A 72,089-nucleotide genomic window follows, 5' to 3' on the forward strand; every position below is an offset into this window, starting at 1 on the left:
CTGCACATCTTTGGGTTACAGGGACATTTCCACTCCATCTGACGAAGGAGCAGCGCTCTGAAAGCTAATGGTATTTGCTACCAAATAAACCTGTTGGACTTTAACCTGGTGTTGTTAAAACTCTTACAGGGAGTATGCAGAGGAATGGCATTGTCCATCATAACTGGTGCAGATACAATGGGCGGAATGGTCTCTCTTTCTGTGCTCTAACGATTCTGTGATTCATGTCCCACTCCAGAAGGTGCATTCATAATGTGGCCAAACTAGTATCAGCCTATAAACTCTTCCAATGTGCCTGACAGCAGGTGGGAAGAGTTTCGCTTGGTCAGCCATCCTGCAGTACTTATCCCCAAGCATAATCATGAACAAAGCCAACAGAAGTCCATGGTCGCCAACGTCCTCTTTCGCTGGAAGCTGGAGGAGGAAGGTTGCAGCTGAGGGTAAGTTAATCGTGCGGAACTGTGGTAAGGGCTCACTGTTTCCCGCTGACCTGTGTGGGGGGACGGACAGGAAGCGGAAGTGGCGGAGTCGGAGCTGACTGGGCGCTAGGGGCCGGGTGAGTTGCTGTGTGTTCGGGAAAGAGCGGGCGGCCCGAGTGTCCTTCCCTCATGGGCGCAGGCGGGTTAGCTGCGGGAGCCAGGGGGTGGTTGCGGGCGGCTGGGTGGGGACATTTCTGCGGCTTCTGCCCGCTGCCTTTCCCGGGCTCCGGGTGGAAAGGGCCGGGGCATCGCCACCCGGCTAGGCCTTGTCCGGCTTGGGCCTCTGAGGGTCATTGAAGGAATCTGACCCGCCTGGGAGTTTAACCTTGAGGAATATGTGACATGGCCGTGAAGCTGACTTTAATTAAAATTATTCCTTGATGTTACTCTGTTCATCCAGGGGTGGGGGAGGGGGTGAACGCCTGTACAGAAAGCGAGCCGGCCAAACCCGGGAGAGCGTTTAGAGGTAACGGGTTTTCAGCGGGAAACAATCCCGAGGCGTTTTAACTCTAGCTGTTCACAATTTAAATCCTTTGCGGGGTGAGGAGAGACACACACAAGATTCAAGCCTCCTCAAAACCAGCTATCTCAAAATTACATGTGATCAAGCGAAACTCCAGTGCATGGAGATAGGTTTCGTTTCATCAAGCGTCAGATTCATAATGAAGTGTACCAATGATAATTTCACCGTCACATAGCATATTCGGAATGCCTAAAAGTTAATTTGTTGAAATTTATCCAAAGTCTAACACAATCCGTTCCCAATAATATTGGGTATTGCACTTCAAAGTTTTTAAGATTGTAATGACCAATTTAGTACTTTGTAGGCTGTTCCTATTGCTGTTAGACATTGACTAACTTGGTGTTCAGAATAGAAGCAGAAATTGCATTTGTTTTAATGAATAGTTTTTGTACTGATGATTTGGATATCACACACGGTAATCATGCCTTAATATCTAGGAGATCCTCAGTAGAGTGTCTATGCGAAAACATCCTTTAGCTACACCTTTGTTTGCAAGAAGTGGCCTTTGTAATAGTAGCACCTGAACAAACAGAACAGGGAAACGGAGTAGAAATAATCATGCCATACATGCTTGTGGCATCTAATGGCTTGGGTGAACATCTTTTCAGAAGTTGGTCCCATTTAGTTGCAAAAGCAAAGTAGGATAGCATTGTTGATTCTTGTATAACTTATTAAAATTCAGCAGCAATGTTTCAAGCATGGTTGCAAGTTGTGATCCATTTAAGTTCGACTCAAATATTTTTAAAGCGAAAGGTTAAGTTTTAAAGGTGAGAAAGTGAAACTTTCTTTCGTGAAGCTCTGTATTGTCATAGTGATGTGGAACAGGAAAACAAAAGTTTCAACCAGGCCAATTTCAAGAGTGTCCTACCATGATACCGCCAATACATCTGTCCCATCAGAGGCTCAAACATTCTCGACCGTTGCTACACAAACAGCAAGCATGCCTACCGCTCTATCACCCATCCATACTTTGGCAAATCAGACCACAATGCTGTGTTCCTATTCCCGGATTATAAGCAAAAACTGAAGCAGTGGAATCCAATAAAGTAAGTTGTGCAATTTTGGTCTGAGGAATTGGATGATCTCCTACGGGACTGCTTCGAGTTAGTGGACTGGTCAATATTTAAGAACTCAGCAACCAACCTGAATGAGGACGCCTCTGCAGTAACAGACTCCATTCGTAAGTGCGTAGAAGACTGTGCGTGGAAGAAAACCCGTGTCTTTCCCAATCAGAAGCCATGGATGAACAGTGATATCCACTGCTTGCTGAAGTACAGGTCTGAGGTGTTCAGGTCGGGTGACCCTGACCTATACAAGAAATCTAGGTATGATCTACGGAGAACCATCAAAGATGCCAAGAGACAGTACCTGACCCAAACGCAGGCTAGCCACGCAGACTCCCACCAATTTATGGACAGGTCTGCAGGAATAACAGGCTACAAGATAAAGGCATGCAAAAACGATGGCAACAATGCACCCTGCCCTGATGAGCTCAACGCACTCTGTGCCTGTTTTGAGCAAGAAGTCAGTGAGAGGACAACTTCCACCCCGGGAGCCTCGGCCAAACTGGTATCCAAGGTTACCATAGAACATAGAAACATAGAAAAACTACAGCACAAACAGGCCCTTCGGCCCACAAGTGGTGCTGAACACATCCCTACCTTCTCGACCTACCTATAACCCTCCATCCTATTAAGCTCCATGTACTCATCCAGGAGTCTCTTAAAAGACCCGATTGAGTTCGCCTCCACCACCACTGACGGCAGCCAATTCCACTCGTCCACCACCCTCTGTGTGAAAAACTTACCCCTAACATCTCCCCTGTACCTACCCCCCAGCACCTTAAACCTGTGTCCTCTCGTAGCAGACATTTCCACCCTGGGAAAAAGCCTCTGAAAGTCCAAACGATCTATGCCTCTCAACATCTTATACGCCTCTATTAGGTCTCCTCTCATCCTTCGTCTCTCCAAGGAGAAAAGACCGAGCTCCCTCAGCCTATCCTCATAAGGCATGCCACTCAATCCAGGCAACATCCTTGTAAATCTCCTCTGCACTCTTTCAATCTTTTCCACATCCTTCCTATAGTGAGGCGACTAGAACTGAGCACAGTACTCCTAGTGAGGTCTGACGAGGGTCTTATATAGCTGCATCATTATCCCCGGACTCCTAAACTCAATCCCTCGATTGATAAAGGCCAGCACACCATACGCCTTCTTAACCACCTCCTCCACCTGCGGGGCCGATTTTAGAGTCCTATGGACTCGGACCCCAAGGTCCTTCTGATCCTCCACAGTACTAAGTGTCTTTCCCTTTATATTGTACTCCTTCATCCCATTTGACCTACCAAAATGGACCACGACGCATTTATCTGGGTTGAAGTCCATCTGCCACTTGTCCGCCCAGTCTTGCATCCTATCTATGTCCCTCTGTAACTTCTGGCATCCCTCCAGACTATCCACAACCCCACCAACCTTCGTGTCGTCGGCAAACTTACCAACCCATCCCTCCGCTTCCTCATCCAGGTCATTTATGAAAATGACAAACAGCAAGGGTCCCAGAACAGATCCCTGGGGCACACCACTGATGACCGACCTCCATTTAGAAAAAGACCCATCTATACCCACTCTCTGCCTCCTTTGGGCAAGCCAGTTCTGGATCCACTGGGCAGCAGCCCCTTGGATCCCATGCCCTCTCACTTTTTCTAGAAGCCTTGCATGGGGGACCTTATCGAACGCCTTACTAAAATCCATATAAACCACATCTACCGCCTTCCCTTCGTCAATGTGTTTAGTCACATTTTCGAAGAACTCCACCAGGCTCGTAAGGCACGATCTGCCCTTGACAAAGCCATGCTGAGTATTCTTGAGCATACTAAACCTCTCTAAATGCTCATATATCCTGTCCCTCAGGATCTTCTCCATCAGTTTACCAACCACTGAGGTTAGACTCACCGGTTGGTAATTACCTGGGCTATCCCTATTCCCTTTCTTGAAAATAGGAACCACATCTGCAATCCTCCGGCACCTCTCCCGTCTCCATCGACGACGCAAGGATCATCCCCAGAGGCTCTGCAATCTCTTCCCTTGCCTCCCACAGTAACCTGGGGTACATCACATCCGGACCCGGCGACTTATCTATCTTGATGCCATTCAAAGATTCCAGCACAACCTCTTTGTTAAAGTCCACATACTCAATCCTTTCCGCCCACCGCACGCCCGCAGTACATCCACCCAGGTCCTTCTACTCTGTGAAAACCGAGGCAAAATACACCACATAAACATCAAATCGGCCTTCTTGAAGGCCAACCCATGGAAGGCAACTGGCCCTGATGGAGTACCCAGGTGAGGACTCAGATCCTGTACGGATCAGTTGGTGGGGGTATTCACAGGCATCTTTATCCTCTTACGCCAATCTGAGATTCCTACCTGCTTCAAGAAGATGATCATCATCCCGGCACCAAAGGAAAGCCAGGCAGCGTGCCTTAATGACTATCGCCCGGTGGCTCTGACATCCATTATGAAGTGCTTCGAAAGATTAGCAATGGCATGGATCAACTCCGGCCTCCCAGATTGTCTGGATCCACTACTGTTCGCCCATCGTCACAACAGGTCCACAGCAGATGCCATCTCCCTGGCCCTACATTCAACCCTGGAACACCTGAAAAACAAAGACACTTATGTCAGACTCCTGCTTATTGAATACAGCTCAGCCTTCAACACCATTATTCCATGGCCTTGGGCTCGGCTCCTCCCTCTGTGACTCGGCTCCTCCCTCCTAGACTTCCTAACCTGCAGTAAGGATAGACAACGACACCTCCACAATTATCTTCCAACACCGATGCCCCACAAGGCTGTGCCCTCAGCCCCTTACTAAACTCCATATACACCGCTCCAGCTTGAAAGTTTGCCGACAACTCCACCTAGTGGGTCTGATCTCAAACAATGATGAGACGGAGTACAGGGACGAGAGAGAAAAACTGGTGTAATGACAATAATCTCTTCCTCAATGTCAATAAAACGAAGGAGATAGTCATCAACTTTAAGAAGAGTAATGGAGAACATGCCCCTGTCTACGTCAAGAGGGAAAAGTAGAAATGGTTGAAAGCTTTCAGGTTTCTAGCTGTCCAGATCACCAACAATATGTCCTGGCCCCTCCACGCCGATGCTATAGTTAAGAAAGCCCACCAACACCTCTACTTGCTCAGGAAACTCAGCATATCTGCTATGACTCTCTCATCTGTATCTGTAAAAGTTAATATCACGGCTTGGTATGGCTCCTCAACTGCAAGAAACTACAAAAGGTCGTGAATGTAGCTCAGTCCATCACATAAACCAGCCCTCCATCCATTGACTCCATCTACACTTCCTGCTGCCTCGGAAATGCAGCCAGCAATATCAAGGACTCCATGCATCCCAGATATACTCTCTTTCACCTTCTTCCATCAGTAAAAGATGCACAAGTCTTGATCATCTACCAACCGACTCAAGAACAGCTTCTCCACTGATGCCATCTTTTGAATGGACCTACCTTGTATTAAGTTGATTTTTCTCCACACCCTAACAATGACGCTAACACATTCTGCACCCTCTCCTTTCCTTCTCATCTATGTACTTTATGCACGGTATGCTTTGTCTACATAGTGCCCAAGGAACAATACTTTTCACTGTATACCAATATACATGACAAATCGGATCAATGACTGGATAGTTTTCTGTTACAATACATATAGGAACCAGTTTCATAGAGTATTGCACCCAATTGTAAATTTGGTGGGCAAGTAATGTACTATTTAATGCCCCAAATTAAGAATTTATATACAATAAGTTGTAAGGTCATTGGGAAAAAATGGCATACCATGTGCACATGAAACTTTTGATTTACCATCAAAAAGGAAAAAAGGCATGTGCAAGAGAGGTTCTGTTTCGAGTTGAGACAAAATGAGGTATGGGTGGTTTATACCAGCTGCAAAATTGAGCCAGTGAAGTTCGTTCGGATCGTATTAATACGATTTCATAAATCTTGGTTCTTAAATGAAATTGAGCTAATTCTGCATGAAGTGTATCATAACTTTGGATGCTGCAACCGGAAAATAACATGGGAGTTAACAAATTAAAACGTTTTGTTTTGCCTTTAGATCTAGTAGTAAAGATGGTTTTAAAAGAAGTCCCCACAGAATCGTTGACTCGGCCTCTGTCACGCAATGAAATAGTTGGTTTAATTTTTCGCCTGACGATATTTGGTGCAGTAACGTACTACACTATCAAATGGATGGTAGATGCCATCGATCCAACAAGAAAGCAAAAAATGGAAGCACAGAAGCAGGTTGGTATCCTGTTTTATAATTTATGACACACACAACAATGTGATAGTATTTTGCAATATTTTAGCCTTTCCTGAGCATACTTTATGCGTAGACACTGGTGTATATGTCATGGCCAGCTGAGAGAGCGATTTCACATGTCTTCATAAACGAGATGAAATGGATACTCATCAATTAAGACCTTGTACCAGCTGTAAATTAATGATATTTACAGCCAGTTGATAAATATGTTATATTAAAAATGGCAGCATAGTTCATATTATCCCTACAGTGCAGAAGGAGGCCATTTGGCCCATCAAGTCTGCACCAACCACTATCCCACCCAGGCCCAATCCCCTTAACCCCATCTATTTACCCTGATAGTCCCGATAACACTAAGGGACAATTTACCAAGGCCAATCAACCTAACCTGCACATCTTTGGAGCGTGGGAGGAAACTGGAGTGCCCGGAGGAAACCCATGCAGACATGGGTCCGCGGAATTGGGAGAAAGATTTCAGAAAATTATACCACTGCAGAATCTAATAAGCAGAAACTGTCTCAGCAAATCCCATGAGAATGTTGACTTCATTTAAAATGGGTTACATTGTCAAAAAATGTGTGTACCCTCTGCAAGATATTTAATAGTTACTGGTTTATTGTATTCATGGTCATGATTTTTTCCTACAGTACTTTTAATATATCAAATCATTTACATTTTTCTCTTTGGTAGGTACTATCGTGGGTAGTATGCTGTGAATAATCGCCATTAAGTTTATTTGCCATATCTCTTGAGCTGATTATTGTCATATTGAAGAGTTTCCTGAGTGTGGCTCCATTCTAAAAGCAGATTGGCCAGCAAGGGACAAACTTAGCAGCTGTTTATAGGTTCCTGGCTTTGTGGAAACTGTTGGTGATGACCACACCCCACTCATGGCATTCTTTGTCTTGAATGCAAGAATGGTTGCAAGACGCGATGCCATGTAGATAAGGATTTATTGGTTCGTTGAGCAGTTATGCAATCAGTTGACCTCACTGAATGACAGTGTAGAAAATAGGAAGCATAATTATAGATCTTTTACTTGAGCGTAAAACAGATTCCTCAGTATCGTCTCACCAAGTGTAGAAATACTTTTTATACATTCATGGGATGTGGACATTACTGATGAGACCTGCATTTATTTTCCATCCCCGATTGCCCTTCAGAAGGTGGTGGTGAGTTGCCTCCTTGAATAGCTGCAGTCTGTTAGGGAGAGAGTTCTCTAGCAACAGTGAGGAAACGGCAATCTAATTACAAACCAGCATTGTGTGTGGTTTGGAAGGGAAGTTGGAGGCAGTTGTGGTCACACGTTTGGTAGGCACTGTTGAAAAACCCTTGACAAGTTGCTGTATTGCAGCCTGCAGAAGGTGCACACTACTGCCACTGTGCACCAATGGTGGAGGGCATGAATGTTTTTAAGGCAGTGGATATGATATCATTTAAGCAGGCTGTTTCGTCTTGAATGATCAAATTTCTTGAGTGTTCGAGCTGCACTCATTCAGGCAAGAAGCAAGTAATCAATCATGCTCCTGTCATGTGCCTCATTGATTATTAAAAAGCTATAAGGAGTCAGGAAGTGAGTTACTTGCTGCAAAATACACTGCCTCTGAATGCTGTTATAGCCTTCGCAATTACATGGCTGCTCCAGTTCAATTTCTGTTGGATAGAATCCCCCAGGATGTTGGTAGTGCACAATTTGATGATGGTGATGACCTTGAATGTCAAGGAGATGTGGTTTGGTTTCCCCCTTGGAGCTGGTAATCTGCTGACACTTGTATCATACAAAGTTACTTGCCCCTTATCAGCCCAAACCTGAACGTTCAGGCCTGGTTGTGTGGAGGCATGGACTGCTCCAGTTTCTGAGGAGTTGTGAATGGTATTGACATTGTGCAGTCACCAGTGAACACCCCCGCTTCTGACCTTTATGATGGAGGGATGGTCTTTGAAACAGCTGAAGATGGTTGAGCCTAGGACACCACCCCGAGGAATTCCTGTAGTGCTGTCTTGAGACTGAGATGATTAGTCTCCAACAGCCACAAGCATCTTCCTTTGAGCTAGATATGATGGCCACCAATGGAGAGTTTTTCCCTGATTCCCATTTACTGCAATTTTGAAAGGGTTCCATCGAGTTGTTGGGTTAGAGGATATACGCTCACAATATGGACATCTGCAAATGTTTAGAATATGTATAGATAGTCGCCGGTTCTATCTGTCATCAACTGGCTTTCTGGAATGTAACACAAACTAACAAGGTGTTTGTATGTCAGAGGCAGTCAGATGATCACCAGTGATGGAATGCTACTCTGTCACAGATCATTCAGGTAAGATGTTAAGAACCTGATTCAGTGGATGCAAACAATACCATGACATTGTTTGAAGCAAAGTAGGAGTTCTTCTGGTGACTGGTTATCTGTCAGCCAAAATCCTTGAACCAGTTTAAAATGGTCCTTTTGTCTTGTGGAACCTTGCTGTTGCTACATTCATGTAAATGCCCAAGGTGACGAAACCTCAAAAAATTTGTCATTGTTCAGAAAGTGCTCTGGAATGTCCTAGAATATTATGAGCTCTGTGAATGCAAACTCTGTCAACACAACTGTTTTGCTTTTAACTCTTGCAAGCCGGGTTCAAAATACACTGGGATGGCAGGCAAATTCACCCTTAAAAATTTCCAAAAAGCCCATGAGAAATCAATGATGTGGATGGCAAATGAGAGAAAAGTCACCTCAGTTGGGAGAAACTGAATCTGAGCAGCTACTCATCCAATTGCAGGTTCCCTCTCACCTGTCCCCTGTTCCTCCAGGGACAGAGTCTATGATTGGTGGAACAGCAAGGATGGGAGAGAAGGAACCTGTGAATGGAGGAGCTGGAACTAGTTTTTTGGCTGGTTCCGCTAGTGCTATAATGCAAAGTCCAAACCCGGGTGAGAAAGAACAGGACAACAGCAAACATCAGCGAGGCCTTACTCAGTGACGCTCATCCAAAGTCAGCAGCCACAGTGCCTGAGTTGAAAACGGGGGCTGGAGTTTGGGATGCCAGTGGGCAGAGAAGGAGCAGCAACAGGCAAACACAGACTGAGGAGCTGGAGAAATGGTCAAGGCTCCACCTTAATGAACTTGCCTTGATTCGGCCTCTGACTGCAACAGGAGTTGACTTTAATGGATTATTGTTTTCAACAAGGTGTGGTGAATTGGATAAATGCTCAAAGGCAAAACTATTTGCAGGATCAAGGGGAAAGAAGGTGGGAGTGGGAACTAATCTCTGAGAGCCGGCGTGGGCACGATGGAGTGATTGGTGGCCTTGTGATCCATCATGTTCTTTGATTTTTGGACAGCCCACATACCTCCTGACTCTTTCTGTATTTGTGTTTAGACTTTCAATGTCCACTGTAAAATGTATGGCATTGGTGGAGGTTTGGGGTGCAGTACGGCTTGTGAGTTAACCACCTCTATAAAGTGGTCTGTGTCGGGTGCTTCTGTGCTAAGGAGTTCCAATCTGTCTCATTAAAGCATGGGTAATTGTGTAAGAACGTGCATTAGCTTGGGGAGGAAAAAATCATTGAAATAAACGTCAATTAAGCTGTTCGCTATCTGGTGGTTAGCTTGGGTGCTGCAGAATTAATTTGTCTTGTTGCACAGTGGGACCTTTGGAAGTCAATTTCATGTTTGTCAGCACTCGCTTTAAACAGAAGCCACAAATTGGAAAAGCAAAACCAAAGAATGGTGGACAGTGCTAGTTGCTAGCAGTTAAGTTTTAAAAGGAGCTGCCGTTGTGAGACTCATTACCAAGAAGTTGCCTTGTGCCTAATAGTTAGAACCATTTCAGTTTGGAGATGGGTATGGGAGACTTATCTCTATAGATCCCAAGTTAGAAGATTCAATTATATATGCATGCAGTCTTTGGTTTCATCTATCTAAAGAGGGATGCTTTTTTTTCTTTCTGTATTTGCATTGATTTTTAAAAATGTTACTATGTGACTGCATCACCCAATAAAGGAATTAGAGAATGAAAAAGTTGCCCCTGAAATTAAAAAAAAAAGTCCTTGAGAAATTCTCAAGAGCCCTTGAAACAGAACATTATTTTGACTCCTGCTTGTAAAAAAAAATTGATACTTTAACTGAAAAACCTATTTCTATAGCACCAAGTTCCTTCCCTCAGCCATATTCCTGTGTGTTAAATACAATTATTGTTTTTACTTTGAAACGCGGTGTTGGCAAAACTCTGCCAAACGCATAATTCCAAATACAGCAGTGAAACAAATGACAATTAATTGTTTTTATATGGTATTGGCCGAGGCATGTATGTTAGATGAGACTTTGGGAGAATTCTTGCCTCCTCTTCTGCCACGGTATTTTTCACAATCATATAAGTAATGAAACATTTAAGCATTAGTTTAACATCTTATCTGTAGAATGAGTTGAATGATGATCTTAAATATTGCATTGGAGTGTTGAAGGAAGAACTTGCATCGTATATAGTGCCCATCATGTCCAGAAGAAATTTCAGTGCTTTACAACTAATGAAGTACTTCAAAGTAAAGTTGCTGTAATGATATGGCAGCCAGTTTGTGCAGAGTAAGATCCCACAGCCAGCTAGATAAATGATCAGAAAATCTGGACTTGTGATAGTTTCTGAGAGAGAAATATTGGCCAGGACACTGGTACACTCCCTTGTTCTTCAGATCATGTCAAGGAAGATTTACGTTCACCTGAGAGGGGCAGATGGGGCCTTAGTTTCATGTCTCATCAGAAAGTCGATGTCTAACAACAATGCAGAAATCCCCCACGTTGTACTGTACTGAAGGATCACTGTAGTGTATGTGCCCCAGTCTTGGGAGTGGGATTTGAACCCACATTATTGGTACAGAACATGGAGTGCTACCAACTTCACTAAGCTAAAATTTCAGCTCCATGTAAATATAATCACCACTTCCTTATTAGTCAGCTAGTTTGCATCTGACTCACTGTGAACAAGTCAACTATCTGTAACCTTATCAATACTGTTTTATTTAAATTTCTCTCATTGCTTTATCCCAGAAGTTTTATTAATATTTTACAACTAGTTTAGATTTCTCTAGTCCTGTGAATCCCTTAGCATTCATTCTATTTAAAAATGCAGGACTGCAGAATAATGGTTTTAATCTTGTGGTTGCTGTATTTCCATAACAGATTGCTGTTCAATACTCTCCAAATGTTTTAATTGTGAAGAGGAGCTCTTGCACTCTTTTACTAAAATTCGACTGGAGCAGGAATAATAAGTCATTCTTTTATCCCCTTTTGTCATTTGGGACTCCATGTACCACACACCACATTTCTGTGCAAGGTTCAAGGAGTTTGCCACCGGGACTTGCCTTTTCAAGTGCTTAAGCTCCATTGTATCAATCATTCCTCCTCATAGCCTCCAGTAATGTGACTGTGGAGCTGGCTGACAGAAGCTGGTCATGGATGCCATGGAATATTGATTTATTTTGAAAATTGAACAAGTTGGAGTCTCAAAGATGGAAATTTAAACTAGTTTTGATGGGACCTCTAAATTATGAAGGCAGGCTCGTGGAACAAAAATATTGGATAAAAGATTGATTGGAGACATTATGTAAGTTTTTAAAATGCTGAGATGGATAATCTGGATGTAGTCTGATTATTTGGATAGAGTATAAACTGGAGGACAGGAATACAGTTTTTAAAATCAAAAACTGCCTGGCAAATGACCATATCAGGTAGATCCCCCAGCTAACCGAATATTTTCCTAGAAGTTTGCAAAATGGGTACAAAAGAAGATCATAACTCATCCAGGCTTACTCTTGCAGAATACAAAGTCTAATTATCTTTTCCTTCCTTCTGCCCAAATCTCAAAGGGAAACTTGAATCAGTTGCCACAATGATTTTGCAATGTATGTATTACGAGGAGTAAACTGAAATCAAGATAAACACATCTCAGACCAATTGTAACGATTTTATATACTAAAGTTAACTATTTAAATAAAAACAGTTAAGCATAAGAACATCTTCACAGTAAGAAGTCTCACAACACCAGGTTAAAGACCAACAGGTTTATTTGGAATCACGAGCTTTCGGAGCGCTACTCCTTCATCAGGTGAGTCATGAATATCCCCATGATTGGGACAAAGAACTGGATTTTCTTTTATATGTTGCCTGAAATTCACCAATTAATCTACTGGTTTTAGTCCTTTAGAATTAATTTATGAACTGAAATTATTCAAAGAAAAGTTTTTAGGAGAGCGGGACAAACTTCCTGTTAGACTGTGTCTGTGTTCCAGAAACGGCCTGTGGGAGTTTGCAAAGTGGCTTAAGGACATCTTAACCTTTCACAAACAAGGGTGAAGGAATGGGCAGATAAGCAAAGCCATGACCCTAACATTGCAACCATGGGATGAAGAGTTAGTGTTATTGCCTTTACAGGGGAAGCCTCTGAAAGCATGGTTCAATGGTCCATGCATGGTAATTATGAAGGTTGGCAAAGTAAATTACTTAATAGACACCTTGGATTGTACAAAAAAGAATCGGCTGCGTCATATCAATATGTTGAAACAATACAATCGTAGGGAGGAGGATAAGAAGAAGCAGGAATGTCAGGTAATATGCACCATCAAAGACAAAGGAGACAGTGAGTGTGAGGCAGAAGAAGATGTAAACAGTTCATAGTTTGAACCTACCACACAGTTAGCTGATACTGAAATATTAGAACAATTAGACACCATATTTCCTTAAGGACAGGACAACGAGAAGATCCAGAATTTAAAAGAATTTGAGAATAAACCAGGCTGTACAACTTTAATCGTACGTGATTATGGCCATCCATTTTGGTAAGAATAACAGCAAAATGGACCATTATTTAAATGGTAAAAAATTGCAGCATGCTGCTGTGCAGAGGGACCTGGGTGTCCATGTGCATGGATCCCAAGAAGTTGGTTTGCAGGTGCAGCAGGTAATTAAGAAGGCAAATGAAATTTTGTCCTTCATTGCTAGAGGGATGGAATCTAAAAACAGGGAGGTTATGTTGCAGCTGTATAAGGTGCTGGTGAAGCCACACCTGGAGTACTGTGTACAGTTTTAGTCTCCTTACTTACGAAAGGATATACTGGCACTGGAGGGGGTGCAGAGGAGATTCACTAAGTTAATTCCAGAGTTGGCTTGAGGAGAGACTGAGTAGACTCGGACTATACTCATTGGAATTTAGCAGAATGAGGGAGGATCTTATAGAAACATATAAGATTATGAAGGGAATAGATAAGATAGAAGCAGGGAGGTTGTTTCCACTGGCGGGTGAAAGGCAAAGATAGATCTTTGAACAGTGAAGTAATTAAGGGTTATGGTGAGCGGATGGGTTAGTGGAGCTGAGTCCACAAAAAGATCAGCCATGATCTTGTTGAATGTTGGAGCAGGCTCGAGGGGCCAAATGGCCTACTCCTGCTCCAAGTTCTTATTCTTATGATGTAGATGTAGGAGAATCCCCTCCTATAAAACAACCAAAGGATGTTGTAGGTTAGGTGCATTGGCCATGCTAAATTCTCCCTCCGTGTACCCGAACAGGCGCTGGAATGTGGCAACTAAGGGATTTTTAACAGTAACTTCATTGCGGTGTTAATGTAAGCATACTTGTGACAATAATGAATACACTTTAAAACATCCTTATCGCTTAGGACCAGAGAAACAGGCAAAAGCAGAGATCCAGTATATGTTGGAAAACCAAAGCAGCTGGAGTTCCCCTGTTGTGTTAATGCCTAAACCAGATGGTATGACCAGATTCTGTGTAGACTACAGAGAGGTCAATGCAGTTACAAAAGCAGATTCCTACTCAATTCCTTGCTTGGAAGACTGTATTGGCACGGCCATGTTTCTTATCAAACTAGCTCTGTTGGGGGGATATTGGCAGGTTCCTCCAACATCCTGAGCTAAAGAAATATCAGCCTTTGTCATGCCAGGCAATCTTTTTCAATATTGAGTAATACAATTTGTAGTAGTAGTTTATTTATTAGTCACAAGTAGGTTTACGTTAACACTGCAATGAAGTTATTGTGAAAATTTGGGCTAAAATAACGCCCCAGCAAATTTCAAAGGCTAATGAATCCAGTGGTGGCCGGTGTTCCTATCTGCGTAGTTTATCTTGATGATTACTGATATATAATGCCTCTTGAAAAATACTGCCTAAAATTGGTAGAAGCCCTGTTTTCGTAACAAATGCACGAAGCATTCGAAACAAAGTAAATGAGTTGATGGCACAAATCCATACAAATGAATATGATCTAGTGTCCATCACAGAAACGTGGTTGCAGGGTGACCGGGACTGGGAACTGAATATACAGGGTTATCAGGCATTTAGGAAGGATAGACAGGTAGAAAAAGGAGGTGGGATAGCTTTGTTAATAAAGGATAATATCAGGACGGTAGTGAGAGACGACATAGGCTCTAAGGAGCAAAACGTGGAATCGTTGTGGGTGGAGATAAGGAATAGTAGGGGGAGAAAAACAGTGGTAGGCGTGGTCTATAGGCCCCCAAATAATAACTTAGAGGTGGGGAGGGCTATAAACAAGCAAATAATGGATGCGTGCAAAAGTGGAATGGCAATTATCATGGGGGATTTTAACCTACATATTGATTGGTCGACTCAAATTGGACGTGGAGGGCTTGAGGAAGAGTTCTTGGAATGCTGTCGGGATTGTTTCATTGAACAGTATGTTACAGAACCTACGAGAGAGCGAGCTATCTTGGATCTGGTTCTGTGCAATGAGACAGGTAGGATTAAGGATCTTCTTGTGAAGGATCCTCTTGGGATGAGTGATCATAATATGGTGGAATTTCTGATACAGATGGAGGGTGAGAAAGTAGGGTCCCAAACCAGTGTCCTCTGCTTGAACAGGGGGGAGTACGATAGGATGAGGGTGGAATTGGCTAATGTAGACTGGGCGAGCAGACTGGTAGGTAGGACAGCTGAGGAACAGTGGAGGATTTTTAAGGAGATTTTTTAAAGTACTCAGCAAAAATATATTCCGGTGATAAAGAAGGACTGTAAGAAAAAGGATAACCGGACGTGGATAACGAAGGAAATAAAGGAGAGTATTAAAATAAAATCAGATGCGTATAGAGTGGCCAAAAATAGTGGAGAATTAGTGGATTGGGAAAGCTTTAAAGAAAAACAAAGAACGACTAAGAAAGCGATTAAGAAAGGAAAGATAGATTATGAAACTAAACTAGCTCAAAATATAAAAAATGATAGTAAAAGTTTTTACAAGTATATAAAAAGGAATAGAGTGGCTAGAGTGAATGTTGGACCCTTGGAAGATGAGAGGGGGGATTTAATAGTGGAAAACGAGGAAATGGCTGAGACTTTAAATAAGTTCTTTGTGTCGGTCTTCACGGTGGAAGACACAAATAGTTTGCCGAATATTAGAGATCGAGAGTTGGTGGGAGGGGAGGTCCTTAATACCATTACTGTTACTAAGGAGGTGGTGCTTGGTAGACTAATAGGACTGAAGGTAGACAAGTCCCCGGGCCCGGATGGAATGCATCCCAGGGTACTGAAAGAAATGGCTGAGGTAATAGCAGATGCGTTAGTAGTAATTTATCAAAATTCGCTAGACTCTGGGGTAGTGCCGGCTGGCTGGAAAACAGCTACTGTTACGCCGCTGTTTAAAAAAGGAAGTAGACAAAAGGCGGGTAACTACAGGCCGGTTAGCTTAACGTCCGTAGTTGGGAAGATGCTAGAGTCCATTATTAAAGAGGAAATAACAGAGCACCTGAATAAGAATGGTTCGATCAAGCAGACGCAGCATGGATTCATGAAGGGAAAGTCGTGTTTGACGAATCTACTGGACTTTTATGAAGATGTCACTAGTGCGGTTGACAGAGGGGAACCGGTGGATGTGGTGTTTTTAGATTACCAGAAGGCGTTCGATAAGGTGCCTCACAAAAGGTTGCTGCAGAAGATTGGGGTACACGGAGTTAGGGGTAAGGTGTTGGCGTGGATTGGGGATTGGCTATCTAACAGGAAGCAGAGAGTTGGGATAAATGGGTGCTTTTCTGGTTGGCAGTTGGTGACCAGTGGCGTGCCGCAGGGATCGGTGCTGGGGCCTCAATTGTTTACCATTTACATAGATGATCTGGAGGAGGGGACTGAATGTAGGGTATTCAAGTTTGCTGATGACACGAAGGTGAGTGGGAAAGCGAATTGCGTGGAGGACGCGGAAAGTCTGCAGAGAGATTTGGATAGGCTGAGCGAGTGGGCGAGGATCTGGCAGATGGAATATAACGTTAGCAAATTTGAGGTTATCCACTTTGGAAGAAATAATAGTAAATTGGAATATTATTTAAATGGAGAAAAATTACATCGTGCGACTGTGCAGAGGGACCTGGGGGTCCTTGTGCACGAATCGCAAAAACCCAGTCTGCAGGTGCGGCAGGTGATCAAGAAGGCGAATGGAATGTTGGCCTTTATCGCGAGGGGGATAGAATATAAAAGCAGGGAGGTCTTGCTGCAACTGTACAAGGCACTGGTGAGGCCGCAACTGGAGTACTGTATGCAGTTTTGGTCCCCTTATTTGCGAAAGGATATATTGGCCTTGGAGGGAGTGCAGAGAAGGTTCACCAGGTTGATACCGGAGATGAGGGGTGTGGCTTATGAGGAGAGATTAAACAGATTGGGTCTGTACTCGTTGGAGTTTAGAAGGATGAGGGGTGATCTTATAGAGACATATAAGATAATGAAGGGACTGGATAGGGTAGAGGTGGAGAGATTCTTTCCACTTAGAAGGGAAACCAGAACTAGAGGGCACAGCCTCAAAATAAGGGGGGGCCGGTTCAGAACAGAGTTGAGGGGGAACTTCTTCTCTCAGAGGGTAGTGAATCTCTGGAATTCTCTGCCCATTGAAGTGGTGGAGGCTTCTTCGTTGAATATGTTTAAATCACGGGTAGATAGTTTTCTGATCGATAAGGGAATTAGGGGTTATGGGGAGCAGGCGGGTAAGTGGAACTGATTCGCTTCAGATCAGCCATGATCTTGTTGAATGGCGGGGCAGGCTCGAAGGGCCAGATGGCCTACTCCTCCTATTTCTTATGTTCTTATGTAACAAAAGTGGTGGACGGTTTGCAGAAGGGGTCACATGGTATTTCATGGCTCCAAAAACACTACACCTGAAAGATGGTGTTTAAATGTTGGTTTTCCTCCTGAGAAGATGGAGCATCAGCTGCTTGTGAAAAGAAGACATCAGCCTTTTTGCAGCCCAGACCCAGTCCACAGCTGGAAGTGAATGTACGCTGCTGCTAAATTGCTTTACGTGCTGGAACTGAGTCCTTGCAAGTGTTCCTCAAGTTCACTTTAAAAACAGTGCAAGAGTCATCGATTGTTTTGCAGATCAGTGCTGAGATCAACTATATAACCTGGGTGCCATTTCAAGGATTCCACCCTCTTTCATTCTTCCTTGAATCATTGACTTTGAACCTTTGGCAGAATTCCTCTTTTTTTTTGCAGTTTGTGAGAGAAAGACTTTGGGTATTTCAGAAGTTATTCGTATGCTTTCAAATTTCATAATGTTTATTAATGAACTTTGCCTTTATATTTGACCAGACTGGTTTTATAGACAAAGATCGACCCTCCAACCCCTGTGCCGATCATGATGCCCTAACTAAACTAAAACAAACCCAGCTGCCCTTACTCAGTCCATATCCCTCTCTTCCCTCCCTTTTCATGGACCCATCCAGATGCCTTGGTGCCTAATTGGGCAAGGGCCAATCACATCTAAATTAGACAGGAACTGGGGAATGTGGATTAGGAGTGGCTTTTTGAGGGCAAATCCACTTCTGGCATGTGAGAGGCTTTTAAAGGCCAGTTGATTGAAGTGCAGGACAGGTATGTCCCTGCAAAAATGAAGGATATAGATGACAGGATTCGGGAACCATGGATGACGAGGGAAATTGTAAGCTTAGTCAAAAGGAAAAAAGTGTACGATAGGTCTAGGCATCTAAAAACTGACGAAGCCCTTGAGTACAGTGAAAGTAGGAAAGAACTTAAACATGGAATTAGGAGGGTTGCAAGGGGCCATGAAATGTCTTTAGGAGAATTCCAAGGCTTTTTATGAAATATATGGAGGGAAGTTATGCATGGGGCCACAGGAAGTGAGTGAGATCCTTAAGAAGTACTTTGTATCGGTATTCACCAAGGAGAAGGACATGACGGATGTTGAGGTCAGGGATAGGTGTGTGAATACTCAGGAGAACGTTAATATATCGAAGGAGGCAGTGTCGGGTATCCTAAATTGTATTAAGGTAGACAAGTCCCCGGGGCCAGATGGGATCTATCCCAGGTTACTGTGGGAGGCAAGGGGAGAAATAGCTGGGTCTTTAACAGATGTCTTCACATCCTCTTTGATCACAGGCGAGGTTCCAGAGGTTTGGACAATAGCCAATGTTGTTCCCTTGTTTAAGAAAGGAAGCAGGGATAATCCAGGAAATTGTAAGGTGGTGAGCCTGACGTCATGACGTACGTATTTGGAAGGAAATGGATTAGTTAGTGCCGGCAGCATGGTTTTGTACGGGGAAGGTCATGTCTCACCAACTTATAAGTTTGTTGTTTATTGAAAGAAGGCTGGTTATAGTGTCTCATTCTGGGTAATAGTAATGAGTGAATCAAACTTTTAAACTGTGGTGTGGTTAATCAAACTGCGCACTACTTCCATCCTGGTCGTAACAAGACTAAGAATTTAGAGCGAGTTTGACAAAGTTGCACCTGGATAGATCAGTGACCACTAAAGTTTAAAAACAGAAAATTCATTCTGAACATGAGGGCATCCTTCCTCCATTAAGACTAATACAAAAACAGATTGCACAAGATAATGGGCCATAATCTCCCAGGATGACAATCAGCGGTAGATTGCCATTCCGTACCAACTGAAGTGCCTATCTTGTCTGACTGTCCTGACTCTGGCCAGGTGACATTTAAGCAGTGCAACGGGTCTCCAGAATTGAAGTGTAGAAGAAGCAGAGAGTAAGAGAACATGCCACCTTTTATATGGTATTAGCCATATTGAGTAAAAGTGTGGGTTGGTTTCGCTACCAATACCTTAGCTATCATTGTTCTTAAAGGGATGGTCTCAGGAAATCACCTTGTCATATCTATAATAGTAAGGCTATGCTGGTTCCTGCTTTTATTTTTGGTAATGGTCCCACATAATCTACGGCACCCTATTAAAAGGTTCCTCAAAAACTAGTATGAGAATTAACAGTTCCCGTTTGATAGATTGTGGTCTTCCCACCATCTGGCATGTCATACAAAATGTGGCCAGTAAAACTGTCGGTTCCGTATCCCTACATATCCTGCCATAGCTGTAAGAATTTCATGTGCTATCCATAATATATATCTCATATTTGGGCACTACCACTACCTGACGAACAACCATCCATTCTTCATCTGCAGGTCTGTGAGAGGGTCACCACTTCCTCAGTAGAATTCTAGTTTAATAATAACATTCTGGAACTTTTTTCCCATTCATTCACAGGACACAAGCATTTCACATTCCCTTGTATGCTGAAATCCACATTTGGCAGGATCCGGTTGATAATACAATCCTGTAGTCTATGGTGCTGAATCTATTCTCCAGTGTGTTTGTGTTTGCTGTGTAAATCGCTCTCTATAACATAAATACCTCGTGGAGTTAAAGAAAATGTAAATATTTAGAGAGAAACATAGAGACTTAAGTGTGTCATTTTATTAGTAGCAGATTAAAAGTGTTAACAGATTTGTGCTTCCTAGATCATTTTTGTTTTTGTCATTCCGATAAATGAGGTGTGATGGAAGTTGTCACTTTGTACTTTGTCCTCTAAACACTTTGAGACAGTTTACATTAAAAATGTTGTGTGAATAAAAGTTTTTGAACTGTCTAAAAGATAATCCACAAGACTGGTTCAGGTAAGTGACTTTCTGTTCAATTATTTTTCACCTTAATTTTTCATTAAATTACTTGGCTGTATTTCCATAGGTTGCGTTTAGTGGAAAAGTAAATTCTAATTCGTGTTTCTATCGAACTGAACATTGAGCTACTGAATGCAATTGGAAAGTAAATTATGATTGAAGTGCAGCTGTGGGACTGTCCTTGCTTTTGTTTATATTTTAAATTAATTATTAATTAACTTGCAGGCAGAAAGACTAATGAAGCAGATTGGTGTGAAAAATGTCAAGCTTTCAGAATATGAGATGAACATTGCAGCCCATCTCGTGGACCCCCTGAGTATGCAAGTAAGACATGTTTTAAATGTATTCAATGTTCTTGCTGTCTTGGAAGTAAAATGTGGATAGAATAGAATTATGAATCCTTATATTAGCTATGCACCATTGCAGTTGGTATGTACTGGAAATCTTATTAGAGGCAACTTGCCCTATGTGCAATTCCATTTTCCTTTTAGCTAGCAATTTAAATTTATTTATCCCAACCAAGGATTAAGCCGTCACTTGATTCTTGTCTTGCTCCACCAAGCCCGAGTTGACCAGTGTTAGAAGGCTGCTATACTAGATGTCATGGGCATGACACCTCTCCTCTGCTCAATAGAAAGTAAATGCGCACTTTCTCTAAATGGGAGTACAATTTGAAACAATTGACAATATCGTTTGGCATCCTACTAAATTTGATCCATTTCATTCAACCATCAGGTGACCTGTCCACAGACTTCTGTTAATGGTGTTCTGGAGTGGCTAGTAAAAGGTGCCGAAGAACAGCCTCTGGAAACTCATCCCCTTTTAAATCTCTTCTGCCCATGTGGAAAGAGTAATCTTCACCTCCCTTAACAGTACATCTAGGATTAGGAGTTTGCTCTTCAGAGTTGACGATGATGACCTTGTATCTGAGTGGTCTAAGGCCCTGTGCCTACACTTGGGGCAAAATATATAATGTGTCTTCAACTGTTTTATTAGTTGTCAATTTGTCTTAACAATTTGGACTTGACTGGAGTATTGTGTCCAATTTTGGACAACACATTTAGAAAGGATGTGATGGCAATGTGCCAGAAAGATTCCGGAGAATGGTTCCAGGGTTGAGGGACTTCAGTGAGGTGGACACTTGGGCTATTCCCCTTAGAGATGAGACGGTTTATGGAGATTCGATAGCGGTGTTTGCAATGTCGAAGGATCTCGATAGAGAGTAACTGTTGCCATAAGTGGAAAAGGTCGAGAACCAGAATACACAGATGTGAAGTGATTGGCCAAGGAATGATATAACTTTTTTTACACAGCGTGGTTAGCACCTGGAATGCACTGCCTAAGAATGTGATGGAGGGAAATTAAATTGTGGCTTTCAAAGGATGAGCACCTGAAGGGAAATTTGCCGCACTAGGGAGCTAAATTGCTCTAGCAGAGAGCTGGTAAAATAGCATTCCTTCTGTACTGTAACCAATCTGTTTCTATTCTTTAACAGATAGTTGAGGACAAAATGTCCACTTTTAACTTCATTCTAACTCTAATTGAATACAAGGTCAATAATAATCCTTTAGAGGCCAGACTTGTCCTGCATTTTTGATACATTCTATCAGAAACAAATAGAGATCTTAAGCAAGTACGCGTGCATTTAAATTTGCATGGATAGTTCTGCACAAACTGACCTATAATGAAAATAGAAACTGCAAATTAAAAACCTGAAGCAGACATTTAAAACTAAGAAACTGCATTACAGTGTATGACTCAAGCTAATGTCTTATTTTTCAATAAAATGAAATATTAAGCTTTAATTAAAGTTTGTTAATATGTAGGTTTTTTTTAAGTGAATTTATTCTGCGCACAAGTTTAAAATGTGCTGGGTGAAAAACTGACCAACTTTTGAACTAAGACTTCATCAATTCCTTGTTGGAAGAAAAGTCAAGTAAAGAAATTTCCAAAACATTATCTGGAAAATTAAGAAGCAAATCTACCCACTTTAAGATCTAGCTTTTAGTGCAAAAAAGACACAAAATCCATGAAAAGATAAACTGTGTAAATAAATAAAATTTGGGGCTTTGACAAAATTGTACTTAGGTTTAGAATGAGTACGTGACTTTGAAATGAAGAATTAAGAAACTGTTTACTTAGTTGCAGTTGCTAAAGTAATCTCATTTGGAAAGCATAAATTTGGTTCTCATTTAAACATGGGCCCATTTCTGGTGAAAGGTCATTGACCTGAAACGCTCACTGTTTCTCTCTCTGCGGATGCTACCTGAGTATTTCCAGCATATTCTGTTTCTTTCACATTTCCAGCATCGGCAGTATTTTTGATTTTGGTCTTTTTAAAACTGCTGTCTTTTTAATACAGAAATAAAACAAAAATCTTTGCAGTAAATTGGAGTGCTTTTTCTCATCTCAGTTCTTGCTTGTAGATACCATGATGAGGAATCCTTGGGAATCAACCTTGGCTATCATCAAAGAAATTCTGAAGTTGAGGCCTGATCCGTGATGGTTTTATTTGACCAACAGTTAACATAAAATTGTTTACCCTCCGTTGGACAAATTATGTGAATGACTATTTCTTTAGTTACTTGTGGTCCACTAAATGCAGTTCAGAATTTCTAAAGTTCTATTTTGTAGATCGACCATACGAATTATTCTCTGATTCAGAGGCAGGATCTGGTTTCCTTGGAGCTGCCACAAGTTTGTGCACATGCAGTATGTTGACAGTGCGTCAGTGTTACACTTCCCTCATTTGCTTGTGTCAGGTCTTTAACATTTTACTGGGAACCAATTCTGGCGCTATGAGACATAATTTAAACTGAATTTAGAGTGAAGGTCAGCCCTTTGCCCCATATGCTTGTTAAACTGCCTTCAATAAACAACGTATCTTAAAAATAAAAATTATGCCAAATGTGGGCTTAGTGCCAGGTAATATTCAATCTTTTAGAATATCAAATAAGTTACTGCTGAAGTGGCTTGCACAAATTGTGACAGGCAATGTCATAACTATTGTAATATTCCAATACAGTTGGACAGCAGAAATTACATTAAAGTATTTTACTCATTTACTTACCAAGACTGCTTTATGAGAGTTACATTTTGACTGTAGTACATTGGTATTGGCAATAAAATCAGTCTCCACCATATTCATTTCCTGCATTTTTAAAAAGCATGTCCCTTTAGATAATATCCCTGAGTTGATAAAGCTATCAAGCCCTCAGGAAATATAAAATCAAAGGGTAATTCTGTCAGAGGAACAATTGCTGCTGTTTCTACTTTTAGAAGTCATGTATGAGAAACACTACAGGAGATTCATCTTGCAGATTGCTAACTTAAATATTACCGATTTTCTCAGATTATTTAAAGCTTTTAAGGATAATTTTGAAGTGAAGCTGATTATCATTACTGAAAACAGAACAGCGTTGAAAAATGGCTAAGCCGGAAGATGAAGCTGCCACTGAACTTAGTCCATGCCTGTGTTTTTTTACTGCACTGAACATAACTTCATTGTAACTGCCTTAATCTGTAGCATTTTCAATGGTTGTTCAGTTATGCTTTCATCTGCTTTCCTTAGGTTACCTGGAATGATGTTGCTGGCTTGGATGAAGTCATTTCAGAGCTCAAAGATACAGTGTTATTGCCCATTCAAAAAAGGCACCTGTTTGAAGGTTCAAGGCTGCTGCAACCTCCAAAAGGTATATGGAGTCTCGGAATAAATGTTAACTGGGGCGGGCGCTTAAGCTCACCTTTGCACTGGGGCAAGCATGGACGCCCACCTGTTCATAGCTGTATCGCCTTTCGAGTACTAAGGACCTTGGGTTGTATTTTAAGCAAATGACCAGTCGATAGGTTTGCTCAGGCAGATTACCTAGTCTGCAACGCTGGTTATTCAATCTGGACAATTGAGGTTCGTGTTGTTTGATAGTGATGGAGTAGCCAGCCCTATGTGGAGTTTGCACAAATAACCTCACTTGAGAAGATTAACTCTCAAAGCGAGACTAGCTAATTGCAGTGTGTTGGCTGTTCTTTGTGCTCTGGTTGGGGAGTGGGGTGGGGGGAAACCACTCACAATTTGCTATGCACTCAATGGAATGTAAGAATTCTTGTTGACAGGTGATGCAAAAAAGCAGAGCAAAGGATCCTTCAGCTAGCATGCGAGCTGTCTTGGTACTCATTTCAGTATTACTGCACTGAGAGGTATGTTTGGCAAAAGATCATACTGTCTTATCCCTTCTGTTGATGTAGCATCCAGAGTTGCTGTGAACATGCACATCGGCATCAATGTCTGACAGCTGTGAGACAACCACTGAAACAGAAGTGAAGATGAGCTGAAGACATTTTTTTAAAAATGCTTATGCAAAGTCATCAGTAGTCAAAACAAATCATGATGGGAGACTTCAGTGCGTGGGCTGACTAGAATGATGCACTGATTTTAATGACGTTGAGAAAGCTGATAACAGGGGGCCCCGCATTTTGACAATGTATTGAGAACGAGCTGGTCATCATCAGCCTAGTATTGCAGCAACCAGACAAACGATACTGATCCTGGATGTATCTGAGAGCCAGAAGCCAGCATTTGATAAATTATATCTGGCTAGTAGTCTGATCCAAAAGAGATAAACATTGGATGTGGATCAGAACATTGGAGTATTGTTTATATGAAATACTTTGCTATTGTTGGCAATCCAACCACATTGGTGCAAAATTGTCTTGAAGCCTATTAGATGCTTGAAGTTGAAGAGGCTGAAAGATCCAAGCAGGAGTTATCAAAACCTACAGTACAGAGATTTCCTCTGGTGTAACACTTACAGATATTAGCAGGAGCAATTGATTTCCACTACAGGATACTCTGCACTGTAATTATGGATGAAGCTGTGGCGGTCACACCCTAATAACTTGTGGAGATTTCATCCACGTTAACGAGGCCATCAAAGAAATTAAGATCATTAAAGCTCCAAGACACACAGGGTTTCCTGAAAAGATTTACATGGGTAGATCTACTTGACTCTTCAAAACCATCTGGGCAGCTGGTACCATCCCACCAGTCCTACTACCAGAAGCAGAGAGGAGCAACTGAGGCAGATATTGTGGAATCTTCTTTTGAAATTGATTTTGACAATAGTTGCTTGCTTGAAAATGCCAAATGATCTTAATCTTTGAGGCCCAATGTTGCCCTCAATAAATTTCAGAACCTCAGCCAGTTTCTTAACCAGATCAATCACTTGCTATCAATTAGATGAGCTTCAACTTCAGGTAACACAAGTGGAACTTTTGTCAAATGCTTTCTGGAATTCCATATGGTTGACATTCATAGACGTTTCCCTTAGGAAAAAGGTATTGATCGTGGAGGGGACTGCAGGTTTGATTTACTTGAATAATACCCAGTTTTCAAGGGTTAAGCTCTTTGAAATTAATCAAACCATGGTTATATTCCCTGGAATTTTGAACTTTAAGAGGTGATTTGGTCAAAGTTAAGCCTGCGAACATGTACCAACTGACTCAAGAACAGCTTCTTCCCTGCTATCATCAGACTTTTGAATGGGTCTACCGTATATTCAGCTGATCTTTCTCTGCCTATTGGTAATTGCAACACGATATTCTGCACCCTCCTTTCCTTCTCCCCTATATACTGGATGAACGGTATGTTTTGTCTGCGTAGCATACAAGAAACAATACTTTTCACTGTATCCCAATACAAGTGACAATAAATCAAAGATATTAAGGGAAATCTAGTAGATTGAGAGGAGTTATTTCCAGTGGTTAGGGAGACCAAGACTAGGGATCGTACTCTTTAAAATTTTGAAGGAGGCCTTTCAAAATGGAATTAGGAAAGGGTGCAAAGGACGGCAGAAGTTTGGATCTCCTGTGCAAAAGACAATTGAGTTAAGTCAGTTGATAGATTTTTGTTAGCCAAAGTTGTGAATGGGATAAAGGCAGATATATGGAGTGAGGTCACAGATGAGCCATGATCTCACTGGTGCAATAGGTTTGAAGGGCTCAATGGCCCACTCCTGTCCTTGGGCTTCTGTAGACCTGTTATATGGAATGGCCTGGTTCTGCACTGTACATTCTGTATATAAATCAACATGGTTAAAGAAAATATGTTGATTTTTGGTATTGTCTATACCCTTGAGAAACAGTTTATTTTGCATTTGAGGCCATACCTACTCTCGGACACAAGTGCATGGAGTAATCTGCTTTCACCTAGCATCAACTGTAGGTACTACAAGACAGAAAAACTCTTCAGTGACATCTATTCATGGCTCTGACTGGCTCCTTAATCTATTTCATGTTTATGCACCTCATGCATTTCAAGGTGATTCCTGCAGCAATGTGGTTGGGTTGCTAACAATATCTTAGAAGTGTATCATACAATGATCAGTGCAGCATTCTGCCCCACAAAACTGCATGTTTCTAATGAAGCATTGATTATTTCTCTATATATGAACACTTCGAACTTGCCTCCAAAATCTACTTTGGAAATAGCAAATGGAAATAGACTTGACTTTTGTTGGGTTTTAAGTAGTATGATGTTGAAATCCTTGTTTAAGCAACTTTGAAAAATTGTTTGTGTTTCAGGTGTACTCCTGTTTGGGCCTCCAGGCTGTGGAAAAACTCTTATTGCCAAAGCTACTGCTAAAGAAGCAGGTTGTCGGTTTATCAATCTCCAGCCTTCCACATTGACAGATAAATGGTATGGAGAATCCCAAAAACTGGCTGCAGCTGTTTTCTCATTGGCTGTAAAGCTACAACCTGCCATTGTCTTTATTGATGAAATTGGTAAGCATCTGTAAGTTAGATTATTAGTATTTTGTTCAAGGTCTCTAATACAAGATTATAATTGCTAATATAAATTTGTAACATGCACAGCTATCTCTCTCAATCCAGGCTACTAAATTTTCACTGAGTCTGTTATTTTTGACCTATATTATCCTATCAGCTACTGTTCCTGAATTGCACACTCCAGTTGGCTGCCTGATCCCACACTCCCCAATTAGGTATAGGTGATCAGAATATCATGACTTGTGTTATAGTCCAACCTCTGATTTGCTAATTCTTTGAGTTGGCCAAGATTGGTAAATGTAAGGAAGAGCAAAACATTGAACAAACTAATAATGATATTTGACAAAAATAATAATGGTGCACATTCAGTTGCATAGAAACATAGCACTTGGGAGAGTAGGCCATTCGGCTTATCAAGCCTTCTCCACCATTCAATAAGATCATAGTTGATTTGATTGTGGTCTCGACTCCACTTCCCTGTCTGACCCTACAACCTGTCATTCTTGTCTATCAAAAATCTATTTAACTCAGCCTTGGGTAAATTTGATGACCCAACTTCCACTACTTTCTGGGGAAGAGAATTTCATAAACTTAACGATCCTCTGAGGGGGCAAAAAATGTTTCTTCATCTCCATCTTAAAATGGAGACTCTTATGAACTGTGTCCCCTAGTTCTAGTCTTCCCCACAAGAGGAAACACCTTCCTAGTATCCACCCCTAGGTTGGAATTTTCAAAATTTTATTTTTTGTTTCCTTTGCTGACTCTGAGCCAGAGATTTGCAGCCTTAATGATGTCCGTCATTCATTCCTATGCTACTTGACCTTGACTTTAATATTGAGCCATGAAATCCCAGTTTCCCACTTGATTTTTCTCAGGCGTTTTTCTTATTACCAGCAAATTATGTTTAAGCTGGCCTGTTATCCTCCAGTATGGGGAGGTTTGATAAATACATTGAGGAGAAAGAAAATTATGGGGGAAGTCATGGTGACATAAATGTCAGCATAGACCTGTTGGGCTGAATGGCCTGTTTCTGTGCTTTAAATGCTTTGCACTTTATTGTAATGTTCGCAGCATCTTGGCTATCTGTATGTCCAGGATTTCAACAGTTCATTTAAAAAAAACGAATCGAACATTGGTTATTCAGTCCTGTACATGCTGGTCTCAGTTTATGTAAAACGTCTTGCAATTAATCAACATTTCAAAGTCTTCCAATTTTGTGTAGATCACTGCATTCAGGATCTAGGTTTGACGTGTTGAGTAATCATGGCATTTGATCATCTTGATAAAGGGATGGAGATAGGTTAAGCAGGTGGGTAAGATTTTGGCAGTTGAAAAATGACATGGGGGAAAATGTGATGTTATCTGCTTTGGTGGGACGAATTGAGAAGCCAAATATTATTTAAATGGAGCGAGACTGCAGAATGCTCTACAGAGGGACCAGGTGTCCTTGTGTATGAATCACAAAGTTGGCATGCAGGTACAGCAAGTCATGAGGAACACAAATAGACATTGTTGTTGGTATCTTACACAAGGAATTATGATTCTGGAGTGAAGAATGCACACTTTTTCTCACTCCACATTTGATCTTTACCTTGTTTCTCGTAAACATTCTGGATAATTTAACTATTCCATCAAGCCAAATAGAATTTGGGCTGTAATTATTTAATAACATTGTACTTCATCTTGTGATCAGTGAAGCATAGATAAGGCTATGCTGAGCTCCAAATGCTTGTACTCGCATTGCTTGCAAACAGACGATGTCTGGGTATTTATCTTTTCGTAGAAAGGATTTTGTTCTTCAATGATTTCCGTATCGATGAAGATTCTCATTCAAGCAAATGTCAATTACCTGACTCACAACTCCCATTATTTGATGATTGCTGCACTCCCCGGTATTGCAACAAAAGCACACTACAAAAGATCATGGGGGGGGTGGCGGGGTGGTTAATGTGTGCGCCCTGTATCATACGTAAGACTGTAGCTATATATAGCTTCTCAATCTTGCATCGTCAGTGTGGGTTGCAACATGTCAGCACAGATGTTATTATTTCAGTTTGAGATTCTTCCCGATGCTTTTGCCTTGTTCACAGTTGCAATCTGAAAGCAGAATGAGTCTCTAGTCAAGTGAAATCTGCATTCTTACATGTTATGTATGGATCAGGGTGAGTGGGTTTAACAAATTATTTTTAATTAAGTTACCCAGTGGAGAATACCTCTGCTGCCTGTTGCTTTCTCCCATAATAAAATGCCATAAGACAATTTTTGTACAGGCTAAAACGAGTTGTTCAGTTTTATTTACAGGATCAAAATGCAGTAATCAAAAGACACAGCAAGGAACTCAACAACACTGCTAGAAATTAGAATAAATCCATTAGGTCTTAATATAACCATTTTGGTATTTTACTCCTAGCAGCTGGCCTTTTGAATGAAATAGTTTTGTTTTTTGGTGGTTATTTACAAGGAGATCTGTACGGATGAAGCAAGTTACCGCTTGAACAAAGGATTTTGCAGTTTTCCCATAAATGTCATTTATTATCTTCCATTTTGAATCTTGAATGAAGACAGCTATTTTAACTCTCAGTACTTTAAATGTTTATTGAATAAGAGACAAAGTCAACTATTTGACTTTACCCATTATCCCCTTATCTTTTTATTCATGTCCTGTATTGTAAACCAGCCCTCAATTATTTTTCTATATCACATGGTCTTGGCTGCCTCAAATATCAATTCACACCATCTGCTGTCTTCAGCTTCACCTATGGTGTCATTTTTGTCATTTGGCTATGTGTAGTTAATTTTTGAACTGTTGATCTCTTTTTCATAGCTTGCTGGTGTGTTTTACTGCTTTCTTCAAAGAAATATTCCTCCATTTCTCTTTTTTTCCCCCCCCACTTTCTGTTCACCTCCTTTAATCTTATTCGGCTCTTCGCTGGCTATGTATCCAAAGACATATTGGATGAAAAAAGTCTTTGGTTAGAGATTGATTTTGACAAGAACATGGGACTTGATATTCCTGCAATGGTGTCACCGTGTTTGAGAAATCGTGAGGCTCCTGGATACGTGTCATTCACTGTTCTGACAAAGCCTGGAAGACCATGTTGGTCTTTGTTTAGACTGAACTAATGTCTGTGTCAGTCTAATCAGTATGCAAACGTACAGTATTGGTATCTTGCTTTACAGAGCAGTCCTTCATAACAAACTAATAATATGACTGCTGCCAGGAGTCCAGGGTGCATCTGTTGACGTCTCCAGGAAACTCTGCTCTGGGTTAGATTTGATAGTGATCCCAGTCAGCCTAAATTAGTAGACAGGACTAGAAAATTACTATGAAAAATAATTTTCGTTGCTGAGTGGCAGTAATCATAATATCATATGGTTTAGGTTAGCTGTGGAAAGGAACGAAGAGCAATCCAGAGTAAAAGTAAGTTTTTAAGCCAATCTCTCCAGGGTGAGAACAGATTGGTATCAAGGATTGGCAGGCAAAACTGCAGTGGAACAATTGACTGTCTTTAAAGAGAAAGTAGTTTAGTCACAGTCGAGGTTCAACAAAAAACAGAGCAAGATGAAGCAGGAAAAGGATGAATATGACACATATCAGGTTGATAATACAAGTGAGAACCAGGCTGAATATAGAAAGTTAAGAGGGAAAGTGAAGAAAGAAATATAAAAAGCAAAGAGAAAATGAGATGAGACTGACACCCGAAAGTCTTCTATAGGCCTACTTTAGTTGAGGCATAGTAAAGGGGTGGGGGGCGAAGGGGGTTGATTAGGGACCAAAAAGGCTATTTGTGCTTGGAGGCTAAGGCAATGGTGCCTGAGGTACCAAATGAGTACTTTGCATCTGAGCAAGGGAGGATTCTGCACAGTCATAGTGAAAGGGAAGGTGATTGAGACGCTAGATGGGCTAAAAATTGACGCGTGGTGCCAGTTTTGTTATTAGAAGGGCTGGCCATACTTAGAGTTGATTGAGTCATAGAACATGACAGAGGAGACAGGCAGCAGCGCTTACATTGAGAAAAATCATGGTGAGATGTAGCAGCCAAATGGGTAGTTGATTAAGTATTTTTCTCATTTATCTTTTAAAAACTCAGGTAATTTTAGTAATTGTGTTTTAGTAATAGTGTAAGAATTACTGATGGCAGTAAAGCTATGAGATTGGTTGGTGAGTATTTCTGATTTTATCTAACCAGGGAATTTCAATTGGAGTAAGTCGAACATTTATTTCAGTCATATGAATATAAGTACAGGCAGGGCGAGAGACATTAATTAAAATTTAATCAGTAAATTAAGTCAGTACATGGATTATTATAAGACGGGGAAGTTACCTGGACACTTTGTTCCAGAAAGTGCTTACACCTCTCCAGGATAGGGTCATCTGATTCAGTCCATGTTCAAGAACTGGAGGGCGACACTGCAAGTGCAGCAGGTTTGGGGATCCAGAAGGTAAAAGTTGAGGAGCCCCAGCCCTTGCAATTGCACAACCTGCATGGATGAAAGCAGGGCTACACGGGTAGATGAGCGAACTGGCCATGACACCATGGTACAGGAAGCCATTCAAGCAGGGGGAGTTAATGGATGGTACAGTCAGGAGAATAGACAGACACAGCCCTTTGCATCTGAGAGCAAATGGCATGTTGACCTTTTACTGCAAGAAGATTTGAGTATCGGAGTAAAGAAGTCTTGCTGCAATTGTATAGAGCTCTGGTGAGACTGTACTTAGAGTATTGTGTACAAGTTTGGTCCCCTTACCCAAGGAAGGTTATGCTTGCCGTAGAGGGAATGCAGCAAAGGTTCAGCAGACTCGTCTCTGGGATTGCGACATTGTTCTATGAGGACGGATTAAACAGACTGGGATATATTCTCTAGAGTTTCAAAGAATGAGGGGTGATCTCATTGAATCATACAATATCCGACAGAGCTCGACAGGGAATATGCAGGATGGATGCTCCCCTGGTGGGGGGAGGAAGGGTGCCTAGAACTAGGGGTCACAGTCTCAGAATAAAAGATAAGCCATTTAGGACTGAGATGAGAAGGAATTTCTTCACTCGTACGGTGATGAATCTTTGGAATATTTTGAGCCTCCACAGCCCTCTGGTGTAGTCATTTAATAATGTAAGAAGTTTAACAACACCAGGTTAAAGTCCAACAGGTTTATTTGGTAGCAAAAGCCACACAAGCTTTCGAGGCTCTGAGCCCCTTCTTCAGGTGAGTGGGAATTCTGTTCACAAACAGAACTTATAAGACACAGACTCAATTTACATGAATAATGGTTGGAATGCGAATACTTACAACTAATCCAGTCTTTAAGAAACAAAACAATGGGAGTGGGGAGAGCATCAAGACAGGCTAAAAAGATGTGTATTGTCTCCAGACAAGACAGCCAGTGAAACTCTGCAGGTCCACGCAACTGTGGGAGTTACAAATAGTGTGACATAAATTCTGATTCTAGGATCGCATGATAAAGACTCAGGAGGAAAAAAGCAGAAATATTTATGTGAAATAGTGTGACATAAACCCAATATCCCGGTTGAGGCCGTCCTTGTGTGTGCGGAACCTGGCTATCAGTTTCTGCTCCGCGACTCTGCGCTGTCGTGTGTCGCGAAGGCCGCCTTGGAGAACGCTTACCCGAATATCAGAGGCCGAATGCCCGTGACCGCTGAAGTGCTCCCCAACAGGAAGAGTTTCACTGGCTGTCTTGTCTGGAGACAATACACATCTTTTTAGCCTGTCTTGATGCTCTCCCCACTCCCATTGTTTTGTTTCTTAAAGACTGGATTAGTTGTAAGTATTCGCATTCCAACCATTATTCATGTAAATTGAGTCTGTGTCTTATAAGTTCTGTTTGTGAACAGAATTCCCACTCACCTGAAGAAGGGGCTCAGAGCCTCGAAAGCTTGTGTGGCTTTTGCTACCAAATAAACCTGTTGGACTTTAACCTGGTGTTGTTAAACTTCTTACTGTGTTTACCCCAGTCCAACGCCGGCATCTCCACATCATGTAGTCATTTAATACATTGAAGACAGAGATCGACAGATTATTGAAAATATTAAAAATATCAAGTGATGGGAAAATAGCACTGAGGTAGAGGATCGGCCGTCATTTAGCTGAATGAACAGGCTTGATGGGCCAAATAGCCTGAACCACCGCTTTCATTTGTTCCTAATTGCAGCACCAAAGGATGCCATTTAGCCCATCGACTCCATGCTAGCTCACCATTGATTGGTCCAGTCTGTCGACTCCCCTTTTCCATTCCCATAGCCTTGCAAGTTTATTTTCTTCAAGTGCCCGTCCAATTTTCCATTGACAGCAACGTTCTTCCTCACAGTACTACTGCATCTCTCGCTCAATATCTTAAATCCGAGTTTCTATTCCTTATGATAACAGCTAATGGAAGCAGCTTTTATTTGTCTAGGCTTGTACACCTCCCTCAAATCTCTCTTCAATCTCCTTTCCTGAGAATGTTTGCCGCAAGGAAAAAAACCCAGCTTCTCCAACCTAACTTGTCCGGTGAGCAGCCATGCAGCTGACGTTCCCACCACTGTGCTGTGAGGCTGGATGACATTGAGCCCTCCTTCCTATGTCTTCACCTGTCATGTCGTCAGCTCGTGACTTTCAGGGCTGGGAAAATTTACCTTCCTTAAATCTGCCGTCGCCTCCGAAATCCATGTCCATTTTCACCCAGATTATGTTTGAATCCCTCCAATTAATTTTCTGGCCCTGCCATTGTATTGAAACAGCTCTTATTAAAGTCTCAAATGGTTTCCAATGGGACTGTGACTAAGATAAACTGTTCTTCTTTGTCATTGACATTTGAAAGTCTTCCAGGGTGCCTATAAGTCACCAGGACCAGTTGGGTGCATCTGAGGGTACTGAGGGAAGGAAGGGTGGAAATTATGGAGGTACTGATAATCCTCCTTGGATAAAGGAATGGTGCCAGAGGAGTGGAGAAGAGGAAATGTTACATCTTTGATATGAGGACGTGAGGGTAACCAAGCAACTAGTGATGGTCTGTTTAACCTGAGATGATTGAGCTTTTTGATGCAGTAACAGAGGGTTGATGAGGGTAAACGCGGTTGATGTGATGTAAGCCGATGTCAAAGACATTTAATAACGTACACGTAACAAGCTTGTCAGAAAAATCTGTAGAATAAAAGGGACGGTGGCACCATGATTCAAAGTTGGCTGAGTGGGTAATGGAGTTGTGGTGAACGGTTGTCTTTCTGGAGGAAGATATGTAGTGGGAGTCCCCAGGGGCCCATTAAAGGACCACTGCTTTTTTAATTTGTTCGTGGAGATGTGGATGTCGCTGGTTGGGCCAACATTTATTGCCCAGCTCTGAGGGCAATTAAGAGTCAACCACATTGCTGTGGGTTGGGAGTCACATGTAGGCCAGACCAGGAAGGAACAATAGATTTCCTTCCACAAAGGACATTCGTAAACAGATGGTTTTTGTCTATTGACATTGGTTTCATGGTCATCATTAGACTTTTAATACCAGATTTTTATTGAATTCAAATTTCACCATCTGCCATGGTGGGATTCGAACCTGGGTCCTCAAAGCATTGCCCTCGGTCTCTGGATTACTAGCCTTGATGGACATTAATGAGCTAGACTTTGTTGTGCAAGGCCCAACTTCAAAATTTGCGGATAATACAAAACTTGAAAGTATAGTGAACTGGGAGGAGGATAGTGATAAGCCGCAATATAAGAAAATAATACAATTCTGAAGTGGTGAAGGATCAATGGGATATGTGCTCAATTTATTACAGGGGCCAGGATAGGTTAAAAAGGCTGTTCACAAAAGAATTAGATATCTCTGCTTTATAAATAGAGGCATAGAGTATAATAGCACAGTAGTTATACTGAATGTTTGTTTGAGTAACACTTGTTTGGCCTCAGTTGGAGCATTGTATCCAATTTTGGGCACTGTCCTCTAGAAAGAATGAAGCAATTGGAGAGGGTGCAGAAACTATTTACAAGAATGGTTCAAGGGATGAGGGACTTGAGTCACATAGCCAGATTGGAAAAGCTGGGGCTGTTCTCCCTCTGAGGAGAAGGGGTTGAGAGGAGGTTTGTTAGAGGTGTTCAGAATCATGAGGAGTCTGGACAGAATAGTTAGGAAGAAAATGTTCCCACTGACAGCGTAAAGAGCCAGAGGACACTGACTTAAAAGGTGATTGGAAGAAGTAAAAGTAACATGAGAAAACAGCTTTTTACGCAGCAGGTGGTTAGGATGTGGAATACATTGCTTGAGAATTGTGGTGAAGGCAGGTTCAACCATGGCTTTCAAAAGGGAATTGGACAATTATCTGCAGAGAAAAATTTGCAGAGCTGTCGGGAAAGAACAGGGGAGAGGGACTAGCTGAGTAGCTCTTGCAGAGAACCACCACAGATGCAATGGGTTGAATGGCCTCCTGTGCTCCAACTGTTTGACATGATCCTGTAATTCTGATAATTTGTTCATCTTGAGAGAGAATTTGGCACTTCCATAAGGAGAAATTGGTTCAGCTTTGCCAGTGCAGTCTTGAAAGTTAGAGGTGACAAAGATATGACAGTAAATATTTCTTGATTGTTTTATACTTATTCCTCAGATTCTTTTCTGCGCAGTCGGTCCAGCTCGGATCACGAAGCTACAGCGATGATGAAAGCTCAGTTCATGAGCCTCTGGGATGGCCTTGATACTGACTTCAACTGTCAGGTGACTGCAGTATTTGATTTTAATGTTGATAACCTGCATCTTTTTGTTACCTGCAGGCTTGACTTACGCAGTTCGTTCCTTGCCTGTCTCCTGTGCTCCATCCTAACTGCACACACGCTTTTAACTTCACAACTGTTATTTGCATCCTATCTTGCACTAAATCTTATTTCCATTTCCTGCCTCCCTGCATTGACTGTTTCCCAATGCATTGAACTTAAGATCTTCATCCTTGTTTACAAATACTCCTATTGCCTTGTCACATCAGTTGCATTCCTACTACCAGGCTCCTTGTTGGTTAGTGTTTTGCCAATCATGACTCAACACTCTAGAAATCTCTCCTCATGATTCTGAACACCTCTCAAATCTCCTTTAGTATCTCTCTCCATTTCAAAAACCGACACTAAGCATACATCTAACTCTGCTTTTACCCGTCTTCCTTAGCTCTTCTCCTGTGTAATATTCATTTTCCATTTCCTGAAGCACTTTTACACTTTTATTATGTTAATGAGATTATAAGTGTAGTGTTTTATGATAAAATATCACTGCGTATCTTTGAACTTAATGATAGATGTAACCTGTTAAAGCTATCACATTGTTGAAATCTATTTCCACTAACATTTACTGTTTGGCATTATTCAGCAGTAAAACAAGTTATTGTCCCCTGTTGTAGACTGCATGTGACGAGTGAAAATGTTTCCCTTATTGTTTTAACACACTAGTATAATAACCCAAGTGCTTCTGTTATTTTCTGAACAATAATTTATCATAGAATCCCTACAGTGCAGAAGGAAGCCATCCGGCCCATCAAGTCTTCACCGACCACGACCCCACCCAGACCCTATCCCCCTAACCCCACGTATTTACCGTACTATTCCCCCTGACACTTTGGGGCCATTTAGCATGATCGATTAACGTAACCTGCACATTTTTAGACTGTGGGAGGAAACCGGAGCACCCAGAGGAAACCCACACAGACACGAGGCAAACGCATAAACTCCACACGGTCACCCTAGGCCGGAATTGAACCCGGGTCCCTGGCGCTGTGAGGTAGCAGTGCTAACCATTGTGCCGCAGTGCTAACCATTGTGCCACAGTGCTGCCCAAATCATTGCTTTTGTGTTTTTTTTTTGCAATTGTGCTCCAATGTCAGCCACCATTTTAAAAATGCATTTTATTGTAGCAGTAACATACAAGTTGTCCAATTTTGCTCCACACTATTTAGTGTGTGTTTGAAAAAATAATCCTTTATTTTCAACATAGTGATAATTGGAATCGCTGCTCTCTCCCTCCTGAAGTTGTTGATTCCACCAAGGGCCCCACTGGCTCACTTATATGATCATTATCCATATATGAGCCTTAAGGGTAAGTGTGGGGATTCAACCATTGGGCTATCACAGCCAGGCTCTAGCCTGACTTCACCCGACATCCACAGTTGCATGCTTGCAGCAGGAGTTGTTGAATAACGAAGGTCAAAAACCAGGCTAATTTAAACCCCACTCATTAAATCTGGGAATTCTGGTTCATTCATAAGAACATAAAATCATGGCTGATCTTTTCGTGGACTCAGCTCCACTTACCCGCCTGCTCACCATAACGCTTAATTCCTTTACTTTTCAAAAATCTATCGAACTTTGCCTTAAAAACATCCAAGGAAGTAGCCTCAACTACTTCACTGGGCAGAGAATTCCACAGATTCACAACCCTTTTGAGTGAAGAAGGTCCTCCTCAACTCAGTCCTAAATCTGCTCGCCCTTATTTTGAGGCCATGCCCCCTAGTTCTAGTTTCACCTACCAGTGGAAAGTAGAGCCACTCAGCGGGTAAACATGCTGAGTTATCTGGGAGCCCCACGCAGGAATCCTTTTCATTTGAGTGGTATAAGTAACATGATTAGAGAGCTCTTGACAATCTATCTACTGTTACTTCAATTTGTTATTAATGCAGCATACTTGTGTACTTGATTTCTAAATAAAAACTGTAAATTTACATTTATTTCAAGGAGTAAGAATGTGTAACTAAATGAATTTTCCATTTTGCTTGCTGTGTCTGAGCTACAAAAATGAAATTTGTTTCAGATTACAAAATAAGCTGAATTTAAATATACTGTTTATGATTTGTATTAATGACATTCCAACAAGCTGAATAATTTACCCGCTGGAGTTGTATTTCCATTAAAGACTTGATTTTGGAGGATGGATAGCAATAGAGGACTCTGTATCGGAACCATCAGCTCCATGCTGTTATTAAAAATCCATGTTGTATTTGATGCCTAATATCTATTTTATTAGGTAATTGTGATGGGTGCCACGAACAGACCACAAGATCTTGACTCTGCCATTTTGCGAAGGATGCCAACCAGATTTCACATAAAGCAGCCTGTAAGTGCAGATATTGCTACAATGTTTAGGATTTCTGTCATTATGACCACAGACGTTTTTCATGGATATTAGAGGTGTGGTGATAAAGAACAGAACGTTTGGAGTGATTTGTGAGTTAATTTTGAAAGATCTCTGAAAGGCAATATCGTTGGGAAAAATATGTTTTTGATTTAATTTATTATTGTCACATGTATTAGCATACAGTGAAAAGTATTGTTTCTTGCGCGCTATACTGACAAAGCATACCGTACATAGAGAAGGAAACGAGAGAGTGCAGAATGTAGTGTTACAGTCATAGCTAGCGTGTAGTGAAAGATCAGCTTAATGCAAGATAGGCCCATTCAGAAGTCTGGTGGCAGCATGGAAGAAGCTGTTCTTGAGTCGGTTGGTATGTGATCTCAGACTTTTGTATCTTTTTCTCGACGGAAGAAGGTAGAAGAGAGAATGTCTGGGGTGCGTGGGGGTCCTTAATTATGCTGGCTGCTTTGCCGAGGCAGCAGGAAGTGTGGACAGAGTCAATGGATAGGAGGCTGGTTTGCATGATGGATTGGGCTACATTCATGACCTTTTGTATATCCTCGCGGTCTTGGGCAGAGCAGGAGCCATACCAAGCTGTGATACAACCAGAAAGAATGCTTTCTACGGTGCATATGTAAAAGTTAGTGAGAATCGTAGCTGACATGCCAAATTTCCTTAGTCTTCTGACAAAGGCGTTGGTGGCCTTTCTTAACTATAGCATTGGCGTGAAGGGGCCAGGACTGGTTGTTGGTGATCTGGGCAGCTAGAAACCTGAAGCTCTCAACCATTTTCACTTCGTCCCTGTTGATGTAGACAGGGGCATGTCCTTCACTAAGCTTCCTGAAGTCAATGACTATTTCCTTTGTTTTGCTGACATTGAGGGAGAGATGATTATCGTCGCACCAGTTCACCAGATTCTCTGTTTCTTTCCTGTACTCTGTCTTGTCATTGTTTGAGACTCGACCCACTGTGGTGGTGTCATCAGAAAACTTGAAAATCGAGTTGGAGGGGAATTTGGCCACACAGTCATAGGTGTATAAGGAATATAACTGTTGCATTTATCTAATAGCTTTTATTCCATAGCAAATTAACTTTTGGAGCGTATTGGCTGATGTGCAGGTAAACCAGGGAAACCATATTTAGAACTTGATAAATTGATTTCAGTTTTATATTCTTCCTGTTAAAGCAGTGAACAAATCCTGTGAATCTTTGCTAAGAATGTTTCTGTAAACAAAGGTTACTTGCATCAAGGGAGGCAAGTGGCATCGTGGCTTTGCTTTTTCATTGGTCGCTGCTGGTTTATAATTAGAAATTTGAATTGAATTGGCAATGATGTGAGAACTAAGTTTGAAGCAAATCTAGTTTACAAATTTGGTCTGCAAAGCTGCACTTTGCTAAATATTAGGGCATATCCAACTAGTTGGTGGTGGATGAAAGCCCACATTGCAAAACTGGCTGGGGATTTAATGTGACAATTTAGCTTGGGACATGGTGAATGTTGACACTTTGGCGGCAAAAAAAAATGAATTGCCAACGATCAAAATATAAACATTAAATGATTTGACGGGTGATTAATTGAGGGTCTGGAATGTAGGGCAGAAGGCAGATATGTAGATAAAAACAATTTTGGAAAGGAGATCTCCCACAATGCAAACAGAAGACTAGTATTGGAACATTGAGAAAGGGATGTGAAGTTGAATTCTTAAGTCGTGTATTCTTACAATTTATTTTTAATGTATGGGAAAGCCATAGGGGAGGGGGTAGGGATTTGCAACATTCTGGTGAACACACAAGGTGAATGGAGATGTGGAGCAGAAATTTTCTTGCATTTTTGGGGAAGCTTGAAACAGCAAAAAACGAAGGCAACAGAGATAGTAGCAGCAAAAACAGAAAATGCTGGAAAATCTCAGCAGGTCTGACAGCATCTGTGGAGAAAGAATAGAGCCAACATTTTGAGTTTGGATGACCCTTAGAGCTGAGAGAAGGGTCATCCAGCTGAGATTTTCCAGCATTTTCTGTTTTTGTTTCAGATTCCATCATCTGCAGTGTTTTGCTTTAATCTAGAGATAGTAACAGAATGGTTCATGGTTAGAGGTGAGGCCTGAGCTGTAACCAGATCAGAGGTTAGCAATACCAGACATAGAATCCCTATAGTGCAGAAGAGGCCATTTGGCCCATCGAGTCTGCACCGACTCTCTGACAGAGCATCTTACCCAGGTCCTCTACCCTGCCCTATTTCTCATGGCTAATCCACCTAACCGACACATCTTGGGATACTAAGGGGCAACTTAACATGGCTTAACCTGCACGACTTTGGGCATATCTGATATACAAACACATTGGGCTTTTTTTAAAGAAACACTGAATTCTGATAGCTGCAATAAACCATGATCCCTTCCCCAAGGAAATGCTAACATCTGAATGTTTCTGTGATGTTTGGATTGTTTAAGAACTTTTGCAATAAATAGGCTCTGTGACCCAAAAAAAAATGTAAACTCTGCATTTCCAGTGCAAGTTGTTTAGATGTTGATGAGATGTTATAAATGAGCATAAACTGCACTCCTTTTAGCTGTTGTCATGAGCAAGTCATTAAAAGGTGCAATCAAAATGAAATGTTGAAACTATAACTGTGACTAAGATTTGAGATTGATTTTGGTTACTGTCGAGGATAAATGTGTTGCAACAGCAGGAACAAATTTCAAAAAACGATTGCTTCAAAGTTTCAGGTTTTTCATCAAGCAAAACCATACATGCCTCCATATAAAATGTTCAACAATGCCTCTGCATCCCTCCACTATTAAGGAATTTCAAAATCCTAGGGGTTATCATTGACCAGAAACTGAACTGGACCAACCATATAAATACTGTGGCCACAAGAGCAAGTCAGAGGCTGGAAATTCTGCGGCAAGTAATTCACTTCCTGACTCTCTAACACCTGTCCACCATCCACAAGGCACAAGTCTGGAGTGTGATGGAATGCTCTCCACTTGCTTGGATGAGTGCAGCTGCAAAATCACTTGCGAAGCTTGACACCATCCAGGACAAAGCAGCCACTTAATTGGCACCCCATCCACCACTGATGCACAGTGGCAGCAGTGTGCACCATCTATAATTTGCACAGCAGCAACTCACCAAGGCCCCTTTGACAGCACCTTCCAAACCTGCAATCTCTATTACCTAGAAAAACAATGGTAGCAGATGCATGGAGAACACTACCACCCTCTAAGTCGCACACCATCCTGACTTGGAATTATATCACCATTCCTTCACTGTTGCTAGGTACAAATCTGGATCTCCCTCCATAACACCAATGTTGGTATGTCTACAACACATGGATTGCAGCAATTCTGGAAGGTGGCTCACGACCACCTTCTCGAGCAATTATTGATGGGCAAAAAAAAAATGCTGGCCTAGCTAGCCACACCCTGTGAAAGAGTTTAAAAAAAGCATTTACATCATTAATAATTAGCACATGTTTTATAATTTGCATGTACTTCAAAAGTACACTTAATTAGCTGTTCACACCAAATATAATAAAGTGAGGCTTTTGATTGATTGTCAAGAGGCTGTAGAAGAACTAGCAAGAAGCAGAGATACTTTGTATTTGTTGGTCTCAGAAATAAGGTAAAGCTTTTAGGTAAGTTAACTTTGTGTTTCTGTATTTGAAAGGGTTGCTGCCTTCAGTTTAGTTTAGATGCATGCATAGTAATGAGGGTTTACGATGTGAAAGCAAACAGCATTTAAAGGAAGACTCAGCTGTTGCTCAGCAACCAGGGGCTCCCCTAGGATAGAAGGAACTTTTGAGTTAGTTGTAAGCTGGACAGGACCAGAGAGATGCAGAGAGCAAACTTCCCAAAAGAACAAAAGCAAGTCCCAGAAACGAGGGAGTTGGGACAGAAGCATGTCTCAGGAAGATAGTCAAGTTAAAGGAACAAAGAAGAAGTTGAACAAGGTCCTGGTCAGGAGAATTCATTCTGTCTGATTTGCCTTGAATTTTTCCAAGTACCCTGCTATAACACCTTTTGTTGTAGGTAAATAATACCTCTGAGACTAGTCCTGAGTCAAAGTACAGTGGTTTATTTTCACAATTGTGGGGGAAGTCTGATCCCTAACACGGTCTCCAGACTTCTCACCGAATACAGGTCCAGAGCAAACATTTATACATTTTTGCCCCATGTCACATCCGCATCTTCCCACGATTATTGCTGCCTTGGCAGTTCCGTCTTTCCCATGTAACCGTGGCCATGTCAAGGCTGCGAATATCTTTTTTGTCGCCACCATGTGGACTCTTGTGGGTTGTTTAGATTATAAGTTTGCACAAACGTACAGAGGCCTATATAACACTTTATATCGGTGAGGATGAATAATATATAATGAATATATATGAATCTATGATTATACGATCATAGAAGGCATACATGTCAGCTCCACCGTGTTAAACAAAGGTACATAATATAAAAGAACATAAAATGGAGTCCAGCTTAGCTTATACGAGCTGGGTTAGCCACATTCCTGAACACTATTAGCTGGGAACAGCAGGGACAGCTGTTTCTCTTATCTGGTTTGGATGCACGAAAACACGTTCTACAGACACTAAAACAATGAGCTCTACAGTGCTTCACACAAATCTCTAAGTATTACAGAGTTCGGGTCTCAATGCTTAAGTGTTACAAGGTTCATTAACCCATTCCCGTCTTCACCTTTAATGATGGCTTCTGACATTAATACAGCCTGTAAAGCAGTAGTGTTCTGTGGCATGGCTGGGTGCCTGAGAAATTGTGTGGAAACATGAATGCACATGACAATCCAGGGCAGAGGATTATTGAAATGAGAGATTAAAATCCTGGAAGTGGATCCTTAAGAGTGGCATTTGGAAACGCTCATGTGAATGTCAGAGTTCCAGTGAGACCAGTTGGCTAACAGTGTGACGAGCATCTAGGGGGATTTGATGAGAAATCCACGAAGTTATATTGGGTGGCGTCTGTCAGGTGGCGTCAGAGTGTGGGATTCTGGACACAGTTAGATTATTGGTTTATATGGACTGAGAGCATTAGAGTGTAATATATATTTTGTAACTTGTGTTCTTACAAATCTGTGTACATCTGTGAAAATATAGTTGGGATAAAGGCGAAGGTTAATCTTTTCTTGTTTAACAAAAGTTTTATTTTTTTTTAAAGTTAATCGGCGGTCCTGCAACTCTGATCATCCATGTCTATAAATAGAAAGAAGAGCTACGGTTCTGCTCTGGCACCTGACCGTCTAGTAGAACATCAACTGGGATCGTAACTGGAGTAAGTAGTCTCACAACACCAGGTTAAAGTCCAACAGGTTTATTTGGTAGCACAAGCTTTCGGAGTGTCGCTCCTTCTTCAGGTGTGTGAGGAGTTGTGTTCACAAACAGGGCTGTCTCCACACTCTCCACTCACATTGTCTGTACTTTTAAGACTTGATTACCTGTAAAGACTTGCATTCCAACCATTATCTTGTAAATTGAGTTTGTGTCTATATATGCCCTGTTTGTGAACACAGCTCCTCACTCACCTGAAGGAGTGACACTCCGAAAGCTTGTGCTACCAAATAAACCTGTTGGACTTTAACCTGGTGTTCTGAGACTTCTTACTGTGCTTACCCCAGTCCAACGCCGGCATCTCCACATAATCGTAACTGATACAGACTAGACTAGAAGGATGGGTTGATGGTTGACCAATGCAGGAAACTAAAGGAATACATTTTGATTAGTGAGGAAAGAGCTTATGCCTTAAATGGTAAGAATATAAATAGTGTAGAGGAGCAAGGGAGTTTGCCGTGCAAATAGAATATGAAAGCCAGGTTCTGAAAGCTGACAATGCAAGTGGACAAAAAAGGCAAATTTTATTTGTATATGGCAACATAAAAAATCAAAGTGAAGTAATATTGAACTTGTACTAGGTATAGGGGATATAGCCAACTAAGCTGAACAAAATAGAGCTTTGCTGTTCCTGAATGACATTAAACAATAACTATTTTTTGAATTGTTTTCCCGTGTCGAGGAAGTACTAAATTTTGTCTTTATTTCACAGAATATTGAGCAACGGCATTCCATTTTGAACTTAATTCTGCGAAACGAAGAGGTATGTGACTTGCAGTGAAAGGAATTAAAATTGACTCAATGCTTTTAGTTGGATTGCCAGAGGTTTTCCCGATTGGGTTGGGTTTAGCTTCTTTGATCATATACCACATTTATCAGCTATGAATGGGTATTCAAAGACCCCTTCTGACATTGGTTCGGAAATTTATTATTTCTTTATTATTGTCCCAGGTCATTGTTTAGGAAGAAAGCCATGGTAGCATAATGGCAATGTTATGGGACTAGGCCTGGACTAATGATCTGGATACATGAGTTCAAATCCCAAACTACCAGACTGTTTTAAAAGCCCATCTAATTCATTAATCGGGAAGGGAATCTGCTGCATTTATCCAGTTCAGCTTGTATATGACTCCAGATTCATAGCAATTTGACTGACTCTTAACTGCCCTCTGAAATGGCCGAGCAAGCCACTCTGAACATCAGATCACCTGACATCAAATTGGGCACAAGATTTGACACATCAAGACCAATCAGCTCTGCAAAGTCCTCCTGTCTAACATCTGGGAACATATTTCCAAGCTGTATTGCTCTATGACTCTATGCTGGGAGGGCACCATAGCCGGCATGGGCTGGTTGGGCCGAAGGGCCTGTTTCCATGCTGCATTGCTCTATATGTCAAAGTTGGGGAGAGCCGTCCTACAGACTAGTCAAGCAACAACCACACTCAGTAGCAACAGCTAATATTTATGTAGTGGCTTTAATGTAATGAAAACTCTCAAAGTGCTTAATAGAGGCTAGTAGAAAAGAACATAGATCACCAAACCATATAAGGAGGTATTGGGGCAGATGACCATAAGCTTGAGGTAAGTTTTAGGAAGGAAAGCAAGGTGGAGAGGTTTAGGGAGTGAAGTTCAGAGCCTAGTACCGAGGAGCTGAAGGCACAGCCACCAATTATGGAGTGATTAAAATCAGAAATGCTCAGGAGGCTGGAATTAGAGAGGTACAGATATCCAAGCATGTTGTAGGGCTGGGGCAGATTTATCTGGATAAGTGCAGCAGCAACATTCGTGAAGAAGCCTTCTGGAATAAATTTAATTGATACTACAGCCTCTCCCCCCAACACTGACATGGCCTGGTTGCAGTGTATACATCGACATGAGGCACTGACGCAACTCTTCAACAGCATATCTATTGCCTAGAACTACAAGGGCAGCAGGCACATGGGAACAGCACCACCTGCATGTTCCTCTCCAAGTCACACCCTATCCTAACTTGGAAAAAACGTCACTGTTCCTTCATTGTCACTGCATCAAAATCCTGGAACTTCCTACCTAACAACATTGCTGGGAGTTCCTGCATTGTTGGGAGTACCTGCACTGCAGTGTTTTAAGAACGTGGCTCACCATCACCTCGAGTGATTGTGGATGGACAATAAATGCCCACATGCTGTGAATGTGAAGGTGGCATGGTAGCACAGTGGTTAGCACTGCTGCTTCACAGCTCCAGGGTCCCGGGTTCGATTCCCGGCTCGGGTCACTGTCTGTGTGGAGTTTGCACATTCTCCTTGTGTCTGCGTGGGTTTCCTCCGGGTGCTCCGGTTTCCTCCCACAGTCCAAAGATGTGCGGGTTAGGTTGATTGGCCAGGTTAAAAATTGCCCCTTAGAGTCCTGGGATGTGTAGGTTAGAGGGATTAGCGGGTAAATATGTGGGGGTAGGGCCTGGGTGGGATTGTGGTCGGTGCAGACTCGATGGGCCGAATGGCCTCCTTCTGAACTGTAGGGTTTCTATGATTCTATGAATGGACAGAAAATTGCGAGTCCCAGAAATTAAAACTTTACGGCCAATATCTCTCCAAAATGCAAACCACTGGCTAGTTATTGCTATCTTTGGTAACATGGATACACATTGCTGGTGCACTGTAACCTCTCCACTCTGGAATGCTTGGAAACAAGTAATTTCTGGAGTATAGAAATTAAGCTAGAATGCTTAACCACAAGTGTGTGAACCGGAAAACACAAATATTTACATGAGACATAAAACATCAAGCAGCAATAAAAATTGTTTTACTTTTCCAAATACTGTATTTTCCATGTTTCTGTTACCAAAGTACTGTTCTAAATGATGCTGAGAGTTGCTTGGGTCTGCGCAAAGGAATTTCTGGCAATTGTGCTTTTGAATAATTGATTTCCAGGCTGGAGATGTTACTGTATTGGCAAATGACCAAGGAAAAGCTTGTGGAATCATTGAACTCTGAGCCTGTGTTCGATGGTGCTCATTGTCTCTAATTTGTGCCCAGGTCTACTTGTTCTTGTCTAGACTGTAGGAGTGTCAAACTTGGATACAATGCAGAGTAATTCCTATTTATTTGTCTCAGTCGAAGTTCGAACTCAAGTGTTTAGAACCTTTGGGTAAAAATCGGCGCTGGTGTGTATTTTTGTAACATTGTACTGTCAACCGATTATGCCTTTGGAGAATTGGCACACTACACAATTTTGCAATTATACTTTTATTTCTCCAAAATCCTTCTTGCTGGTTTCCCATTTTCTGTTCCATTAGCTTCAACTTGTCAAAAAATCAGTCACCATATTCCCATCTGACCCCACAACCAGCTTGCAATTCGTCCTCTTTGATCTATATTGATCCTCTGCCCCCTCAGTGCATTCATGTTTAAATCCTCGTACTTCAAATCCAACTCCTCCGATCCTTTGGCCGCTTCCAACCTTGCATTGTCTCTTGGTCCGTGCAGCCACAGACTGACATTCCTCAGGCTTGATTCTATTTACCGCAAACAGATTTTTACCCTTCTTGCTCCATAGCAGGGTGTTTCAGCTTGTCTTCAAGGTTTAGGTTATCTGCACACACTGCCAGTTTTGTAGGTTAATTCCTTTCTTTCCCCTTTGCAAAAGCATGTAATGAATTCTAGTCCCCTTAAAGTCCCCAGCTTTGATTGAAAACTCTCTTTGAGGCAATGGTGCATTCTGCCACTGCATATGGGTGCAATATGCTAATGTGTCCGCAACCAGACTACCCCTTCTCCCCCTATCCCCAGTTTGAAAATGTTTCAATTGTTTCCAAAGCTAGTCATTTCAGAAATTCAATTTAAACAGTCTAAACTGTACGCTGTTTGTTTTTTTTAACAGGTAGACCAATGCTTGAACTTGACTGAAGTTGCCAAGGAAACTGATGGCTTTTCAGGGAGTGACCTGAAAGAGCTCTGTAGGGACGCTGCCATGTTTTGTGTCCGGGATTATGTACATGGCTCTGATGAGGAGGAAAGGTTTGTATAAAATCAGATCTTTTTTAAGATGCAGTTTTTGGTGTAGCATTTAAATGAATTTAATTCCAGTCTGACAGCCAAACAACTTCATTCACCAGCTGCACGATGAATGATCTGTACAAGGTGATGGGAACTTGGGCTACCCGCATTTTTGTTTTGAGCTAATGTATACATCCTGTCAGACATGCCTTTAGCACTGTTAACATCAGGGCCCTGAATATAACCACAGTATGAATTGTTGGATTGTGCAAGCAAATAAAACAGGTCTTTTACACTGTGAATCAGTACTTGTTATTTTTAATTGACATAGTCTTTTAAACCTTCAGGTGGTGAATGTTCTTTGAAGTTCTTGTACTAAGCAATTTCACAAACTGGAGAATACAAGTTGAATGATTTCCAGCATAATTCTAAAACTAATATCGAAGCCAGGATTCCTGAAACAACAATTTGGTTGTAGCTCCTTTTGTTTAATAAATTGATATTAATTAATGCAATTGACATTGAGAGGTTAACTAGTGTTCATTTAATTATTCTTGAAGCTGGGTTTGAACAGCTTCTGTGTTTGTTGATTACTTGGAGACATTGAGGTTTTGCAACCCTTTATCTTTTTCTCTCTGTTTTCTCTCCGTTCTTACTATTTTGTGTTCTTTATTTTCTTGTTGATATTTCCTTTCTCTCATCTTTCTCGTTCTCTTTCACTGCTCCTCAGACTGCCACCTGAGACCGTGGTTTCTACCCATTTGTTTAGATCACAGAATGGGCAAAGTTTCAGCAGGAACATTGGATACTTGACATTAACATTCCTGTGTTGCTAAATTCCGTGATACCTCGCGCTCTGCAACCATTTGCAAAGAAAGATCATAAATTTAACATCTCTTGGTTGCGCTGACCTTCCAGCTCAGTAATAGGGCCTGATGGGCAAGGTTTTGAAGTGAGTGGTGTCTGAAAAACTATGTTGAATTCTCAGTAAGAGTTTTTTGTTTCTCTGTATAGTCTACCTTCATTTAGCATTGCCATAAGCTGCCACCAATGGTGTGCAAGATGTAAATCTGTAATTTGAAAATTAGTTTTTGAAACTTTTTGAAAGTAGAGAAATGCCATCGCTTCCCCCTCTAGAGCTGCCCTTTATGTAATGAAGCTTAATGAAGGGTAGATAGTTTTCTGATCGATAAGGGAATTAGGGGATATGGGGAGCAGGCGGGTAAGTGGAACTGATTCGCTTCAGATCAGCCATGATCTTGTTGAATGGCGGGGCAGGCTCGAAGGGCCAGATGGCCTACTCCTGCTCCTATTTCTTATGTTCTTATGTTCTTAAACCATAATCTGTTAAATACCACCCATAAAATAACCCAACCATATTTCACCTTTCCTTCTGCTAATTGAAACTCAGACACAAGATATGAACCAGGGTGGGTGCCCAATCCTCCTGTGATTGAAGTAGTTGTTTTGGATACAATTTGAGAACAATCACAATCCACTATTGAAAATTACGTTTTTTTTATTCGTTCAAGGGATGTGGGCTTCATTAGCTAAGCCAGCATTTATGGCTCATCCCAAATTTCCTATAAGAAGGTGGTGGTGAGCTGCCTCCTTGAACTGCTGCAGTCCGTGTGTTGTAGCTACACCCACAGTGCTGTTGGGGATGGTATTCCAGTGACAGTGAAAGAATGGTGATATATTTCCAAGTCAGGATGTTGAGTGGCTTGGTGGGAATCTTCCAGTGGTGATGTATCAAGTATCTGCTGCCCTTGCTCTTCTCGATGGTAATGGTCATGTTGTGCAGGAAATCTTGTTTTTTGAAATAAAGTGCCAAATAGGAACTTTGTTCCAGTGAACAGAATTTGATCTCATCCAGTTTCTTATCAAAACTTTATCCTTCATTGAATACATCTGTACTAACTGTTAATGCCATTCTTGTTTCTCTTTCAATAGTAATAAGGACAAGCTTCGACCCATCAAACAACAGGACCTCCAAAGGGCAATAGTGAAGATGCGAAAATCTAAGGGAGCTGCTACTTTGAATGGACACTTGAGTGTAGACTGAGGGTAAACCTACCTGTCTGGTTACCAAACAGGACAAGTTGAGCTGTATTTTTACTTGGCTGGATGATTGCTATTCCTCTACTAATTAGTGGAGTTACATGTGGGGAGAGATGAGGTGGGGCTGGGGTGGAGGTGGAGGGGGAGGGGGGGGGGGGACGCGGTGGTTGGTGGAGTTTTTCAAATTGTATTTCTGTGAATTTAACATCGCCCATCAACTGTGGCTCTTCGGGTCCATGTTCACAGAAAACTTTATACCAAACTATTTGTGTAATTCCTCTTGACTGGGGCTTGTGCAGATACATATACTAGGATTTTCTGTATATTCGTTCTGATAGTGAATGCATTGGTATCATTGTTTAAGATTTAATATTGTAAAAAAAAACTACTTGAATGATATAAATACTGTGTGGGGGAGGGGGGGGAGAAACTCAAGTGGCTTTTTAAGACACAATGAAAGTACTGACTGGTTGCACTGTAATCTGCATCATTTAATAATGAATCAGAGCACTTAGCTCTAAAACTGAATAAATAAAATGAAGAAACTTTTCAAAACAGTTTCTGACATTTGGTTGAGCCATAGCCATGTTTGTATTTTAATTTAATTGTATCTGGGATGGTTACGCTTTTTAAATGTATTTTTTATTTTATGGTTCAATGTAAATAAATGTTTAAAGTCTGTCACATATTGTATGTTTTATCTGTCTGTTATCGTCGTCATCAAGGTGTTCAAGTATACAGACTCGCTGTTATTTTTCACCATTTTTCAACGATATCTTTAAAAGCTTTGTGCATAGCATTTTGAGCCCTTACACATGAGTACTGTTTCAGAACTGAAAACCTTTTAAAAGAACACAAGTGAACACAACATTGTTTTATATATTTATGAAGGGAGGAATCTTTCTTCATTGCTTTTGAAGTAAGTTAGGGGTAACTAATAAAGCTTTTCGGAACAAAATGAAGGATTGAGTTCACCAGTTGTCTGATTTTGATAAGAGGGAGCACAACATCGCATTTAACAGAATAAAGGGGAATTTTGTAAAGAACCTTTTTAATGAGGTTTATTTAGAGCATAGATCGTTTTGCCACAGATGACTATTGGGGTAGATAATGTAACAACATTACTATGTAAATGAAAAGAATCTTGTGCGCATGTAGGGGAAGAGCTGCAAATGCTTTCGTAGTAGATAGCTGTAGTTATAGAGCTTGCACTAGAACAAGTATTGTAGTTTCAAATTAAAGGTCAATTTAAATCGACTGGATGATTTTCTTTGCCACAGATTTTTTTTTAAAAATTACCTAGTATTTGAGATTTGCCCCCAGTAACATTTGCTAGTTTCTTGAGCCAAACAAACCCACAAACATCAAATTATCCCGTTTCCTAAATTCCAAAGATTTCAACATTTTCAAATTTTAATCCTGATGGGAAGAGATCAAATTACGTTTGTGGTTTAAAATTAGCCTTGTTTCTATTATGATTTATTGCATTGTTAATTATTTCAATCTGGCCTATTTTAAGTCTACTAAACCTCGAGAAGGAATATAATCTTGTGTATTTGCTGGTTAATATATAGAATAGCTGTAGCTGAGATTTAATCCCAATGCAGTCATGAAATTAGTGTTCAGATGGACTTCATGTAGAGTGTGAAACACAAAATTGAAATGTCTTGTGGTTTTAATAGGATAAGTCCATATTAAATGAGGCAGAAGCCAATGGTTTCTCTGGTACATTTGTGTGAAGTGTCTTTTGTTCTGTGGTGGTTAGTCTGTGGATGGCCAATGCAGATGACTGACTGCAGGGATTTGGCTCACGCTAACTATTCAATGTTAATGCCTGTGCTAAATATATCTTTGGTGATTCATGTCTCTGTATAGCTGCTCAAAATACAGCCCATTATCATTTTTCCCCCTCTCACGGAACCCTCTGCAGGATTGTTATGTAAATTCATTTCGGTGTTGCTTTCCTAAAAAATGTACCTTGTCTTTTTTTTTAAAACGCCTGGCTTAGATGATGTGACCATGACCAAAAAGTGACATGGTTCCTTGGCCATTCTTCCTTTGGTTTCTAAGGTGTTTTCAACTGTTCACCTTTTGTTTGCCTAATTATGGCAAAGAAAAGGCTTTGCACTTCAGAGGAAAATGTATTATAATCCAGAGGTGTTCTCCCAATTTCCATTTTTGTTTTCTGCATCTCCAAAGGGGTCTCTGTTTAAAATATGTATCTACCATCATAATTAGGTTTAGAATAACTTGCCATCTGAAGCTGTTAAAACCCTGGACAATGTCTTTAGATGGTTGATTCAGTCGACAAAAATTGGATAATGTATGGCATCTTACTGGTATTTTTCTTTCTAATATTGTGCTAATCTATAAATACATTTGACCAGTAGTCTTACAGTGGTCTAGCAGTGCAGCACTTTGAGTTGTTAGGTGGCAGGAGAACATGGTTGATATCAGCAGTTTATTATAATTCTGGGTTAATTGTTAGATCTGAGCGGAACTGATCCACACAGCAGAAAATAACGACTATTAGCAACTCGATCTGCTCGTTGAAACTGTTAATGAGTGGAAAAGGGGAAAGTAACCTAGAAAGTATTATAAATTGCATTTTACAAACTAATCCCGCAATCTAAAAAAGATCCTTGGCATTGCTATACAGAAAACATAATCATTCTTGTGAATGTCCACAGGTAGAAAATTATTAAACAGAAACTTCTGTTTGAAACATCATAAGAGCTGAACACTTGGGGGAAGAATTGGTTAGATTGCCAAAAATTTTACAATCCAAAATAGTCCTGCACATTCCTTTGGGATTCCCCAATATTTTTCTCATGCATTTTGATTTTGTGACCACATTGTGTACTTGTAGCTACAATAGAAATGTGCTTCCAAAGGTGTTCTACCTGCTATCAGATAATCTGTGGCCTGCTCACAGTAGAAGAGTACACAAGTATGTTATGTAACCTTATTTATTCTATAGTAGAGCTAATCTGCCATTGTTCTTGGAGAATTAAACAACATTTGCCTTTTGCAGTTGTCTTGTTCTTTCCTACTTTAACTCTGTCTTTGCCTTTCACTTTTCTCATTGTCTATTTGTCTATTATTCTTTCTTTGTAACTAAAGAACAGCATAGGAACAGGCCCTTCGGCCCACCAAACTTGCGCCAACACATGGCACCTTTCTAAACTAAAGACCTTTTGTCTCAGTGTGGTCCATATCCCTCTATTCTCTGCCTATTCCATATTTGTCAAGATGCCTCTTAAACATTGCTATTGTATCTGCCTCTTCCGCCTTCACTGGCAGTGCATTCCAGGCACTTATCACCCTCTGTGTTTTTTTAAAAAAAACTTGCCCCTCACATCTCCATTTAAATTTTCCCCCTTTTACCTTAAACCTATGTTCCCTAGTAATTGACATTTCTACCTTGGGGGGAAAAAGACAACTATCCATTCTATTCATTCCTCAATTTTGTAAGCTTCCATCAGGTCGCCCCTCAGCCTCTGATGTTCAAGTGAAAACCAACCAAGTATGTCCAATCTCTCATAGCTAGTACTCTCCAAACCAGGCAACATCCTGGTAAATCTTTTCTGTACCCTCTCCAAAGCCTCCACACCTGTCTGGTAGTGTGGTGAGCAGAACAGTATGCAATATTCCATATGTGGCCTAACTAATGTTCTATACAGCTGTAAACTGACTTGCCAATTTTTATACTCTATGCCCTGACTGATGAAGGCAAGCATGCCATATTGCCTTCTTGACCACCTTATCCACTTGTGTTGCCACTTTCAGGGAGCAATGGATGTATATGCCTAGATCCCTCTGTATGTTAATGCTTCTAAGGGTTCTGCCACTTACTGTATATTTGCCTCCTGCTTTCTAAAATGCATCGCCTCGCATTTGTCCAGATTAAATTCCATCTGCCATTTCTCCACCCAAATCTCCAGCCTATCTATATCCTGCTGTATCCTCTGATAATCCTCACCTATCCGCACCTCTCCCAATCTTCGTGTCATCTGCAAGCGTGCTAATCAGGCCATCTACATTCTGAATCATTTTTTAATACAAACAACAGGGGTCCCAGCACCGATCCCTGCGGAGCACCACTGGTCACAGATCTCCAGTCAGAAAAACACCCACCACTACAGTCTGGCTTTTCTGACCAAACCAGTTCTGTATCCATCTTACCAACTCCCCGCAGATCCCATGTGCCTTCACCTGTATTAGCCTGCCATGAGGGACCTTGTCAAAGGTTTTGCTGAAGTCCATGTAGACAACATCCATTGCCCTGCCCTCATCAATCACCTTTGTCACTTCCTCAAAAAACTCAGTCAAGTTTGTGAGAGACAACCTCCCACGCACAAAGCTATGCTGCCTATTGCTAATAGGCAGAGTAAATCCTGACCCTAAGAATCTTCTCCAATAATTTCCCTACCACTGATGTAAGGCTGTGATTTCCCAGATTATCCCCTTGCCCTTCTTAAACAAAGGATCAACATTGGCTATTCTCCAGTCCTGAGACTGCTCCATTGACTAAAGAGTATATGGAGATTTCGTACAAAACTCCAGCAGTCTCCTCCCTCATCTCCCTCTCTTAGCTCAGGATGTAGGTACCATGAGGGTCTGGGTACTTACCTACTTTGACGCTTTTTAAAACACCCAACAACTTTTTTATATTGACATGCCCTAGAATATCAACATACCCCTCTCATTCAGCAAATAGTCACTCCATTGAGATGTAGGCTGACAATATCTCCCAGTATTGTGCTGACTGCTGTTTGATTACCTGAAGTTTTGGGTGTTGTTTATTTGCTTTGGACAGTTCAGAGGACTTCTGAGAATGTATTTCCGAAAAATCCTCCATCTAAGGATTTTGTTTACAGATAGGTCATCAGTATAAACCAACTGACATTCATAGAAACATCATAGAAACCCTACAGTGCAGAAGGAGGCCATTCGGCCCATCGAGTCTGCACCGACCACAATCCCACCGAGGTCCTACCCCCACATATTTTACCCGCTAATCCCTCTAACCTACGCATCTCAGGACTCTAAGGGGCAATTTTTAACCTGGCCAATCAACCTAACCCGCACATCTTTGGACTGTGGGAGGAAACCGGAGCACCCGGAGGAAACCCATGCAGACACGAGGAGAATGTGCAAACTCCACACAGACAGTGACCCAAGCCGGGAATCGAACCCGGGACCCTGGAGCTGTGAAGCAGCAGTGCTAACCACTGTGCCACCGTGCCGCCCTTTATTGTCTCCTGTGGTATGATAAGTCTCTGACTTGCTCATTGTAACTTCTGGAACATGTCACAATTGTGCGTATTCCAACTATAGGCAGAGAATTTAGTCTGCCCTCTACCACTTGTATTGCTTGGAGTGTTTCATTCCTGTCTTAGTAATGCTGCTAATATTGCTTAGTGCCAATCACTCCCAAATGTCGTCTTCCGTCAAAAATCAAGCTTGTGGTAGTGTTCCAGCAATGGAGAATCATGTTTTCCACCTATGGGTCAAGTGTCTCTGTGGAAGGTTTGTAAATGCACTTGATGTGTTGAACCAATCTAATGGAACCAAGAACTGTGACCGCACTCCTTATGTTCTGGAGTTGTTTGACAGGTCTTAATATCATTTTTGACTTTAGGGATATTGAGGTGGTGTGTCATGCATTTGTGTCCCCATGTCTTGGCTAACACTGCAAATTCTGAGCATACAAATTGTGGACTGTTATCTGTCACAAGGAAATCTTGTAAACATTTCCTTGCGTTTCCCAGAACATTGTGTGGGAAGTGAGGTGGGTTACTTTGATAAAAATGATTGAGAATGACACGCAATGAGCAAGGTACAGCCATGTAACTCACAAAGGTCAGCCTTGACCCAGGCCTAGCTATAATCGCATACTGAAATAGTGCTTCCTTTTGAGAACTGAGTAGCTGACCCGCTATCACACTTTGCAATGTATTTTTTCAGTGTCATTGACATTCTAAGCTAATAGAGGCTGTTGGTGGATTCAACAGCTACAACCTTTTATGCCAGTGTATGTTGAATGCGCTACTCATATCAATTTTTGATAATGTGAGTTGCTGCTCCTTGCGTATCAATTTTCTTAGAGTTAGTTCATCTTGAAAGTCAAATTCAGGATGGAGGCATGCAAGTGCCTTTGACTTGATCCTAGGTCAGCCTTGTTAAACACCCACTTCATTGCTACCCCTTCCACAAGCATTCACTCCCTTCACCACTGATGATCAGTGGCAGCAGTGTGTACCATCTACAAGACGCACTGCAACAACTCACCAAGGCTCGTTAGGCAGCAATTTCCAAAGCCACAATCACTACCATCTAGAAGGACAAGGGCAGGAGGTACCTCGGAACACCACCTGCGATGTTCCCCTCCAAGCCACTCATCATTCTGACTTGGAAATATATCGATGTTCCTTTGCTATTGCTGGAACTCCCTCCCTGACATATGTGTGTACCTACACCACATGGACTGCAGCAGGTCAAGAAGGCAGCTCACCACCTTCTCGAGGGCAACTAGGCATGGGCAATAAATGCTGGCCAGCCAGCGACACCCAGATCCTGTAAATGAATGCAAAAAAATGATAACCCACACTTCCTTCTGAATTGGCCAATAATTAAATTGTTGCCAGCATTTGTCTTCAACCAGAGGCAAATCATGGTAACCAATTTCTTGTAGCTCATAGGTGTCAACTTCTGTTGGTTATGCTTTGCTCAAGGACCATCTGCTCCCCTTAGAAGATACTTTCAGACAATTTAATGGCAGTAAAAGCAAAATACTGTCAATGCTGGAAATCTGAAACAAAAACAGATAATGCTGGAAAAACTCTGCAGGTCTGGCTGCATCTGTAGAGAGAGATACAGAGTTAATGTTTCAAGTTCGTAATGCCTTTTATAAATATGACTGGCGTATTTCTTTGAAGACTCTGAAATGGTTTTGCACCTTCCCAAAGGCATGGCATAGCTTTTTTAATAGATCTCATGTTTTTTACCCACTTGCAGTGCTCCTAGGTCTTTGCAGATTCTTTGGCATTGTCCCGCACTTGCCTCTCTTGTATCTTCGATTCCCTGGCTTCAGGTACCACACTCACTTTGACTCCCCAATTCCTGGATGAACCATACGTTCAGTCACATGACCAATCTCATTCAGCTTGAACAACAGGTTGAAGTTATCTTTCGCGCTCCCTTGAATCCGTAATTCCAAACATAAATTGATCTTTGGCCATTTCTTCTGGAGTATCTATTATGAAGTTATATAACACTACCACTGTTGCCATCACATTTCAATACCTCTTCAAATAGTAGGCATAGTTATGAATTGTGCAAATACCAATGATTTATATGAAGTAAGTGAACTTACAGTAGCATCAGGAGATGCAGAAGTCTTCTGCTTTACTGCACCTTCTGCAGAGAAGTGAGAGAGAATCACATGATGAATCATACCACAGTGAGTCAGACACCACACATGTATAAGAAATATGCGCTCCCTCTCACAGTTGGTATTGTGACTAAATGTTAATTTCACCGATTCTGTCATCTGTCGTCCTAAATGCTCCTCGAGAAGAAAAATACAGAAAGAGTTTGTTGCATGGATCCCATTGTTCCCAAACAGCCAGCTGATTCAGAGTCATTCTAGATCTCTGATGTCCAACCAATATGGTCTTGTGTGAAAGATTCAGGTGGATCACAGACAAGAGCAACTGTTTGTGAGGTAAAGGGTCCAGTCAAGCTTCTGTGATTTGAACAACACCAAACATTTCCTGTTTGAAGGGGAAATTAGCATCTCCATAGACTAACCTCAGCTTCAATTCAGTGGAAGGTATCTAGCAGTTCGCAACACTCTTCATTCATTTTTTTTGGTGGAACATAATTTGTGCTTGTCCCCAGTTGAACTCTAATCACTGAAGCATATGTGAAGATTTATGGATATGTTGGTCCATATTTTTCTATTAAAACTATGCTGTTATTTATATGCAAATGGCACAGCAACTTTAGGCACGGGACAAATACATGTCTGATCTCACAAACTCAGATTTTCCTGTGCAAGTTGTGCCAATTCTTAAACATGGCCTTTTGCTGTCAGCTCACCATTGAAATGTGTTGAGTGGTGTGAAGTTGCTATCTCTGCACTATAAATATCAACTAAACTTGCCCCTGAATGTTAAGTCTTTGCATTTCAGTCTAAGTACACTTTTAACAATATGATCATAGAATCCTACAGTGCAGAAGGAGGCCATTCAGCCCGTCAAGTTTGCACCGACCGCAATCCCACCCAGGGGAGGCAATGGCCAAGTGGCATTATTGCTAGACTATTAATCCAGAAACTCAGCTCATGTTCTGGGGACCCAGGTTCAAATCCCGCCACGGCAGATGGTGGAATTTGAATTCAATAAAAAAAAATCTGGAATTAAGAATCTACTGATGACTGTGAAACCATTGTCGATTGTCAGAAAAACCCATCTGGTCCACTAGTAACATTGAGGGAAGGAAATCTGTCATTATCTGATCTGGCCTACAGGGGCGGCACGGTAGCACAGTGGTTAGCACTGCTGCTTCACAGCTCCAGGGACCTGGGTTCGATTCCCCGCTTGGGTCACTGTCTGTGTGGAGTCTGCACATTCTCCTCGTGTCTGCGTGGATTTCCTCCGGGTGCTCCGGTTTCCTCCCACAGTCCAAAGATGTGCGGGTTAGGTTGATTGGCCATGCTAAAATTGCCCCTTAGTGTCCTGGGATGCGTCAGTTAGAGGAATTAGCGGGTAAAATATGTAGGGATATGGGGGTAGGGCCTGGGTGGGATTTGTGGTCGGTGCAGACTCGATGGGCCGAATGGCCTCTTTCTGTACTGTAGGGTTTCTATGATTCTATGATTCTACATGTGACTCCAGACCCACAGCAATGTGGTGGACTCTCAACTGCCCTCCAAGGGCAACGAGGGGTGGGCAATAAATGCTGGCCAGCCAGCAACACCCATATCCCACGAATGAATAAGAAAGAATAAAAGATACCCTGTTGCAGCAGATTGTGGCCCATTTCAAACTAGTGTGAGTTCCAAATGATCAGAGGACAGGGGCTAACTAATTGGATAGCTATTTCAAAGCGTTGACACTGGCACAATGAGCCAAATGACCTCCTTCCGTGCTACATGATTCTAAAAAGAGGCATTAATGTCTTACTTTTAGATAACGCAGCAATGAGGGAAATTCATGATAATGTTTGTTTTCAGTTTGCCAGGTTTTTTTATTCTTCCACGGGAGCTGGGCGTCGCTGGCAAGGCCAGCATTGTTTCCATCCCTAATTGCCCTCTGGAAACTATGTGAGCGGGAAAATGCAGCTGAGAGGGTTTATTTTAACTTTGTTAAATTGGCATTGGGGCTACATATTTTTCAGGTTGTAACAAATTCAATATTTATTAATATTTACTGCACGATGTAGACAACATGTCATGTTCCTTATACAAACCAGTTGACTAAATATAGACCCATAAACACACAAAGAAAATGGAAAACATAACACATCAACATGAAAGGTAAATTGCAAAGCTACAACTTTAAACAGTGTGTGTAGCAGAACTGGGTAAACTTCGAATTGGAATGAAGCAGGAGTGTTGCAGACCGGCAGTGTTCCTGCTGAACCATATCGATGTTGCAATGTTGGATTCATGCCATGGTTCAATCAGAATTGAGGGTAAAAATTGTTCCTGACTACCATCTAAGGCATCATTTTTGGCACCTTAGAGTACACAACCGCGGGTGGCAAAACACAGAATTTAAATGTTGATGCAACAACAAATGGTAATGTAGGAACAGGATTAGGACTGTTCTACCATTGAATGAGATCATGACTGATCTGGATCTTAACTTCATCCACTCGACTTGGCTCCACATCCCTTTATACCATGACTACCAAAAATCTATCAATCTCAGCTTTGAATTTATTAATTGAGCCAGCACTTACTGCTTTTTGTGGGGGAAAGTTCCACGCTTTTACCAGTCTTTGCATGAAAGAGGTGTTTGCTAGTGTTTTTACTGATGACATAAAGCTTGGTGGGAAGGTGAGTTGTGAGGGAGGATGCAAAGATGCTTCAAGGAGATTAAGGCAGACTAAGTGAGTGGGAAAGAACACAGGCAGATGGAATTTAACGTGGAAAATGGGAAGTTATCCCCTTTGGTAGGGAAAACAGAAATACGGAGTATTGGATGTCCAAAGGGACCTGGGTGTACTTGTTTATAAGTCACTGAAAGCAACATGCCGGTGCAACAAGCAGAGAGAAAGGCAAATGGTATGTTGGTCTTTATTACAAGAGAATTTGAGTACAAGAGTAAAGGAGATTTGCTGCAATCGTATAGAACCTTGGTGAGACCACACCAGGTGTATTGTGTGCAGATTTGGCCTCCTTATCTAAGGAAGGATATACTTGCCATAGAGGGAGTGCAACAAAAGTTCACCAAACTGATCCTTGGGATAGCAAGATTGCCCTAAGAGGAAAGCTTAAGGAGATTGGGCCTATATTCTTCAGAGTTTAGAAGAAAGAGAGGTGACCTCATTGAAGCATACAAAATCCTTACAAGATAACATCTGCCCCAGAGGGGCTCAGTCATGGACATGACAGCAATTGATAGATTTCTAGGTATTAAAGATATCAAGGGACATGGAGGAGGTGCAGGAAACTGGGAAAGAAGATCAGTCATGATGTAGTTGAATGGCAGAGCAGGCTTGAGAGGTCGCTTACTTCTGCTCCTATTAGTTGTGTTCCTAACTTCTCTCTTAAATAACCTGATTCTGATCTGTGTGTCCCCTACCTTAGCCACAACCGGTACGGGAATTGAACCTATGCTGTTGGCATCACTCTGCATCACGAAGCAGCCGCTCAGCCAACTGCGCTAACCATCCACCCTGCCCCCCTCAAGCCCCCCCCCCCCCCCCCCCCCCCCCCACCCCCCCACCCTCCGCACCCCCAACCTGAAGAAACATTCTGGTGAATCTGCAATGCACTCCTTCCTTTCTGGGTTGTGGTGCCCAGACTTTTACACAGTATTTCCTGTAATCTAACCAGAGCTTTGTATAATAGCATCAAACTTCCTCTCATTTATATCCTCGTCCTTTGGTTATAAAGGTTAATATTTCATTCGCCTTTTGATTGCTTTTTTGTACCAGATTACTACAGTTTAGTGATCTGTGTGGCAGGACCCCCTGATGCTGCTAAATGCTTTGGTATCAGTAAAGGTAAATGAATTAGAGGCCATTCTTAAACATTGGCCATTTTGTTCTGAAATATGTAGGGAGGAGTCTATACCTGTGGTTGCTGGCATGAAGAGGTGCTTTTACAAAGGGAAGCATCGTGGAGATTGACATTGGAGGGCAGTGAGCATATGTGAATATTAGCAAAGCAATGAGCGGAGATGACTTGGTGAATTTTTGGAAAGGCACCAAGAAAGGTGTTGGAGCTGGACAGAAGTAAGTAGTATGTGGAAATGAGGTGTTTCCCCACCAGGAAGCTTACACAATGTATGAGTCGCCCAGAGCCATCGCCTCAACACTCCCTCCTGGTTTAATGAAAGAACAAGTTAAGTTGAGAGAGTGTATGTTTTTTTTTTGCAAAGTATTTTCTGCTTATACAGAAAGGGGAAAATGGCCAGAACAGAATTTTCTTTGACGGTTTTCTAAAGAAGTCAATTTTACTGTCAATGTGAAAACGCTCGAGTTGTTTTTCCCTCCTCCCCCCCCCACTGGATCACTCTGATGAGATCAGTGACAGATGACACCCCCTCAAATGTCCCAGGAGATTATACAGGAGTTAATTGAAGCTGTGTCTATGGGTTACCTCGAGGCTGGGCTCAGAAACTGCTATACTCTGTACCCCCAGCTTATGGCACTCCTGAGGGATAGCAACAGAATGTTCCAACACCACTTATTTACTATGGAATTTCACCAGGAAACACAGGAAAGCCGGTTGCTAACTGAAACACGCAGATAACAAATGAGATGGAAAAATGAAAGCAATTAAAACTCTGAGGATTGATAGTGATCAGTTACAGAGCAATGGGTTGGGAGGCAGGGTTGAGAATTAATGATTTTTAGATCATGAGCTGGCTCCAACGTGTCCACCTTTTGGTTTAATGGAAGTTCATTCAGATGTCAGTAAGAAACCCATCCACCAATATCAAAAATGTGATAATTGGATGAGGGCGGATGCACTAATGTCCTTAGAAGTTAATGAGCTTTATTTAAATTGTTTATAACTTGGCTCCAACTTTAACTCGAGCTGCACAGGTTTCTCAGGGCAAAGGAAACTAACCAGGGAAATGCAAGTGGAATTCTATAGCAGTTCAGACAGATATTTAAACTTTTTTGTTCCATCTGACTAAAACGTCATTACTGCAACTCCTCTGGGCAAATGTTTGGCAGGGAGTTCTTGTTTGGATACAGCTTTCTCTAAACTTTGACAAGAGTAGGTTGGAAGGTGTGTTGGGTGACACATCAGTGAAGGACTGTTACCATCTACTGTAGCAACGGCGACTGCAAGGTGATCAGCGCCTGTACAGAGGGAAATGCACCAGAGGAAACTGCATAGCAAAGAGCTATGTAAGTGGGGGAGATATGTGGTGGGGCGGTACACAGGAAAGACTGACACAGGAGGAAACGGCATAGGTGAGAAGTACACAGTTGGGAGTTATACACCGTGGAAGGTATGATGTGGAGATGCCGGCGTTGGATTGGGGTGGGCACAGTAAGAAGTCTCACAACACCAGGTTAAAGTGTGAGTCTTGTGTTCCAACCATTCTCATGCAATTGTATCTCTGTCTTTATATACTGTACTTGTGAAACCTACCGCTCCACTCACCTGATGAAGGAGCAGCGCTCCGAAAGCTCGTGATTCCAAATAAACCTGTTGGACTTTAACCTGGTATTGCGAGACTTCTTACTGTGGAAGGTAGCAAGATAACAGATACGATGGCGTTGGAGAAAGTTACCTTTCCTGACTTAGTTCAGTCATTAATCTGCTTCCTACATTGCATTGGGTGACTCAAATCCAATGTTCCTGCTTCTCATCTCCACAAGGGGGAAGTTTTTCACACAGAGGATGGTGAGCGAATGGAATCGGCTGCCGTCAGTGGCGGTGGAGGCAAACTCAATAGGGTCTTTTAAGAGACTCCTGGATGAGTACATGGGACTTAATAGGATGGAGGGTTATAGGTAGGCCTAAAAGGTAGGGATATGTTCGGCACAACTTGTGGGGCCAAAGGGCCTGTTTTGTGCTGTAGTTTTCTATGTTTCTATGTTTCTAACAACCTCCCACCAATCTTCTTGATCTGAGCAATAGATTCCTTCCTACCATTACTGCACCCAGCAGTAATTTCAAAGCTTCATTGAATCTGTGCACTACCCCTGTTCAAAGTTCTGAGCACCTCCAATTTCCATATAACTGTCCCTTTAAATACAACTGAGACTGTATCTTTCACTTGTGCATCATGCTGCATAATCTGGAGTTGCAAAATCTGTAAATTGGCTCAATTGAGCTGAGATCACAGAGTCAGTCATTTAAAGTTTATTTATTAGTGTCACAAGTAGGCTTACATTCACACTGCAATGAAGTTACTGTGAAAATCCCCTAGTCACCACACTCCGGCGCCGATTCGGGTACACTGAGGGAGAATTTAGCATGGCCAATGCACCTAACCAGCACGTCTTTCAGATAGTGGGAGGAAACCGGAGGAGGAGGAAACCCACGCATACATGGGGAGAAGGTGCAAACTCCACACAGACAGTGACTCAGGTCAGGAATTGAATGCAGGTCCCTGGAGCTGTGAGGCAGCAGTGCTAACCACTATCACCATTCCGCCTACGGCACAGAAAGGGCTATTCAGCCCATTGAGACCATGCCAGCTCCCCGCAAGCGATCCAATCAGCACCACTCCCTCGCTCATTTCCCACAGTTCTACAAGTTTATTTCCTCTATGTGTAGATCCAATTTCCTTTTGAAATCATTGATTGTTTCCACATCCACCACCCTCTAGGCAGCAAGTTCCAGGCCATTACCACTCGTTGGGTAAAAACTTCCTCCTCACATTGCCCCTGAATCTTTTACCCTTAAATCTATGATTCTAGGCTTTATACAGTCAGCTACCATAAATCATGGCTTAATAGTCAACCTGGAATAAGATAACCCCATTCTTCCAACCTCAAAAATCACGTTTGTGCACATACTCAGCGTTTAAGTCAACCCTGCTTTTCAGCTATGACATGCTGTATGCACATCTCAATTTTTCACCCCAGAAATGCATGCTTTACTTATCGGTACCTTCTATCTGGGATCAAGCAGGGAATAGGGGCTGTGCTGCAAAGATGTGCTGGAATTTAAGGCATGTTCACTCTGTGAGATGTCAATTTTCTTTGCTCCAAGGGAAACCCCAGCCTTTCCAACCTTGCCCTGTATCTAAACCCCCTCCCCAATACCTGCAACCATTCTGATAAAGCTCCTCTTGACCTTCACACCTTTCGTAAAGTGTGATGACCACGACTGGATGCAGTACTCTTGTTGGGGCCTAACCAGAGTTTTATAATGGTTCAGCCAGGCTTCCCTGCTTTTGTACTCAATGCCTCTATTAACGGAGCTCGAGATTCTATATGCTTTCCTAAGCACTCTCTCAATAAGTCGTGCCACTTTCAAAGATGGATGTACATGCACCCCCATGTCCCTGTTACTGCAAAGTCTTCAGAACTGTGCTATTAGGTCTATATTACACCTCCCTAATCCCTTCTGCCAATATGCATCATCTCACCCTTCTGTATTCATAGAATCATAGAACCCTACAGTGCAGAAGGAGGCCATTCGGCCCATTGAGTCTGCACCGACCACAATCCCACCCAGGCCCTATCCCCATAACCCCATGCATTTACCCTAGCTAGTCCCCCTGACACTAAGGGGCAATTTAGCCATGGCCAATCCACCTAACCCGCACATCTTTGGACCCCATTTGCCATTTGTCTGCCCATTCTATTCGTCTATGTCCTGGTGCAGCCAATTTGATTGTAAACTCTTGACTTTGGGGTTTCTCCCAGGCAATTCCACATGTCCAGGCTTGGAAGCCATGTTCATATCAATATCAGGGCCAGAGACATTGTATTCAACAGTCTTTGTAGTGCATCAGTCCTGATGAATGATCATCCACCTGAAACATTAATTCTGATTTTCCCGCCACATGAATCGCCAGAAGTGCTGTGTATTTCCAACGTTTTGTCTGTTTACTTCATATGTTCAGCACCTAACATCTGCAGAATGGATCAATACAGTATTCCTGGAACTCCATGCCTTACTTTCATTACCTGTGGCAGTCTGGCATAGCAATAACATTCTTGCCTTTAAATAAGAAATTTGTGGGTTCAAGTTTCACCAGAGTATGTGACCTGGGCTGGCACATTAATATACTGTAGTACCCAGAGATATGTCAATCCTCATTTAAAAGGTGGAAAGTTGGACGAAATGTATAGTAATGTTCCTTTAATTGCGTACCACGGCTTTGTGACGACCACCACTGTTTCTAAGGCTCCCAGCTCGCACTGTCCTATCCAGCTGGATTTGGCTTGTTTATGACAAATGCTAAGAAATGTTGTGGTACGAAAATAGGATACAAACACAGATGGTAGAATAATCTATAACCATTAAAGCAGACCAGTGAAAAAGGGTCAGGGTGAGGACATGATCGGGGAGGTTGTGGAGCCTTGAGTAAATCTCATTAATGTAATGGTGATCATGAAACTACCAAATTGTCATAAATACCCATCAACGTTCTTCAGGGAAGGAGACTTGGTTGACCTGACCTGATCTGAGCTTTGTGATGCAGCAAGGGGTCAGGTGATGATATAGGCCAGGAGACCAAGTCAAATCAATAAACAATTTATTGATTAACACACATGAAGACATGTCATAGAAACATAGAATCCCTACAGTGCAGAAAGAGGCCATCTGGCCCATCGAGTCTGCACCGACCACAATCCCACCCAGGCCCTACCCCCATATCCCCCCGCTAATCCCTCTAACCTACGCATCTCAGGACACTAAGGAGCAATTTTAGCATGGCCAATCAACCTAACCCGCACATCTTTGGACTGTGGGAGGAAACCGGAGCTCCCGGAGGAAACCCACGCAGACATGAGGAGAATGTGCAAATTCCACACAGTCACCCAAGCCGGGAATCAAATCCAGGTCGCTGGAGCTGTGAAGCAGCAGTGCTAACCACTGTGCTACCGTGCCACCCAGTGTGGTCAGGTTCATGATCCTATCAACAAAAAAAGGGTTCAAGTTACCAAAGCAGGGACTCATACAATCCATACTCAGGTTCCAAAGCGAGTTCATTGTCAGTCCTGGTTATAATCCACAAAACACACTGCAAATCACAAGCAGCAAGCAATCCACATACGAATCCAACACTTTCTCGTTTTCACCCTAAGTCTTTCCCCCTTTGCTATTGCTCAGTGACCTAGTTACAGGGTGGGATTTTACACCTTGCTCGTCCCGAAACCGTAAAATCCCGCCCAAGGTCAACGGACCTTCCCCTGATCCGCCCCTTGCCCGCTCCAATTCCCGTGGTGGGCGGCACGGTAAAATTTCGGCCATATCGTCTACCGAAGGGTTTACAGCTAACCTCGTCTCCAAGATTGACTTGGAAGCACTTCCAGGTTGAAGGTTGCCAGTTCCTTATGGGACTTCTGGTGGCCATCTTGTGCGAGACCTGACTGCTTGTGACATCTTATAAATGAATCCAGATCTATAGCAATGTGGTTGACTCTGAACTGGCATCAGGAATGATCTCGCCACTCCATTGTATTCAAGAAAGAAGCTCATCCCAGCCTCTCAGGGACCATTCGGGATGGATGAAAAATGTTGGTCTTGTCAATGACACCCACATCCTGTGAAGGAAAAAAAATACATCAGAGTGACATCAGAACTGGAGGACAAACATCTCCTTACTTGGAATTAAATGTCATCATTCCCAAGATGCACCCCCTCCCCATGTATTTTTCCAAACCTGACAGGTCCATTCAACAATGCCTTCAGGTTCTCGAGAATGAATCGATACTTAACTTTTTTTATGGCCCTCCTTCCAATGTCCAATGTTTTGTAAGAGGGAGGTCGTGCCTTACAAATTTGGTGGAGTTTTTTGAAGCAGTGACAAAAATGGTTGACGAAGGAAGGGCCGTGGATGTCGTCTATATGGATTTCAGTAAGGCATTTGACAAAGTCCCTCATGGCAGATTGGTTAAGAAGGTTAAGGCTCATGGGATACAAGGAGAGGTGGCTAGATGGGTAGAGAACTGGCTTGGCCACAGGAGACAGAGGGTAACAGTCGAAGGGTCTTTTTCCGGCTGGAGGTCTGTGACCAGTGGTGTTCCGCAGGACTCTGTACTGGGACCTCTGCTATTTGTGATATATATAAATGATTTGGAAGAAGATTTAACTGGTGTTATCAGCAAGTTTGCGGATGACACGAAGATGGCTGGACTTGCGGATAGCGATGAACATTGTCGGACAATACAGCAGGATATAGATAGGCTGGAAAATTGGGCGGAGAAATGGCAGATGGAACTTAATCCAGATAAATGCGAAGTGATGCATTTTGGAAGAACTAATGTAGGGGGGAGTTATACAATAAATGGCAGAGCCATCAAGAGTATAGAAACACAGAGGGACCTAGGTGTGCAAGTCCACAAATCCTTGAAGGTGGCAGCACAGGTGGAGAAGGTGGTGAAGAAGGCATATGGTATGCTTGCCTTTATAGGACGGGATATAGAGTATAAAAGCTGGAGTCTGATGTTGCAGCTGTATAGAACACTGGTTAGGCCACATTTGGAGTACTGCGTCCAGTTCTGGTCGCCGCACTACCAGAAGGACGTGGAGGCTTTAGAGAGAGTGCAGAGAAGGTTTACCAGGATGTTGCCTGGTATGGAGGGTCTTAGCTATGAGGAGAGATTGGGTAAACTGGGCTTGTTCTCCCTGGAAAGACGGAGAATGAGGGGGACCTAATAGAGGTGTACAAAATTATGAAGGGTATAGATAGGGTGAACAGTGGGAAGCTTTTTCCCAGGTCGGAGGTGACGATCACGAGGGGTCACGGGCTCAAGGTGAGAGGGGCGAGGTATAGCTCAGATATCAGAGGGACATTTTTTACACAGAGAGTGGTGGGGGCCTGGAATGCGCTGCCAAGTAGGGTGGTGGAGGCAGACACGCTGGCATCGTTTAAGACTTACCTGGGTAGTCGCATGAGCAGCCTGGGAATGGAGGGATACAAACGAATGGTCTAGTTGGACCAATGAGTGGCACAGGCTTGGAGGGCCGAAGGGCCTGTTTCCTGCGCTGTACTGTTCTTTGTCCATTCGGCATCCTTTTGGCAGCTGGAGGATGTTTGCATTCCAAACCCAATCCCTAAAACCAACTTTGTGGAAATATGCACTCCCAATGTTTATTTTGACTCTCTTGTAACATGGAATGAAGCTGATTGTTAATTTGGAACTTGGCTTCAGGATTTCTAATAAGTGATCACCATTCACACTCAGGGCGGCGCGGTAGCACAGTGGTTAGCACTGCTGCTTCACAGCTCCAGGGACCTGGGTCGGCTTGGGTCACTGTCTGTGTGGAGTTTGCACATTCTCCTCGTGTCTGCATGGGTTTCCTACGGGTGCTCCGGGTTCCTCCCACAGTCCAAAGATGTGCGGGTTAGGTTGATTGGCCATGCTAAAATTGCCCTTATTGTCCTGAGATGTGTAGGTTAGAGGGATTAGTGGATAAATATGTAGGGATATGGGGGTAGGGCCTGGGTGGGATTGTGGTCGGTGCAGACGCGATGGGCCGAATGGCCTCTTTCTGTACTGTAGGGTTTCTATGATTCTATGAGATGTCCTTTGGTATTGGTTTCTGTAGATGACCCATTACTGTTAAAGTTACTGTAGAGGCAGCAGGCTGCTGCTTTAATCATCCACCGATAGCCAAATTGACAGACCAATGGCAGGAAGAATCCCAGAAACAAATTGCTACTGTTTTCTCACTGGAATATTTGATTGCCCTCTTCCTCACGCTCATCCACAAAATGGGTAAGTAAGCACCTGCAACCAAAATGGAATTGGCAGGAACTTCCACCGAATGCTAATTACAGAGCGCAGGTTTAACTATTCTGGTTCACAAAGACAGTTCTTGTACAGTGCATACACTGCGCTGAGATTCAGCAAAAAGTCTCACAAGGAATCACGACCTGGGGGTCCTTGTGCACGAATCGCAAAAACTCAGTCTGCAGGTGCAGCAGGTGATCAAGAAGGCGAATGGAATGTTGGCCTTTATCGCGAGGGGGATAGAATATAAAAGCAGGGAGGTCTTGCTGCAACTGTACAAGGCACTGGTGAGGCCGCAACTGGAGTACTGTGTGCAGTTTTGGTCCCCTTATTTGCGAAAGGATATATTGGCCTTGGAGGGAGTGCAGAGAAGGTTCACCAGGTTGATACCGGAGATGAGGGGTGTGGCTTATGAGGAGAGATTAAACAGATTGGGTCTGTACTCGTTGGAGTTTAGAAGGCTGAGGGGTGATCTTATAGAGACATATAAGATAATGAAGGGGCTGGATAGGGTAGAGGTGGAGAGATTCTTTCCACTTAGAAGGGAAACCAGAACTAGAGGGCACGGCCTCAAAATAAGGGGGGGCCGGTTCAGAACAGAGTTGAGGGGGAACTTCTTCTCTCAGAGGGCAGTGAATCTCTGGAATTCTCTGCCCATTGAAGTGGTGGAGGTTTCCTCGTTGAATATGTTTAAATCACGGGTAGATAGTTTTCTGATCGATAAGGGAATTAGGGGATATGGGGAGCAGGCGGGTAAGTGGAACTGATTCGCTTCAGATCAGCCATGATCTTGTTGAATGGCGGGGCAGGCTCGAAGGACCAGATGGCCTACTCCTGCTCCTATTTCTTATGTTCTTTCGGAGTGCTGAGCAGTGCCCCAAAAAGCTCGTGATTCCAAATAAACCTGTTGGACTTTAACCAGGTGTTGTGAGGCTTCTTCCTGTTGCCCACCCCAGTCCAACGCCGGCATCTCCACATCCCGGCTGTTATTCAGCAGCACTGCCAATGACTAAACTTCAATGATGATTGAGTGAGGTGACAGCACGATTCAGCAAGGAACAGTCACAAGGGGAAATATCTCAGAAATTGGTCTTCGAAAGTTTCTGGAAGTACAAAAATGTTCGGAAGGAGTGTACCAGACCTAGAGACCAAGTCGAGTGTCTTTTTTTTAACAACCCTGGTCCAGCAATCGAGTTATTTTGCCTGCCTATCCCTGATTTCCGTCATCCTCCATCATGCCCTCAGCTGTCTATGTTCTTAACTCTGGAATTCCCTTCCTAAATCTCTCTGACCTTCTCGCCCTCCTTCCTCTCTGAGGACTCACCTTAATACCCACCTCCAAGACCAACATTTTGGTTAGTTGGCATATTTGGTTCCTTACATGGCTCTGTGTCAAAGTCTGTTGGATAACATTTCTGTGAAGTATTTTGGGATATTTTACTTTCCAGGGTGCTATATAAATGCAGGCTGTTATTATTGGAGACAAAGTTCCAGGCGAAAGGGTGTGTGTGTGTGTGTAGTTGCTGCTTCGTAATCTCACTGGAGACAGACAGCGTGACTGCTTGTTTTCATTACAAGTCAAGGATTTTTCCATGCAGCGTGCATTAGTCTGAACGGCATTAAGCGCAGCATTTCTTTATTTGACCAGGTTTATGAAATAATGTGCATAAATATAGTAGCAAGACCTCTTACTAAGAAGCAATGCAATGCTTGAAAAGGAAGCATAGTAAATAAAATCCACTTATATGGAGTTAGAAACATAGAAACATAGAAAAACTACAGCACAAACAGGCCCTTCGGTCCACAAGTTGTGCCGAACACATCCCTACCTTCTAGACCTACCTATAACCCTCCATCCTATTAAGCTCCATGTACTCATCCAGGAGTCTCTTAAAAGACCCTATTGAGTTCACCTCCACCATCACTGACGGCAGCCGATTCCACTCACCCACCACCCTCTGTGTGAAAAATTTACCCTTAACATCTCCCCTGTACCTACACCCCAGCACCTTAAACCTGTGTCCTCTCGTAGCAGACAATTCCACCCTGGGAAAAAGCCTCTGAGAGTCCACCCGATCTATGCCTCTCAACATCTTATACACCTCTATTAGGTCTCCTCTCATCCTTCGTCTCTCCAAGGAGAAAAGACTGAGCTCCCTCAGCCTATCCTCATAAGGCATGCCACTCAATCCAGGCAACATCCTTGTAAATCTCCTCTGCACCCTTTCAATCTTTTCCGCATCCTTCCTATAGTGAGGCGACCAGAACTGAGCACAGTACTCCAAGTGGAGTCTGACGAGGGTCTTATATAGCTGCATCATTATCCCCGGACTCCTAAACTCAATCCCTCGATTGATAAAGGCCAGCACACCATACGCCTTCTTAACCACCTCCTCCACCTGCGGGGCCGATTTTAGAGTCCTATGGACCCGGACCCCAAGGTTCTTCTGATCCTCTACAGTACTAAGAGTCTTTCCCTTTATATTGTACTCCTTCATCCCATTTGACCTACCAAAATGGACCACGACGCATTTATAATATACCATTCTTCAGAGTGTTTCGTGCAGATTCTGACAGACATTTGCCTCTGGGTCAGCCTTTATCTGTGACATTTGAACATGAACGTTGCATTTTAAGTTTGTGAATGTGAATTCCGTTAATTAAATGAATCTGAAATGAAATGCTCGTGTAAGTGATCACGATGCTATTGGACTGATCATAGAATCTTACAGTGCAGAAGGAGGCCATTCAACCCATCAGTCTGCACCATCCACAATCCCACCCAATGGCAGCACTGAATGATTTGTGATATTGCTTCGTTAGTGATTTAATGAGATTCTTCAATTTCTCAGCGATTTGCCGATTCTCAGTAATTGATGCTTTTGGCATCCATGATTTTCTGTGACACTTCCATTCCTCAGTGGCTACGCAATTCGCCTAAACGTGGCAACGCAAGTGAATAAAGTCATAAAAAAACCAAACAAAGTACTGGGATCTGTTACTGGAGGGATAGAATTGCAATTTCGAGAGGTTAGAATGATAGAATCCCTACAGAGCAGAAGGAGGCCATTTGGCCCATCGAGTCTGCACTGACAACAATCCCACCCAGGCCCTAGCCCCATAAGCCTACATATTTACCCAGTTAGTCTCCCCGACACTAAGGAGCAATTTAGCATGGCCAATCCACCTAACCCACACATCTTTGGAGTGTGGGAGGAAACCAGAGCACCCGGAAGAAACCCACGCAGAGAACGTGCAAACTCCACACAGAGAGTGACCCGAAGCCGGAATTGAACCCGAGTCCCTGGTGCTGTGAGGCAACAGTGCTAATAACTGTGCCACCGTGCCGTTGTGCCAAATGTGTATGGAATCTTGCTGAGATCACACTTGGAGCACTGTGAAACATGCCTGGTTTCCAAAGGCACAGGAGAAGGTGCAAAAAAAATGTTACTGGTGT

General features: G+C 42.2%; 1 protein-coding gene across 2 annotated transcripts; it reads left to right on the forward strand.

Annotated features, from left to right (window-relative positions):
* The first annotated feature begins 501 nt into the window (after positions 1 to 501).
* On the forward strand, positions 502 to 52,542 carry atad1b (ATPase family AAA domain containing 1b). Of its 2 annotated transcripts, none has more exons than XM_078223587.1 (10): positions 502 to 556; positions 6,137 to 6,324; positions 20,483 to 20,581; positions 23,829 to 23,949; positions 26,834 to 27,034; positions 35,629 to 35,735; positions 38,022 to 38,111; positions 44,189 to 44,239; positions 47,337 to 47,473; positions 49,406 to 52,542. In XM_078223587.1, exons 2-10 carry the CDS (start codon positions 6,151 to 6,153, stop codon positions 49,515 to 49,517), a joined length of 1,092 nt encoding a protein of 363 aa, XP_078079713.1. In that variant the 5' UTR covers positions 502 to 556; positions 6,137 to 6,150; the 3' UTR covers positions 49,518 to 52,542. The 2 variants fall into 2 exon arrangements, with proteins under 2 accessions (XP_078079713.1, XP_078079714.1); XM_078223588.1 differs by lacking the exon at positions 502 to 556 and adding an exon at positions 896 to 945.
* The last annotated feature ends 19,547 nt before the right edge of the window (positions 52,543 to 72,089 follow it).

Source organism: Mustelus asterias, chromosome 11 (assembly GCF_964213995.1).
Source record: "Mustelus asterias chromosome 11, sMusAst1.hap1.1, whole genome shotgun sequence".
Lineage (NCBI taxonomy): Eukaryota > Metazoa > Chordata > Chondrichthyes > Carcharhiniformes > Triakidae > Mustelus > Mustelus asterias.

Bases quoted from the DNA above. Each gene is read 5' to 3' on its own strand.
- atad1b (XM_078223587.1), top strand. From the start codon at position 6,151: ATGGTTTTAAAAGAAGTCCCCACAGAATCGTTGACTCGGCCTCTGTCA. The intron at 23,950-26,833 runs GTATATGGAGTC...TTTGTGTTTCAG, and splicing joins GCTGCTGCAACCTCCAAAAG to GTGTACTCCTGTTTGGGCCT. The intron at 35,736-38,021 runs GTGACTGCAGTA...CTATTTTATTAG, and splicing joins ATACTGACTTCAACTGTCAG to GTAATTGTGATGGGTGCCAC.